At 45.2% G+C, this 72,089-nt stretch overlaps 1 long non-coding RNA gene across 6 annotated transcripts; it reads left to right on the forward strand.

Moving 5' to 3' along the window:
* The first annotated feature begins 9,369 nt into the window (after window positions 1-9,369).
* Window positions 9,370-37,284, forward strand: LOC144312191 (uncharacterized). Of its 6 annotated transcripts, none has more exons than XR_013377632.1 (7): window positions 13,405-13,637; window positions 13,735-13,964; window positions 25,131-25,323; window positions 26,845-33,974; window positions 34,595-34,745; window positions 35,555-35,596; window positions 36,574-37,284. It is a non-coding gene; the product is annotated as an uncharacterized LOC144312191 (long non-coding RNA). The 6 variants fall into 6 exon arrangements; XR_013377636.1 differs by having other exon boundaries at window positions 36,976-37,284; XR_013377633.1 differs by lacking the exons at window positions 13,405-13,637; window positions 13,735-13,964 and adding exons at window positions 19,767-21,303; window positions 21,938-22,006.
* Window positions 37,285-72,089: the final 34,805 nt, after the last annotated feature.

The raw sequence follows: 72,089 nt of genomic DNA on the forward strand, positions 1-72,089 counted from the left end.
TGCATTCTTCATTGCCTATCTTCTTTATAATATATAAATCACCTAAGAGCAGACATCTTTCCTATTCATTGGACTCATCGTAGCTCTTGGCTTGGGGTAGACCCAGTCAATCCTTGTTGAATGAGTGAATAGATAAATGAATAACCAAAGGGCAAAGCATACTGGCTAATACTTCTAGGCTCTAAAAATGGGATGGGATATAGAGTTCATCCAAGATTTATTTAGTGAGCATGCATTAAGGACATGCTCTGTGCCAGGTCCTGAAGCACAGATAGTGTCATGGAGATGGACATAGAGAACAATTGTTGTAACAGATGTGGTGAGTGCCTTTAGAGCATGGAATTCCCATCACCACCACCACCACACTGGGGAGACCCTGCTCCACTGGGCTCCCAGAGACAGACAAGGAAGACGTGGGTGCTTTCCACCTCTCTTGCTATTTCACTCACAGATTTTGTCCCTTCATGTACTCATCGAATTTTTCTCTCACTATCTATGATGGAAAATTAGTCAGAAAATCATGGGATGTAGAGAAACTTGAAAGTCATCTAATCACTCTCTGTCTGGACTTACTACCTCTCTCCCATTGGCTCTACCTTTATGTTGTCATCCCTGCATACTAGCTCCCTCAGAGTGTGGTCTAAGAACTTCTCAGATCTAACTTGCCTTGAGGGTGATAAAAGGAATTAATTAGATCTCCATTTGTCAATATTGATTGAACTCCAAAACACAGTGCTGAATAAAGTTTGACAATGAAGCATACAGTACCTTATTTATGTAAATGAAATACTATATAAAGCAATAATATACATTTTATGGATGTGAACACAAACACAAACAAGTCAAGTGTGAGAGAAGGGATGGGAGGATGCAGTAATAATATGAGATTGTGTTATGGGACAGTGGGACCAGAAGCAAAGGTAAAGGGACCCAAAGAAGAAATAAATGTCAGCATGTATCAGACAGCCTGTGGTATGGTGCCACCAAGGAAATGGTGACTCGAATTTGTTCAAATTTAGCCCCCACAAGGAAAAACACACAACTCAAGGTATGTTACATGTAGAGGAGGCTCTGAGGTGGACAGAATGCAGAATCAGGGGAAGGGAGAGGATGGGTAAGAGGAAGACGCCAAGGGAGATGTGAGCAATGTGCGCATGCACTCTCTGGAACTTCTGTTACAAGGTACATCTGTCCACAGAGGGAAAGAAAAAAGAAACAAGAAATAAGAAAGTCCGAGCAGTGATGCAGGGGAAAATAGTCCAACATTTTTTTTTCTGGCGCTAGAAAAGATATACAGACATGTCCCCTGTGATAGAACAAACAATCCTACAAGAGATCTTTAGCTTTAAACATCAGATATGTTTATATAAACTGAGTAGCAGTTAACGTCATGACTTTGTGAGACTTAGATTTGGTATTTTTAAGGCAATGTCACAAAGGATTCATGGGCTTTTGAGGTTGCTGATATAAATATCCAGCCATTGACCCCTTAGGCTAAATCTCCAACTCCTGATGGAGGAGCCATTCCCAGTGCACGGTGGCACCCAGCACTCACTGTCCCAGGGGCTGGGATACCACCCACCTTATTCCCACATCCACATTTCTCTTTCTTGCCTTCAGGCTTGTTTGTGTTTCTTTGAACTTTATCTAAATTGTGTTATATTTTTAAAAATATTTTTATGTTATTATGTTTTGCTGTCTCATTGATCTGTCTCTGAACAGGGTGAGCACATTTCATAGAAAAACACAATTCAGTTAACTGCCTATTGGAAGTAAGTTATTTAGACTACAAAGCCCTAAGCCCACAATGCCAACTTGCCTGGATCTAGAGCCCTGCCTCTGGCCTGCCACTTGCTAATTCCAATTTTAGCTAATGGTGAATGTTCTTCCTACTTTCCCCTCCATAACCACCCAGCTTCCACCGCAATTACTGTTATACTTTGTAATGCAACAGTAAGACTCAGTTTCACCTGAGGCACCAGTCAGCAAATGGCCAGCACCCCCATGTTTCAAAGATGCGAGGCAGCCACCCTCCTAGTAGGGCTTTCAAAGGAGATCTTTGCACATGGTGTCTTGCTACCTATAAAAAAGGATGGACAGAGGTGAGGGGTCCAAGGGACAGAACTTACATTGTGGGCACACAGTGAGTCCTTCCCCTTCTGTGGGGAAAGAATAGGGGTGTTCCTCCTCACCTCCAGTTTAAGGAGAAAAGCTTTAAGCAGACACAGCTGGGCACTGACAAGGGGATCTAAGTCTGACACTGGCCTGAGAATGTGAGGGGGACACTTGACCGAAATGGCTGGAGGGAGTGAGAGTAGGGGTGCAGGTGGAAAGTTGTTAGTCCTCACAAGGGATGCAGCAAGGAGACGCTCTGGTCTCATGTGAGAGAGCAGGCCCTGGGCCTCTTTCCCCTTGATACCCCAGGATAGAATGCCCCCCACCTCCTCTGTGCAGATGAACCTCCAAAAACCAGGGACTGAAAGGGAGTTGTTGTGGCCAGCTGGCAGTGCATCATGTGACCTCCTTGAGAAAACTGGAGGTGAGAGGTCCCTAGAAATGTCAGGAGTAGGTTCCCAAAGGACTCAAAATAAGCCTACAAGAGGATCTTTAGATAATAAGAATATCTTATTCTCCAGAGAAAGGCTGTTTTTTTAATATCTGCTGTGGCCACAGGGCTCCAAAGCCAGAGAGAGAGAATCCTTCTCTCTGTGCTAAGGCTCTACCCCCTTTCCCTCCCCAGCTACAGTTCTGGAGAGGTCAGAGCTAGGGAGAGGGGGTGGGGTGGGAATGCTGGCAAAGAGAGGAGGCCTACCAGGTGTTACTGGTTAAATTGCATTTCCCCCACTCCCTGAAGTCATATGCTGGGGTCCTAACCCCCAGTCCCTCAGAATATGACTATATTTGGAGATATGTCTTTTAAAAGCTTTTTAAATTAAGTTTTAAATTTTAAATCCAGTATACTTAGCATACGGTATTATATTAGTTTCAGGTATACAATATAGTGATTCAACAATTCTATACATTACTCAGTGCTCATCAAGATAAGGGTACCTTAATCCTCCTCCCTTAATTCTCTCTCTCTTTCTTTTTCCTTTGCTCATTTGTTTTGTTTCTTAAATTCCACATGAGTGAAATCATATGGTGTTTGTCTTTCTCTGACTTATTTTGCTTAGTATTATACTCAAGCTCCAACCATGTCATTGCAAATGGCAAGATTTCATCCTTTCTTATGGCTGAATAATAGTCCATTGTATGTATGCATCACATCTTCTTTATCCATTCATCAGTTGATGGACACTTGGGTTGCTTCCATATCTTATCTATTGTAAATAGTGCTGCAATAAACATAGGGATGCATGTATCCTTTTGAATTACTGTTTTTGTATTTGGGGATACATGCCCAGTAGTGCGATTACTGGACCATATTTAGTTCTATTTCTAACTTTTGAAGAACCTTCATGCTGCTCTCTAGAGTGGCTGCACCAGTTTGCATTCCCACCAACAGTGTACAAGGGTTCCTTTTTCTCCACATTCGTCCTAATTCTCGCTATTTCTTGTGTTTTTTATTTTACCCATTCTGACAGGTGTGAGGTGATATTTCATTGAAGTTTTGATTTGCATTTCCCTGATGGTGAGTGATGTTGAGCATCTTTCATGTGTCTATTGGCCATCTAGATGTCTTCTTTGTTTTTTGTTTTGTTTTGTTTTTTTAATTTTTTTTTTAATTTATTTATGATAGGCACACAGTGAGAGAGAGAGAGGCAGAGACACAGGCAGAGGGAGAAGCAGGCTCCATGCACCGGGAGCCCGATGTGGGATTCGATCCCGGGTCTCCAGGATCGCGCCCTGGGCCAAAGGCAGGCGCCAAACCGCTGCGCCACCCAGGGATCCCTAGATGTCTTCTTTGGAGAAATGTCTGTTCATGTCTTCTGCCCTTTTTTAATTAGAATAATTGTTTTTCGAGTGTTGAGTTACATAAGTTCTTTCTATATTTTGGATACTAATGCTTTATCAGATTTGTCATTTGAAAATATCTTTTCCCATTCAGTAGGTTGCCTTATAGTTTTGTTGATTTTTTTCTTCATTGTGCAGAAGCTTTTTATTTTAATGAAGTCCCAATAGTTTATTTTTGCTTTTATTTCCCTTGCCTCAGGAAACATATCTAGAAAAATTCTGCTATGGCTGATGTCACATAACAAAAAGAAATAAAAGGCATATAAATTGTTAAGGAAGAAGTAAAACTTTCATTATTTGAAATGACATGATACTATATATAAAAAGCCCTAATGACTTCACCAAAAGACTACTAGAGCTGATTAATAAATTCAGTAAAGTCACAGGATATAAAATCAATGAACAGAAGTATGTTGCATTCCTATATACTAATAATGAGGTGGCAGAAAGAGAAATTAAGAAAACAATCCCATTTGCAATTGCACCAAAAACAATAAAATATCTAAGAATAAATATAACCAAAGAGATGAAAGACCTATACTCTGAAAACTAAGAAATACTGATGGAAGAAATTGCAAATGACATAAAGAAGTGGAAAGACATGTCACGCTCATGGATTGGAAGAACAAATATTGTTAAAATGTCACCACTCAAAGCAATCTACACATTTGGTGCAATCCCTATCAAAATACCACCAGCATTTTTCACAACGCTAGAACAAACATTTCTAAAATTTGTATGGAACCATAAAAGACCCAGAATAGCCAAGGCAATCCTGAAAGAGAAAAACAAAACTGGAGGTGTCATGATTGCAGACTTCAAGTTGTATTACAAAGCTGAAGTAATCAAAACTGTATGGTACTGGCACAAAAATAGACACATAGATCAATGGAGATAGGGTGTTTCAAGGGCAATTAAGTTAAAATGAGATCATCGGGGTGGGCTGTAATCCAACCTGGTGTCCTATAAGAAGAGATTAGATTAAGGGAAGACCATGTGATGGCACAGGGAGACAGCAGCTGACCACAAACCCAAGAGAGAGGCCTCAGAAGGAACCCCTGCTAATATGTTGATTGTGAACTTCCAGCCTTCAGAAAAATGAGAAAACAGATTTCTGTTATTTAAGCCACTCAGTCTATGGTTCTTTGTTATGACCACCTAAGCGGCTAGTATACCATGTCTCTTTCTCTCTGCTGGCTTCCTATAATGGGCCTGAGTTTTCACTTTGAATGAGATTCACAAAGGGAGTGTTAATAACTGAACTACAGTCTTTCATGGAGCTCAGATTATTAGCAAACTCCGTGTTCATGGGTGGGAACATGAGCTATAGCCTCTCTTTTTTTGCCTGGGTCCTAGAAGAGCCAGCCCCATAGGTGGGTTTGCAGGAGAGGTCAAGGCAAAACTTGAAGTTGCCTCATGACTACACTACAAAGGCCCTGCTCTTTTAGCATCCTCTTGATGTAATTCATGAAAGCAACAGCCCCATCACGGTCATCTTACAGGGCTCTCCCACATTTTATAGAGGAGCATACACCTCCTAGGTTAGATTTTTGGCTACACCAATTATTCTCTGGAGAAGATGGAAGTCGGAATTCAGGGTAATGAAGTTACTAAAGCATGCCCTGCCCTCAGCAAAGTCCTGGCTTTAGCTCTGCTGCTCACATCTGGGGTGATCTACAAGTCTTATTGAAGCTGTTTTATAGTCTATTCTCCAAAAAGATTCCTCTCTCCAGGCTTCAGTGACATTTCAGTTGCTCTCCTTCAAATCACTTTCCCAAATTTAGGGGCTTGTCTTGGATTAAATCTGCTGAACCAGGATTTGTTGCAAAAATGACCCTACAATTCCATAGAGGTGTGCTGAGTCCCCAGGAATAAGAAAATTGACCCCAAAGGAGAGAGATTGTTTTGAGCTTGTTCTCCAGAATACTCAGGGGGTGATCTGCCCCAGTGGCAGGAAGAGGCTGCAGAAATGGATTCTGAAATGAATGTTGAAATGAAGCTACCTCACCCTGGATGCACTAGCCCAATTTCCTAAGTCCACCCAACGAACAAGAGCAAACCCCCTCACTTCCCCTAAGACCAGCTCTCTCCCTCCCAGGAGGAGCACGGCCCCTTCCTCTCCATATCACAGAAATGGCCCTTGCCGTGGACAGCAGTTGAAGTGAATATTGAGAGGTCCTGGGGCTGTCGAGTTAAAATTACTTTAATTTGGAAGTGGGTCAGCCTCCACTCAGTCCTCGGTGAGGAAGCTGAGCACTCAGCACATTTGGCAAGGTTAATAAGACAAATCATGTTGTAGTGAAGCCTGTGAGGATAAGCAGAAGGCCCTGGGGGTGGATGCTGGGGGTAGCCTGGCCACCAGGCATCCCTGGGTTAACTCAAGGCTGATGCCGCATCAGTGCTGGAAACTGTTGACATAGGTCTTGTGCGTCATCGAGCCCTGGGGGTGGTCCAGGGATCCTGGTCCTGGCAAGCTCATAGAGTGCCTGAGGATGCTACTGCTGTGCATGATCGCTACTCCGTGTACCAGCAATAACTACTAGGGACTCAAGCCAAAATCAGCCTGCTGGGGGAGAAGAGTGCTTGAAAGACACATTTGGAGGCCTTCATTTGGCTCCTTCAAAAAGAAAACCAATCGAAAGTGGCAACCCCCCCCCCCCCCACCATCTGAGGATTCTTCGCTAAATGTCCAGCAGGTTCTAGGAGCTTCTCAACTCCCAGAGTGATGCATTACTCTGCAGTTATTAGTCCTGTGCAGCACCACTGAGTATAGACCCATCAGTTCTTTGTGGGTACTTGGAGCCTCAACTCTTCTGAACAGGTACAGGGTTGCTTTTCTGAATTCCACCTCACCTGCTCCTGCAACATAGCCACTCCCAATTTCTCAGACAGCAGACACATTTCGGGAGAGTTGCTGTCAGTCTTAGGAAGCTTGAGTACACCTGGGGGAACCTGTTAAAGTCCAGATTATACATACCTATGAGAACGGTGAGGATTCAGAGCTCTGACCACCCTGGATGCTGTGGGTGCAACTGTAACAGTGGTCCCCTGCTGGTGGGGCAGGTTGATGGTGGGGAGACTGGGCATGTGGGGGGCTGTGGGGTGGAGAAGAGGGTTTATGGGAACTGTGACTTTCCACTCAGTTTTGCTGTGAACCCAAAACAGGTCTAGGAAAAATGAAGTCTATTTTTAAAAAAAGAGTTCAGATTACTGGGGACCCACTTACCCATCCAGGAGGGATTCTGATTCAGCAGTGCTGGAGCTGGGCCTGGGAATCCGCATTTTGAAAAGTGTTCTATATGCCCTGGTGCCCATGGTATGTGGGTCTCCCTCAGAGGAGCAAAACCACTCAGTCCTTGAGACTGCTGGCAGAGGCAGACAGAGTGCCACAGCCTGAGCTTCCCTCTCTGGGGGCCAGTTGCCCCCTCCCCCCAGCAGCTGGGGTGAGCTAGGTACCCTGGCCTGGGGGCGATGCAAGAGGGTCTGGCTTCCCCCACCCTATGGTCCTGCCCTTTGGGTTGGCACATTGGGGCAAAGGTTTTCAAATGTCTACTTACCTGGCCCAAGGTTTGGTGTAGGCGGAGGTTGGATTAGTACAATGAATTCCTTCCTGGCTGTTCTCCCAGCCCGGGCTGTTCTCCTCTGCAGCACCCATGCATATACTGACCGCCCAGTGCTCCTCTTACACATTCCCATTATGCCATCTCCTTCCTCAGGAGCCTTCCCTGCCTCCCTGTTACCTTTAAGGTCAACCGCCAACGCTGGTGCCCCTGATCTCCAGGTCTTCGGAAGCCCTGGGTCCCTCTGCTCCTCCCGGGCCCACGGAATGGCCAGCTTCAGCCAGGCCACTGTGCTTTCTGTTTCCTGGAGATCGGCTCTCCTTACCACCCATCTCCCTTCTCGAGTATGCACGGTCCCCTCTCCCTTCCCGATGCACCTCATAGCTTAGTTTTGCCAGCACTTGGCTTACAACTTACCTCTGTGGGCAGCTTCTCTGCTTGATTCCCCAGGCCCCAGGGCATATAGAAGTGTCATTGCTGAGGGCCCATCTACCTGAATTTGCCTGGGTGTGTCCTTCCACCTGTTCTCACCCTGCCTCCCAGCGAAGAGGCTGGTACTAAGGCAAAGGAGACACAGGACAAGGACCAACAGTACGGAGCCAGGGGATCTGGCCTCAAGGACAAACTGCCATCTGGGAGCTCTAAGACCAGCACAAGTTACTTGGTTTCTCAGAGCTTTTGTTTCTTTACCCTAAAGTGAGAATAATAATGAATAGTAATGCCCTTTTCCTAGGACTGTCGAGAGAGGGAAAGGACAGTGGTCATGGATGTGAATGTGCTTGAAATTAGAAAGCACTTCCCAAGATTCAGCAGCTGTTAGGCTTTATCAAGCCTGGTTCCTCAAAGACCAGGCCAGGCTTGGCCCAGACACAGGACCAGAGAGGGGCCGCTGTCCTGAAGCCAAGACTTCTGTAGGACCTACAGAAACTGCACTCAAAGGCTTGGAGGCAAGAGCAACGGGAAAGAGTGTGGGCTGGAATATGCAGAAGACAGAGATGCAGAGCTGACCGAGTGGGCACCCGGGCAGCAAAATGTCCCCAAACTGAGGCCTGGACAAGATGGCAGGCAAGCTGCAGAAGGAGGCTGAGGACAGACCCCAGTTTCTCTGGTTGAGGTAAGAGCATCTGGAACATTCTTCATCCATGGTCCACCTGTGGCCTAAAACATCACTGGGGCAGTCCAAGAACATGTACCTGAGGTCAGGAGTCCCAGAAACTCAGGAAGCTAACAGGTTCTCCATTAGAGGGTGGTTGTTAGTGCAGGATTTAAGGAGTCTGGGTTGTGTAATGATCTGGGGATCTGATCTGGCTTTGAAATACTTTTCTGTGGCCTCTCCAGTGTTTTATAAGTTCTTGAAGCTTCAATTCGTCCCCTGTAGAATGGGGATACTCATAACTACCTCATAGCATTGAGGATGAGTATTTAATCAGATAAGGCACATAAAATGCTTAGGACAGGGCAGGGCATATAGCAAGTGGTCAGCAAATCCTAGTTCTAATTATCATTCTTATTGTCGCAGAGACTACTTAGGTGATCAGTAGAAGCTGGAAAGATGTGAGTCTTCCCTGTACAAAATATAGATAAGGAAAATATGAATCCACCTGCTGCCATCAAGATCAAGAGAAGCTTCACCAGGCTGATGCTGGGAAGAGCACCTCCCATGCTTGCTTCAGCCCAAGAATAAGTCTGTGTCTCCAAGAGGCAGACAGGGGCTGGGGAGCATTTTTCTAGATCAGTCTCTGTTGTCCAGACTTCCAAGTTGCCCATCCTTTCAAAAGACTGCTTTCCAGGATGGTGACCTTGAAAATGCTTGCTGCTGTCAAGCAGTTCATGTCCAATAACTCAACAGAAAGTTACCAAGTTGGGCACACAGTGACCTGCCTGTGAGGGAAGCCCCAGTGGGAAGGGAAGCTGTGGGGCTGGAGATCTGGCCGCAGGGAGGAGCACAGCCTGCTCTGTGGTCCTGCGGCGGGTCTGAAGAGGTGCAGACTGGCCAGACCACAGGTAAGCGCAATGTCCGGGGTGACTTCTTTTGATCTGAGAGATAGCTACACCGTAACTGAAGGATTAAACTCATTTTGTGGGTAAAAATTCGGAAGCAGTGTGTTGAAGTTGGCAGTTCAAGACCACTAAGATAATGCTAGGAGAAGGAAGAAGAGAGAAGGGAGGAGAGGAGCAGGGAGAGCTGGAGGCTGGACCAGCTCCTCAACTATGAGACTTTTGACATGCTTAATATAAATAGTACTTCAATTCATGTTTACTTTTTCTAAAGACTAATTTGCTAAATGTTTCTCGCACTGCTGTTCAGCTGCTATGTACTCTTAGGGGGATTTCTCTGAAGAGGTAGCCAGGGAGCAGCCTTATTAGGGTCCCACTTCTCAGAAGGCACTGCTGGTGGTGTTTTTTCCCAGTAGAATGACATTTAACCTCATGAAACATTTGGGAACAAGTGTAAGGGGCGTAAAGATACTGCAGCCCCAGTCTGCGTCAGAGCTAAGGGCGGGGGCCACGCCACGGCGGCTCTGCATCCCACCCGGTGCAGGGTTTGGAACAACATAACACAGAGCATGTGGGCTTTTCTTTGGAAAGCTGTCACATGGGTAGCAATCTGTGTGTTCTCCCATTATATAGTTTGATGTCTTGTGAGAATAGAAAGATTTCAAAATTAGCATCAACATTTGAGAAGAAATAAAATTTCTTCCATATGCTGCTTAGCTTGGGTGGCAGCAAAAAAGGCAGAGCTGAACCCCAGAATGTTCTGTTTATCACCTCTCCCCACGGTCCATCCGAAACTGTTTTCAGACGTGCTCCTGCCTCCACGGTGGCCTGAGTTCTGCTTTCACTGCTCCTCGCTCTTTCCTGCCCCCGTCTCACGCTGGGCCTCTCTGGGCTGGCTTGGTGCCTGCCCTTCCTGCCTCAGCCTCGCCAAATATTGACATCAGGAAGGTGAAGGCCGGCCAACCTCCTCTTCCTCACTCCTTGGCTCTTCTGGCCAGGCCCTCCCGGGGTGACACAAGCCTGGGTGTCTTCCAATTGAGCCACACCATATTCTCCAGAGGCCCTGCCACACGGTCCCTTGACCTAAACATACAAACAGATGACACTGACCCTACGTCAAGGCTCTGATGGGGCCCTCGGATTCAAAGAGCAGAGACCCTCAGATCAAGTTAAGCACAAATTTATGGACTTCTCTGGCCTAGAAGTATTCTGTTTTCTGACTTGTTCATATTCTGGGGACATAGGTCTCTGGGCATTTTATGGTGCCCTATTGTCCAGAAAATAAACAGCTAAGACCTTGACTTTTTTTTTTTTTTTTTTTTTGGTAAACTGAACAGTCTCCTGTGTCTCACCCAAGTAAATGACATTTTTCTTGTTCATAAAAGCCCCTGCGGTAAACAATAAATTCTCATATAAAGGAGATAGCACAGAATCTTATTAGATGGGATTTTACTCACCCTGAGGAAACCGCCCATTTGATCCAGGTGATCTATCTTGGAAAATTGTCAACTAGTTCAAACTATATAAAAATTCATTCTTGGGGCAGCCCGGGTGGCTCAGCGGTTTAGCGCTACCTTCAGTCCAGGGCCTGATCCTGGAGACGGGAGATCCAGTCCCACGTCGGGCTCCCTGCATGGAGCCTGCTTCTCCCTCTGCCTGTGTCTCTGCCTCTCTCTCTCTCTGTGTCTCTCATGAATAAATAAATAAATAAAATCTTTTTAAAAAAATTCATTCTTAATATGCCTACATCTTTCTATTTGGCCTTTTGTGCTGTCAAAACATAGAGACTCCACTGCCCAGGGTTCAAGAACTGGGCTTTGGCCTTGAGTCTTCCCCATCTCTCATCCCCTTCCTTCTTAAGACCAAGGAAAACAAAATAACTTTGATATTAATAAAAATTAATTTTCATAATTTATTATATTAACAGATGGAAGTAGGAAGATACGTTGTTTTCTTAACATACATGGAAATAATGGGCAGCATCCAACAGCAATGCATTCTAAATAATTATTCATGGACTTGAAATAGAAAGGAGCTTCCTTACCTGGGCCCTTTGTCATTGGCACAGATCAGTTTACTGAACCAGATAGTTGACATCTTGAAGCCTTTGGGAGTCTAAGGTCAGGAAAATGTCAGAGGAGAGGGAAGGGGCACAGGAATAGGACAGGCACGTGGGGATGGGAGCCAGGGGCTCCCCAAGGGCTCATGGGCATCTCACAGTGGCCCCTGGCATGCTGCCAAGTGGGGTGGTCCTCCCCTGTTCATTCTCTGTCCTCTGCCATCCCCTCCTGAGTGTCACACTCCAGCTCCTGTCCCAGACTAGGAAGACAGGAAGAAAGCATGGAAACAGCCTTAAGCCCATTCTTCTTTCCTGTCCTCAAAATTAGCTGGGGGGTGTTGCTGTACCAAGGAGGCCAGACAGAACAGACTCTGATTTCTCTCTCATGTAGCAGTCCGGAGACGGGAGGGTCCAGGCAGATGGGTGGGCTCAATGAGGGCCTCCTAGACCTAGGTTCCTCCTCTTGCTGCTCTGCTGTCTTCAGCTGTGGTCCTCAGCCACATGGCCACATCTGCATTGTAGCCTGTGGGACAGAAGTGGAGTTGGGGGACAGGATTTTTAAGGCGTGCCACCAAGAAGTTGCACTTAGCACTCTTGCTCACCTCCCATTGACCAGAGGCTAGGCAATGCCAACGCAACCTCTAGGGAGATGAAAAATTTTAGTGTCTAGCTGGGCAGCTCTGCGCCCTGCTAAAGCCCTAGCAGAGGGCAAGAGTAAGAGAATCGCTACTGGGAGCTTGTCGGCAGTCTTTGCCGCATCCTCCCTCCTGGGGTGGCCCGGACACTGAGGCCAGAACATGGAGTCCTGGGCTCCTGCCCTGCTCCGGGTGCTCCTGCATTTCAGTGACTGAGGCTGCATCAGTCCCCTGCCCCCACATGGCCTGATTTGAGGGGCTGGCTGACTACCTTGGCTTCTATTCCAGATTGTGTAGTAGAACTAAGGACACTATTTCCGGCTGCTGACCGCCTGCCTGAGCTTTGAGAATCAGCAGCTGAGACCCTGGCTCTGGCCCCTCCAAGTGCCGGCAGGGGTGTCTCTGCTCAAGCAGCCTGAGTCCTCAGAGGCCACAGAACCCCCTTGCCCCCATGCCATTGTCTACCCTCGTAGGTCAGGCCAGTCCTTCTCCCTTGGGCCCTCCTCAAGTGACATGGCACCTGATGGGGTGTGGGAGAGGGTGATGGAAGAAGAAGTGTCTGAGGGAGTGTGCTGGAGGCAAGCCTTGAGCCCTGAAGCACTCAGTGCCACAGGGGCTGTTATGAATTGTGCCCCCCTAACGCCCCATTCCCATGTTGAAGTCTTAACCCCACCACATCGGAATGTGACTGTATTTGGAGACAGGGCCTTTAAAGAGGTGATTAAATTAAAATGAGACTTAGAGTGAGCCCTAGTCCAATCTCACTGGTGACCTTTAAAGAAAAGGAGATTGGGACACAGACACACACAGATGGACGACCCATAAAACCACAGGGAGAAGATGGCTGTCTACCACACCGCGGAGAGAGGCCTCCGAGGGAGTCAACCCTGCCAACACCTTGGTCTCAGACTTCTAGCCTCCAGAACTGTGAGGACGTAAATGTCTGCTGTTAAAGCTGTCAAGTCTGTGGTACTTTGTTATGGCAGCCCTACAGACTGATACAGGGGTGAGTAGGGACAACTGAGGATATGAACTCTGATCACTTGGTTGTCAGGTGCACATTTCCTCACCCCCACTGTGGCCAGGGCAGGGCAAGGGGCTCAGACTCAGCAGCAGAATGCAGGGGCTGAAGGAGATGTCAGCCTCCCCTGTGTTGGCAGGGCTCCCAGGGTGCTGTCTACAGCCCTGCATTCGGGAGCCACCCACAGGTATGAGAGAGGAAGGGGCAGCCCTATGGGGCTCAGTCACCATTCTCCAACCTCTCTCCTTTATTATGAGTCTCCAGTTTTTTTCTTAATGCATTTTGGGGTTCTGTGTAATATTTCACTTACCAAAAAGAATCCAATTGGTTTTGCAGAAAAAGAACTTAAAAGCCACTGACCTAGGACAAAACGTTCATTTTATACCTAAGAAAATCATTGGCCAGAAAAGGTAAGTGATGGAACTGTCGTCACATAGGGAGCTGGAAATCTCAGAAACAGAGTCCAGATCTCCTGACTCACAGCCCAAGCGTCTTCCCACCCCACAGTGACGTCTGTCCCAGTGGGAAGGATGGAAGGCCGCAGATGTCTCAGTACCTCTGGACCAGAAAAAGGTTGTGTTCCAGGATCCCAAGGCATCAGCCTGGAGCTCAGGAGGCTTGGGAAGAACGGATCAGTGAGATCTACAGCAGAGTGCAGGAATTCCAGCTCAGCCCTCCATGGGACATCCAGACTTTACTTTCCCTCGCTGTGATGTAGGAAGGGCACTGGAGGAACAGTGAGTACAAGTTACTAAGTGAATTGTTGTAGGTGTTAATGGGAAGCAAGGAGGAAGTCTTAGAAGGAGCAGAGTAAGTGGTCTTCATCAGTGCTCCTCAAATTTTCCATGCAGATTCTTACTGAGTAGGTCTGATGAAGCCTGATTTGAGGTTTCTCACAAGGTCTCAGGTAATGTAGATGCTGTGACAGCATTTATGATTTTATGTGTCAACTTGGCTGGGCCACGTACCCGATTATTTGGTCCAACACTATACCAGATGTTTCTGTGAAGGTATTTTTAGAATGAGATTAATATTTAAATCAGTGGGTTTTGAGTAAAGCAGATTGCCCTCCATAATGTAGGTGGGCCTTATCCGATCAGCTGAAGGCCTCAAGAGAACAAAAACTGACCTACTCCTAAAGAGGGAATTCTGGCAGCAGACAGCCTTTGCGCTCAAACTGCGACTCTTTCTTGGGTCTCCAACCACTGGCCTGCCCTTCAGATTTTGAATTTACCAAGCTTCCACAACGATGTGAGCCAGTTCCTTAAGATGATCTCTCTCTCTCTCTCTCTCTCTCTCTCTCTCTCTAAGATTTTGGACAGGTTATTCCAGTATTATTTTTTTAAGATTTTATTAATTTATTCATGAGAGACACAGAAAGAGAGAGAGAGGCAGAGACACAGGCAGAGGGAGAAGCAGGCTCCATGCAGGGAACCCGATATGGGACTCCATCCCAGGACTCCAGGATCAGGCCTTGGGCCGAAGGTGGTGCTAAACCACTGAGCCACCCGGGCTGCCCTGGACAGGCTCTTCCAATTCTTTGCTGCCTTCTCTGTAAAATGGAGATTTTACATTTAGCACAGTGCCTGGCACTACTTAGGAAACTCTTAATAAATTCGAAAAATAACCTTCATCTACACAGTGGAGATTATCACCATAGTACTGGGAAAAACTGTTAAGAAGTCTCGGCTTCTCTGCCTTTAGGAAATCTTGCCTCCACTCCTTCTAAGCAGTTAAAAACCTCATCTTCGCAATCTCAAGGAAATGAGATTGTACTGACCTTTTCCTGAAACCCAGCATCTCTAGACTCAATCCCTCCAATAGTGTTTTTAGTCTTGCATCCTGTCCTGGAGAAAGCCCTTCCTGGCACGTGAAGGGACCAGCCCTCTTTTCCGGCCTGTCTGCTCAGTCCTGGTGGCCTCACTTCCCACCTCTTTCCTCGCTGCCTAGCAGGAAGAAGAAAGCAGCAGAGGGTTTTCCAGTCAGGACATGCTTGCCATCAGCTTTTTTGCTGTTAACAGAGCCAGCTTTCTCTTCCTGTTTTAATTGGCATCAATCTGTTTATTACCAGTGTGGTTCTTTGGAGAAAAACCAGAAGAACAATCTCATATCTGAACAGCAAAGAGCACTGGTCTCCTTTCTGCTTGCTGCTTGCTGTCTATCTTTAGGACTTCTGGCTCCTTCTGTCTCATGGGCGGGCAGGCACATTGAGTTAGTGTCATGTGTAGAGGAGTTGACTGGTATCAGGAGAAAGTTTCTGCAGCACTATGGGTAGCTCCAGGAGTTTTGCACAGAAGGGACTTGGAGGTAGGAATTTGTTGGCAGGTGGGGGAAGGTACTAGAATTGTCCTACACCTGTGTCTCTAGAGCAATCACTCTGGTTTTGTTCAGAAGCCATATTATAAAGCATGGAGGTGGCAAACTTTGACACTGGGCCAAATCTGGCACATCTCCTGCCTTTGTAAATAAAGTTTTATTGGGATACAACCCATGCCCACTCATTTGCCTATTGTTTATAGCTTCTCTTGTGCTACAGGGGCAGATTTGAGTAGTGGTGACAGAGACTGTATGACCTGTATGCACAAGCCTAAAAATACTTACACCTTGGCCCTTTGCAGGAAAAGTGTCCCAACCCCTGACAATGGCAAAGCAATGACAATGACAATAACAATGTTTATACAAACATGAGAATGCATCCTTTGCACATTTCAAATAATATTTGTATCTGGGGATGTCTTGGTGGGTGTGATAATAATGATGCCTTGTGAGGAGAGGAGCATCTGGTTTTCCTAAGCTGCCCATTTGTACCGTGATGGTTCAGATGCTCGCTCCTTGGCCCAGGATTTGACTCTGCAGAATGTCAGCCCTAAGGTCCTGGCTTCTGCCTTGTGTTCAGGTCCAGCTTCTGCCCAGAGCTCCTGCTCTCCTCTTATTCTGAGTTGTTTCTCAGTTTTTTCAGGCCATGGGATCCACGGAAAATGACATTATATATAAAAGGATGAGGCCGCCCCCAGTGAAAATGCCATGTGTAAGAACTATGCCACCCCAGGCCCTCTCCAGGCCCCCAAGACTGAAGCCCAGGCCTGTGGATGAGGGCAAGGCCACTGACTGCCTGGAAGTTATCACCACCCCTGAGGAGTCTGAGTGAGCGCTCACGTGGGTGGTAAGAGCTCTTTGGATCTGCTAATCCAGGAGGTCAAGGAGCATGAGCTACACTTTCCTGCTCCTGCTCCAGGATGGGACCTCCTGTCCCCAGAGCTCCCAAATGGACTGACTGTACCACCTTAATAAGCACCTGGTACAGCATTCTAGATCCGCGGATGAGTTCTCCAGTGTTTTCTCCTCCCTTTCATTTAAGCCTAACTGAAGTTCTGACATTAGGCCAGACAGCTCCTACTCGCTCTGTCTGTAGCTGAGGAGATGGGACCTTGGAGAATGGAAGCAGGCTGCTCACGGTCTCATAGGACCCAGGCTGGCGAGGGCCCGCAGCACCTTCAGGGGTGTGCTGGTGCAGTAAGCAACGGGCTCTCTCCTGGAAGTGGGAGTGGAGAGTGTGCAAGCACAGCGCCCGCCTGGTCCTGGTGTAAGTCCTCCCCCAACCCCCTAGGCTGGGCTGGCACACGGGTGCGGCTGGGCCAGCGTGGCAGGAGGAAGAACGGGGACTGTGCGCCCAAGGCAGGCTCTCAGAAAGGAGGGTCAGGGTATTGGGCCCCTGCAGCTTGCCTGTCATGGCTTGACACCCGGCTCTGCTACTCACTAGATGTGGGGTCTGAGAGTCAGTTCCTAAACCTCTTGGGGCCTCCCTTCCCTTCTGAGGGCTGAACAGGCATTGTGGGTACAGCATGGGAGCAGACCTGACACAGGAAGAGATCTGGACGCCTCACCGGGACTCTTGGACTCTGGGAGCTGGTGTGCAGAGAGCCCTGAGCGCACCCACCCCCATCACCCACACACAACTAAAAACGAATACAGCACTGAATCATATATTTACAAAACCCCAAAACATTCAGAGGTTTTTCTCATGATGCCTATATCAAAAAAGTTTTTTTAATGAAAATCATCAAAATCTTAAAAAACGAAAAGCGTTGGGGTCCCCATGTTGATATTATACTAAATTCTTACCTTTTCTATTGGATGGCCCAGGATGGAGGTAATATGTTTGGGAAAAATGGGCACCTGGTATCTTTCAGGACCCAGCTGGAAAAGTAGGAAGAAGTAAAGGTGTCCAGCTTGGGGTAACTAGTCTGGGCTCTATTTAGACGGATCCCCACAGGATTGTGCCCAACTAGCTGCCTTACTACTTGTCTCAACCTCTCCTGAAGTGTTTGCTGACTGCCTCCGAGTGCCTCACAAAAGGGTGAAATCCGTCTGCTCAGAGCTGGCTTCGAGCCCAGGGGGTGCTGCTGCCACAGTGGATGTTGGCCAAGGGCAGAGAAGGGTCAGGCTCGGGGGGCCTGGGGTCGAGTGGGGAGTCAGGAGATCACTGCTGAGGGTGGCAGCCAGGGTTGGCTCCCCAGATGGAAGGAGAAGCAGATGAAGACAGGAGGTGGGGTCAGCACTCCCCTGCCTCTGCTGTGTGATGGAAGGGTTTCCTTCCTCTAGCACCTCAATGGCTTTGATTCTCCCTTTGATCTTCTCTCCTGGTTTGGTCCCCAGCTTGTCCTCAGGTGAGAGAGCGGAGCCTCAGGTGAAGACCCGTCTGCTGGCTGGCCTCCACCGTGTGGGGGGGCCACTGCTTTTCAAGCCCCCACCCTTGGCTGGGCGGGGGTCAGGAGAAGGGTGCCCCTCCTTTCCTGGGGCAGAAGAATATACCCAGGACTCAGCTCTCCCTAAAGTCATCTTCACACCCCTCTCATGAACTCATTTTCCCAGTAAGTAGGCCAGAGGCGGGTGATGGGCTGAAATTCAAAGAACTAGTATTTGGCCACTTTTGGCGCCTCTTGAAGGTGCTCTATTTTGAGGACGTCTCTTTAGAAAGCAATGCACAGGGGATCCCTGGGTAGCTCAGTGGTTTAGCGCCTGCCTTCGGCCCAGGACGTGATCCTGGAGTCCTGGGATTGAGTCCCGTGTTGGGCTCCCTGCATGGAGCCTGCTTCTCCTTCTGCCTGTGTCTCTGCTTCTCTCTCTCTCTCTATGTCTCTCTTGAATAAATAAATAAAATCTTTAAAACAAAGCAATGCACAGGTGCTCACAAACTGTCCTTTTCAGCAAAGATCTTAATGCAACAGGGCAAGTCCTCACGTGACATCCTGTTACACTCTCTATACTGATTCTACATCCTGACCGTGGGACCAAAGAAAGTCCAAAGCAATTTGAAAAATAGGCAAAAACGCAGCAAGGGTCTAGGTGCTGTTTTCTTAGTTGCTTGGCCATCCCTTTCAGTCAGACTCCTAAGGGGGGCTGTGCCCCAAAGAAGGGGAGGACTGCTGGTCTGTAGGGAAGTGTGGTGCATTGCCAGCTTCCTCCGCACCCTGGGGCTGCCTTGCCCACGGTCTCCTGACCCCTGCAACTCTTTCACCAGGTCCTTAGGTCCCCTTCCTCCACAAATGAGGCCTCATTTTCTAACTGGATTCTGATTTAAGCAAATGTTTTATGATTTCATCATTTACCAGTTGAATCTGGGATCTACTGCATAGCTGAATCCTATTTCGTGGGGGCTCTGTGGCTCCGTGCAGGTGGATGCACTGAGACTTCCCCTGTGTGGTCCTGCCCACGGCCTCTGTGGGCACTCAGACCCTGGCGTGACAGGCTCCCCCATGTGCTCTGTGTCTGCTCAGCCTTCTGCAGCAAAATCCATCACCTACTCACCCTGTCCTAGCATTGGCCAAAGGACCCCTGACCTGTGGAACCAAACAGCTAGGAAGCCGGGTCCCCTGAATTTCCTTGGCAGACCAAAAAAAGCTAGGGACAAAGGCAGAAGGGAAATGCTGTCCTTATACTGCTTTCTCTGTTCTTTCTCAACTTCCTGATTGTCCTATAAACCTCTGTACTGTGAGTCTCAGTAAGGTGCTAGGTGAGGAAACAGAGAAGTGTTCCTGTTTTAGCTTAACTACAAACTCTGAACTTTGTTACTTCTGCTAAGTGACAAAGGCTATGCACTACTGGCCCTCAGGATGGTTGTGAGGACAAAGCTGGCGACCTGCAAGAGAGAGTTCCCAGGACAAATGTCTGCACAGATAGGGTACTTGGAAGAGGCGGAGGTCCTTGGGTCCTACCAGCCAGAGCGGAGTCCGATTAAGGCAGAACCGACCTGTGCTTTGCCAATGAAGAAATCTCTAAACAGAAGTGTTGGGAAAACACAGCAAATCCAATAGCAAGTCCTTTCCAGAGGCCTCCTGGGCCAGCGTCTGCACCAAGTCAGTCTCTTAGTGTCCCACACAATGCCTACCGGATTCGCGTTTGTTACTGCAGCTGCTGATGGGAAAGGCTCATGATCAAAGCTATGCTTATTTATATACCTCCTTTATAGACAAAATTCTCAAGTCTTTCTGTGATATTAAGGAGGTCGATGAGGTATGCCTGTTTTGTGCACGTGTCTGGTATGTGCATTTATGGACGTGAGTCAGAACCCAGGGCCACCTGTTCCAGACGCCCATGACAAATACTCAATGCTGTCAGACCAGCGCTCTGGGTCTTTGTGCCGTGAAGAATGTGGTCACAGTAGGGTTAAGCCCGGAGAAAACGGAGGCATGCAGCAGATCTTGTTCTTCCAAGGGAGACTTAGTAGATAAGACAGAAGGCAAAACCACAAACTGGATGCAGCAGGGACAAAACAGGCTCTTACCGTGACACAGATTGGAGAAATGTGCTGCCCTTGCCATTACCCTCCACCCAGTGTGAAGGGCAGAGAACGCTGTGAGCACCCAATGGCTTTATTATGGAGTAAAGTTTGGATGACCTGGGCATGAAGTCACAGATCTGGGTGGCCAGACCCACAGGACACCTCAGCTGTGTGAAATGATGCCAAGAGCAAGTCTGCACACCCCAAAGAGCACCACCTCCTTTCACTTCAGCTTCACTTTTCATTTCACAAGAGGGCCTGTGAGCCAAGGACAGAGCATGGCTGGCCTTGGGTGGCGGCATCTCTCCAGTCGTTGGATGCTCAGAAGGCTTCTTACAGATATTTGCCTAATTCCCACTTTAGACTGCACCCCCTGGGTACTTGGTCCTGGGCTTTGCAAGCCCTCCGTGGGCTCTCAGGCTCTGTCTCACTCTTGGAGTACATCTGTTTTATGGCTGGCAGAAGAAATTCAAGACCCATAGGCCATAACCAGATCTTAAACAGCAGTGGCTTTGCTGAAATCAATTTCCCAGTGACAGATGAAGCATGGACTCCATCGATCACCTCTTCTCATAGGCTCCTTTCTCTCTCGTGGCACCTGCCAGCCAGCTGGTGCTCACCAAGCTGAGCTCTCTAGAAAACCATGAAGATAGATGTCAACTCCAAGATTTCAAGTCCTTGCGCCTTACAGAGCCAGGATTCTTGGAAACACCTGTCTGGGTACTTCTGTCGCTCTCTCAATTGGCTTGTCTGTCTGTCCATCTCCCACACACACATGCACACAGGGGCATGCACATACATGACCTTTAAAACTCCCTTTCTCTTTATTTTCCTTTTTCTTTTCTTTTTTAAGGTTTTTGTTGTTGTTGTTGTTCGTTTGTTTGTTTTAGAGAGAGAGAGAGAGAGAGAGCGCACCGGCACGCATGAGAAGGGGCAGAGGGAGGGGCAGAGAGAATCCTGAGGCTGATCACAGAGCCTGACCCAGGGCTTGATCCCAAGACCCTGAGATCATGACCTGAGCTGAAACTATGAGTCGGATGCTCAACCAACTGAGCCACCCAGGAGCTCCTGTTTTCCTTTTTCTCAGCATCTTTACTTATCACACTTAAAATACTGGATATGCTGTCTCTTCCCCTTGTAGGTCCATATCAACTTTACTCTCAGGTTTTGTGTAATTTCAGAAGGGACAGGAAAGAAAAGGTATCTTGGCAAGACCTTCTTTTATCGATCCATTCATTGATTCACCGAATCATTCAAGAAAACTCCTCTGCTGCATGCTTTGCTAGTGGCAACAGGTGAGATGATAAATATGATGAGGAAGCCTCGCTCTCACAGTGTTGGGTGTCCGGCAGGAAGCCATCGGTGTTTGGAGAAAGTTCTCCTGCTACCACAGACGGATGCCAGCCTTGCCCAGGCCACAGTGTGAAGCCGGAGTTTGGTCTCAATGCTTCTTCCCTCATTCTTCCTCTCAATATCCACCTTTTTCTGCTTTCTCACTGGGCCCAAGATCCCTGCAGAATGATGGGCAGTCCCTGTGTTTCTTCTCCTATGACCTCATGGCTGGGCCATGGCTCCCCTCTCTGCATCCCTACTCTTCATGGTCATGGTCTGCCTGCTGACTGCCCTTCCCACACAATTGACCTCAAGAGTCACCACTGACCACTGAACTGAAATAATCACACCCACCCTGACCACCCCTTGAGACAGGGGCCCTCTCAACTGATATCCTAGCATATTTATAGAGATTGATAGCTTAAAGCCTTTTATCCCTAAAATAGTACTTGAATGAGGCAGTGTTTTTGTACCATTTTAAAACTCAACACTGAAGCTAGGAGAGGTTGAATGATCTGCCCAAGTTCATGGAACTCCTAAAAGGCAGGATCAGGCATCAAACCCAGATGTCTGACTCACACCTGCTTCTCCCGCCAGGTGGAATCATGAGGTGGCCAGGGTTCGGGGACAAGCTCTGAAAGCTGTAGAGTGCCAACCAAACACGAGGTACTAGTCTGCTTCTGTTTATAGTTGTGATTTTTAGGATTTTTAGAGCCTCAACCCAAAGTCCATGGGAGATTTTTTGAAACCTCAAACCCCCTACATGATAGTTCCACACTTTGCTGGGTGTTACAATGATTTATTGGGTATGCCTTCTTTAGTAGATGGGGAGGGCTCTTGAGGTGGTGAATATAGAATGTGTAGGGGATGGGGGGCCTGGATCAGGAGTAGGGGAAGTACATGAAGGGACCCAAACTCTTGGCTATGGAATTACTAATAATAAGATAAATATGCTGAGTTAGTCCAGGAAGCCCTTGGCATCTGAGTTTTCAGAAGGTCCAAGGTGTCCCTGGACACCCTTGGGAGCTGATGGCCCTGACCTGGCCTGCACCTCAGAGCTGATCATTGGTTTGCTGAGTTTATCCCCTGCTCTAAAGACGGCTTCCACTCTAGGCTCAGCTGAACTTCTCTGTTTTGAATCACTTTGCCAGCCTTTGGCTTCCTGAATGTTTGAGAGAATAGAAATCTGGATAATTATTAATTGGCCACTTAGCTGGCAAAGAAGGGTATGGGTCCTAGAGCTAGCAGATGGAGCGGCAGCAATGAGGGCACAGACCAGTCTCCCCAACTCCTGGCCTCTTACTCCTGTTCTCCTCTGGGCCTCCTCCAGGCTGCCCCTGCCTGCAACTTGCCAGCTCCCTCTACTCTGCACTTCTCTCTCTGTTCAGTTTGATCCTTTCTCTCCCTGAATCTTTCTTTCTTCTCCCCTCAGTCCCCTTTCTTCATTTTTTTTTAAATTTTTTTTTTATTTATTTATGATAGTCACAGAGAGAGAGAGAGACAGAGAGAGGCAGAGACATAGGCAGAGGGAGAAGCAGGCTCCATGCACTGGGAGCCCGACGTGGGATTCGATCCCGGGTCTCCAGGATCGCGCCCTGGGCCAAAGGCAGGCGCTAAACCGCTGCGCCACCCAGGGATCCCCCCCTTTCTTCATTAATTGAAGTTAATTCATAATATGACTTTGAGGCTCATTAAAAGTTATTTGTAGGATTTAGTAAGCCAAAACGTGTTTATTTAAATATTCATTGAGTTTAACATCTTCCATCCTTCTCACATTGAACTTCTCATGTTCAAGTGAATCCCAGTGGCTCTGTCCAAATTCTGTCTGTCTGAATTCTGTTTTAGGTAGGTCAGGGACCTTGAATGCTCACCCTTAAGGGCAATGAGGATGTGGATCTGGGCAGGTGTTCTGTCCACAGTTTGCTGCTTGGCTCTCACTCAGCAGATGTTATGCTTGATCCCTTAGTGTACTTCCCTGTAAAATACAGGCTTCCTTCAAGGAATGGCAGTTAATGCATGCCTCATTCTGAGCTGGGTGCCTGGAAGGACAAAAGAAGTAACAAAATACCTGTTATTCTGGGAGTAAGAATACTAGCCTGGGTATACTGGGAGGCTGGTTCAGAGAACTCAGCTGCATTTCCACAGAAGAAAAACAAGACACAAAGGATAGCTTTATGCCCTCACCCATTCTGCTGAGCTCCAAGACAGGCTCTCTTGGCTGATAGCCAGCCTTGGGAAGGGAGATATGCTTGTACACTCAGGCTGGCATGATTGCAAGGTGCCTCCTCATTAATTTCTTCCGTTGTCACTGTGCGTGAGCATGTGTAGCTTTAGGAGGAAGCAAGCAAGCATTAGGAGCACCTGACAGAAGCTTCTCTTTCCTCCCAGGTCTAGTGCGGGGGAGGGGGAGGTGCGGGGGAGTGTGTAGGAAACAGGGATATGCTCACAGGAGGTGATTATGCAAATAAGTAAATGATTTTATGAAGAGTTCTTAATAAACATAGGAAATGTTTATGATTTGAGGTTATGTAAAAAAAGGCACACTCCCAAATCACCTATTACATAGTGGGAACTCCATGGCCACAATGGTCCTGAGGGGGAACCTGTAGGGTGTCCTGCGTCAGGACCACATTCATCTCTGGGAGTCTGGTGGTCCTGTGGGCAGACTGAGCGCCGACAAGCATCCTGGGAGGGAACAAGGCCTGAAGGAAGAGATCTGTGCATGGCCAGTGACAGGGCTTGGAGGGGGGGATATTGACCTTCACTTTGGCCCCGTCCTCATGGGTTTCCATCTCTGTCCTGAGAGTGCAATCTGGGAACACACAGAAGAGAGCCTTTGCACTCAGGGTTCTGTGGGGTGCTGGGTGGCAAGGGCCCAAGTGCCTTACCATCTGAGAGTGGCAAGAAAGGTGCGGGATGGCCCCTCTACTCTGCCTAGGGCTGCCTTTCACCTCTCCTGCAGAGGGTTCCGGGAGGAAGGGGCAGGGTACCTAATGCAGCCAGCACTGTCTAGGGAGTCAAGTCCCCCTCTCCAGGTGGCTTTTGTCCTGAATTAAATGTGTCTTTTATTTTTGGTTTTCTGATGTTTTGTCATCTGGGGCCTTGTTGACCCTGGAAGGACTGTTCCTCCCGGGGCTAGTCAATTCCTAAAGATAGTAAACAACTCACCCAAAGGTCCTGCTTTCCCAGTGCAAAGCAGCCAATCCAGAGCACACCCCATTCCCACCTCCTCATCCAGCTCTCGTTCTGGGCTACTATCTGCCTGCCCTAAGTGCCCAGGGCCAGGGATCAGAAAACAAGGGACAGGCCTCTGTCCCCAAGCCCTGAAGTTATTCATGCTAGCCAAACCTCAGCCTGCTTGCCCTGCCTCTCCCATGCCTTTGCCCAAACCATAGTAAAAGGCTCTTGCCCACGTTTGCTCTTACAACCCTCCCGACCCACCCCGATGCTTCCCTGAGTGTCCTACATGATCCCTCGGTGACGTAGTGTGCCCCTTTCTTCTGGAATCTGTGGGCCACAAACTATCTTCTCCTTGATGGTAGTTTCCTGATCTGTTAGCTTTGTTGTATATCAAAGAAGGCCTGGGCCTGGCCTGAGGAGGCCAGGGGAATAAGAGTAGGCCATGGATAAAACCCATGAAAGTCAGCAGGGAATGTGCCCAGACGATGCCAGAGTGGGTTAGGTGATCTTTTCTGCTTCTATGTACCCATCTTTTCCAAAGGTCAGCAGTGAGTATGCTGTACTTGGGTGATGGAGGAAAGGCTAAGTTTTGTTTTTGTTTGTTTTTAAGTGGTCTCGGTCTCTGCAGAGGAAAGATGAAACAGTGGGAGTGTGTGCTCTGCCAGCACCATCTCTGCTTCTTTGGGTCTTGATGAGAAGCAGCAAACCGGAACCTCTACACCCGGAGGCAGGAACCGGCCCCAGTGTGTCACCTGCTGATCAGCCTCATATCCCGGCCCCCCAGCTGGAGAGACTTTCACTCTGTGAGTTCAGTGAGAAACCACATGTGTTCCTGGAACAGATTCTCGGCCGACTCCAGGGATGCTGGTGGGGCAGCTGTGTCGAATTAGCAGGAGTGGGCAGGCCCACCCCACACAGCTGCAAGACAGCAGCCCATGGGGCCAGAAAGGAAAGGGAGGGGATGCTGCGCTTTCCCAGCCTTGGAGTATAGGGACAAGGCTCAGGGTGGGTCCCAGGCAGGCTGTCCTCAGTCTCAGGCTGGCGAGTGCAATGGAAGGCACCCAGCCTTGGCATCAGGAGACAGACAACCTTGCACAGTGCCCCCTGCCAGCTGATGAGCTTGCAGACATCATTTATCCTCTAGGTATGATTTTACCACCTGTGAAATGGAACCATCATGGATGGGTAACATTTTCAGATCCTGACTTGTGTAACATTTCAGATCCCTCCCCTAAATCTAGTAAAGATTAGGCTCTGAGTCCTGTGCCCTCAGGGTGGCAATGCAGGTGAGGAAGAGATGGGATTAAAGTCTTCTGACTCTTCTTTCCAAAAGCCTAAGCCTCAGAAAGAGAGAGGATTCATGGGGGTGGCGTGTGGATCCATGATCATCAGCCATGCACCAGAGCTCCCCTTTGATCACATCCTCCTCAACACTTGTTTCTTTTCTTTTTTAAAAAAATAACGGCCATCCTAATAAATGTGAAGGGGTATTTCATTATGGTTTTGATTTACATTTTCCTACTGGCTAGTGATGTTCAGCACCTTTTCACAGACTTACTGGATATCTGTAGATCTTCTGTGGAGGAATGTTTGTTCAAGTTCTTTACCCATTTTTAAATTGGGTTGGTTGTTTCTGAGTTTTAAAACCTCTTTATATATGTTGGATATTGATCCCTTGTCAGATACATGATTTCCAAATATTTTCTCCCATTCTTTGGGTTTTGGTTTCACTCCCATGGTAGTGTTGTTTGATGCAACAAATTTTGCAGCAGTCTTATTTATATATTTTTTCTTTTGATGCTAGTGCTTTTTGTGCCATTTCCAAGAAACCATTGCTAAAACCAATCTCAGGAAGATTTTTCCCTATGTTTTCTTCTAGGAGTTTTATAGTTTTAGTTTTCATGTTTAGGCCTTTGACCAAGTCAGATTATTTTTTGCATACAGTGTAAGGTAAGGGTTCAATTCAACTTCATCCTTCTGCATGTGGCTATCCAAGTTTCCCAGCATGGTTTGTGTAGTCTGTCCTTTTCCTACTGAATGACCTTGGAAGCCTTGTTAAGAATCAACTGACCATATAGGCAAGGGTTTATTTCTGGACTCTATTCTACTTCACGGTCTATATGTCTATCCTTATGTCAGTTTCATACTATTTGGCTTTTGTTGTGGCCTCATAGTAAATTTAGCAATCAGGAAATAGGAGAGCTCCAAAATTGTTCTTTTTCTAGATTGTTTGGTTATGTGGGGCCTCTTGAGCTTTAATATGAATTTTATCATATTAACTAAATCTTTAATTATGTGTTAACATTTCTCCATCTTTATTTCAGTTGAAACCTCTTCAAATTATTGTGGGATATGGAGAATAAACACATGAGCCCTTGGGCCGGTTGCCATGCATCCTGAGACTATCTGCAAGGGCCCTCCAGTACAAGTGCCTGATCGCACTTCATGCTGATGTCTTAATGAGAAGTTTAAGGACGGTGGTTGTAAAGGGGCCCACAGTGCTTCTGGAAAACAGCAACAACAAACTATAGTAAAGGATGACTCTCCTTTTCCTGGGAAACTTTACCCAAAACGATTTTAAATCCTCTACAGTGAGTTTATCAGTCTGATAGAAACTTCTAGTTTATTGTTACTATTATCATTATTAATTTTGTTTTATGTTGTTTTACCCATCTGTGTGTGTGTGTGTATGTGTGCACATGCTACAGAGGAGGCAGAGGAAGATTGATTGTTTTTCCATCCCTAAAGTGGCACAGAAGTGCCCACCTCACCTCACTCCTCAAAGGGACTGCCCCTTTACCTCCTGCCCTAATACACTCAAGGATTTGGCTTCATTATCACTTTCAAGGAGCTCAAAATTTGGCAAACTCCTCTGAAACCCTTCACAACCCCCTGTGGAGAAGGTCATCTGATACCCATCCATCCCTTTGCTGCCTTTGGAGTTAACTCACTCCCTGCTCATGACTGGACAGCCAATTAATAGCAAAGCTGGAGAGAGAACAGGACTCAGGAGCTTCCCGTTGGTTCCAGAGCCTCCTGAATCCAACTCATTTAAACTCCTGCTGTGGCCCAGGATGGTGCCCAGGGCTCTCCTCTTGAACATGCATGTACAGAATTCTGAGAATTAGGCAATGAGTCCCACTCTTGTTGTCATCCCTTTCTTCAGTGCTCTGTCTGCTGCTGAGAAATCGACTTGTGAGCTTCCAAAAATGAATTTTAGATGGAAGAATTGATGAGAGATAAATGAGACAGGAAGAAGAGGCAGAGGAAGAAGATCTTTTTTAACAGCTGACTCCTCTTCCCCTCAACTTGTGTTTATAAGACAAGGAGTTCAACGGATGTTTGGTGTCACTCTTGGCTCTGTCGCCTGAAAACTTGAAACAGATACAGTGTGTAAACCTTTAAAATGAGTAAGAGGATATCTGGGCCGAGTGGGGAACAGCTCCCAGTGCGGCCAGATACCACATCCCTAGCTGATGCTGAGGCCTGGCCCAAGGACTTCTGGCAGGACTGCCCCCACCAAAGGTCCCAAGACCTGCCTCCACAGGAACCAGAAGGAGGGAACAAAACCTCCTGGGACAACTGGTCTATCCTACTAAAGAGTTGTTTTGAGCTCCCTTCTCTTGGTAGCTAATGTTCCCTTTTAAAAGAGAGACCCCAGAAATGCCACAGAGTAGCCTGTGCTAATATTCCAGTGCACAAACCACCAACCAATTTGTACAGTGGGCTGGTTTGGCCATAAATGTAAGATTTTTTTCCTCAGAGTCTATACACAGATAAGTGTGTTTGAAAATTCTAACTCCTTTGTGTGTGATGAAAGCATTCAGAAATTCAAACTGTGGTGTTCTGCTAAGGACTTATCGAGGCAAGACACTATCTAAACATTTAACTTTGACAACAGGCCAGCAAACAGAAATACCATATGTGAATTTCCTGCTTGTTCTTTATCTGAGACATTATTGGTGGTTCCGTCTTTCCTCTGTAGCACCCCCATCTTCCATACTCATTTAATTATGGAATTAGTAGAAACTGATTTCAAAAATACGATCCAGAGAACAGGCCAGTTGCATGGGCATGAGACAGAAGGACCTGTATTTGATTTAGTTCTCTGCTGTCAGTGTCTCAAGATTCTTAATAACTTTTGGACAAGGAGCCTCATAATTTCATTTACCACATTTGCGAATTATGTAGCTGGTCCTGTTCGGATATACGACTTCCCATCTTGGCTCAAGCTTGTGGTGTGCCTTTAGACAAATATTCTACTCTTTGGGCCTCCGTTTCCTTGTCTAATTTTCTCCCCAAGGGCAGTGGTTGCATATTTATTTACTGTAAATTCCCAACCCCTAGCATGGTGCCTGACACATGTAGGTGCTCAGTAAATACCAGAGGAGTGAATGAATTAAGGTCAAATAAAATTTGTTGCTGGAGATTTGAGAAAGAGTGCTGAATTACAGAAACACATTTCCTAAGAGTTATAAAGACAAGCATACTGAATGGTCAATATGAAATGAGGATGACAACAACAACACTTCCCATCTGATAGCTTGGCTGGTAATTTACTAAATAGTGGATGAGAACAAAAGAATAGAGCTTTCAGTGAATAAACCTGGGACCGGTGCCAGACATTTCATTGGATCTTATGAATTCCTCATCTTTACATGAGCATTCATGGAAAAAAGCCTCACAAGCTATAAAGAAAGCTCTGGATATTACATTTCAGGCCAAGGTCTAGTTCAGATGCAATCTGGGAAAAGCATCATTTGGAAAGCTGTCTGCCTGCAGAATTTTATTCCTCATTAATATTTTGGTCTTACTCAAGACAGAGGCAGAACTAAAGCCTGGGCCTGGGAAGCAAGATTTCTTGTGAGGATGTGTTCAGGCAAAAGTGTGGGCCTAGCCCAGATCGAAACGAAACACCAACTCCAGCAAACTGGGAGGCATTTAATCAATGGCTGTGTTGGCCTCTGCCTCAGACTTCTTGATCATCTTCCTTGCCTCTTTCCCCATCCCTGGGCACTGGCATCCTCGGCAGAAGCTTCATTTAGAATGTGCCTTACCACTGAGCTTCTGGGGGATACAGGCACAGCTGTGCCTCAGATGTGAGCAGGTAACTCTGATCAACATAGCTGAGCTTTTACTCTTCAGTACTAAGGTTAGAAGGGAGGTCACAGACCATAGTAGCTACTGAGTATTGGATACCTACTATGTGTCAGGTAACGTGTCAGGTGCTTTGTGTATATTATGTTCAATCCTCAAAGTTCCTGAAAGAACCTAATATTATACCCATTTTAAAGATTTATTTATTTAGTTTGGAGAGAGACAGAAAGAGAGAAAGAACATGAGTGGGAGGGGCAGAGGGAGAGGGAATCTGAAGCATGCTCCACACTGAGCATGAGCCGGGTACGGTGCTCAATCTCATAAGCCTGAGATCATGACCTGAGCCCAAACCAATAGTTTTGGCTGAGCTTAACCAACTGCACCACCCAGTTGCCTCTATTCCACCCATATTAAAGGTAAGGAAAATGAGGCTTAGATAGGTTATTTGGCTGAGTTCAAGCATTTACTAATGGTACAATTGGGATTGGAACTCATAATCCAGATCTCTCTGTCTCTAAAGCTTATACATATGCTCGTTCTCATCTACTACCTGCCTCCTGACTTCAGGCTTGGCCATGACTCCTGATAGAATTTGGGTGGGTGTGTTGTGGACAATGGCTCTAAAAGCACTTGCCATGAGAAAGCGTGCCTCAACAAACCATTGTCCCTCAGACTCAGCCTCAAAATGGGCCGTGTGGAATAGACTGGAACTGGGTTTGAAGCTGGAGGGTAACTGAGTTTTGGGGCCATTTGTTCTACACAGCACCATTACAGCAATAGCTGATTAATACAAGCCTAGTGTCCCTCCATAGGAAAAGAGAGCTGAGATGATACATATTATGAATTCAATAAATTCTTATTTATTGATTACTCACTCTGTGCATTGAGTTTAGTTCTGGGGAATACAGTAACTAATGAGTCAGACACCATAGGCTTCCTTGGTTTTGCTTGCTGATTTATCCTTTTCTACCCAACTTTTTTTTTTTTTTAAACAGATTTTATTTATTTATTTGAGAGAGAGAGAGAGAGAGAGAGCGCGCACAAGCTGAGGGAGGGGCAGAAGGAGAGGGAGAAGCAGGCTCCCCACTGAGCAGGGAGTCTGAACAGGGCTCCATCCCAGGACCCCGGGATCATGACCTGAGTCCAAGGCAGATGCTTTACTGACTGAGCCACCCAGGCACCCCTTTACCCAACTTTTAAGTGTTAGCATGAAGACTCCATTATAGATCATCTCATTTCTCTATAGCCCTTCCTAAGCAATTGTGTCTCTGTCCAGAGCTTTAATTCCACCCACATCTATAAATCTCTGCTGTGCTGAGCTCCAGATTGGCAGAGCTAACCAAATTTCCACTGCCTACTTCACTTTGCCACCTGCAATTTATAGGCCCTCCAAGCTTAACATTTCCAAATCTAAACTTAATGTTCCATTTCCCCAAATCTGAGCTTTCTCCTTTTGGCAACCAGAGAGGAAGTCTTGTCCTCATTCTGTGCTGACAGAGCAACTCGTACTTCTCCTTGGTAGAGCTTACAAAAGTCATAATTAAATCTGTTAGGTACTTGTTTGTCTCTCTCATGGGAATATAGACTGCTGGAGAGCATCGACAGATGTGCAGGTGATTATATACATTCACCTGCAAACTAAGGCCCTAACTTTCCCATAGCTCTCAAGGCTTTCTGTGGTCTGGCCTCAACTTACCAGGTAGGCCTAACACTCTCCACTCATAATTGCTCTTTTGCCAGAAAGGGAAAGACCCTTAAATGTAGGAAGAGTATGATCTATTGTCCTGCAAATGCAGGAGGATGCTCATGGCCCTAGACCTTGCCTGCTGGCTCTGAGGAACAGCCCTCTCTGAGTCTGCTGTCCCCAGGAGCAGACGCTTTGCTGCCCCTTTTACCACTCTGTCTTCCCGCTTTCTGAACTATCCCTGTGCAGCACTGAGAGAGAGAGCACAGAGCAACTGAAGCAAAACTGAATCCTGGCAAGCGGAGGCTGTGGAAGGGAAGGTGGCCTATGTGCTCTGACCCCCTTGCGTCAGAGCTCACATCAAGCCCTGGGGTTGGTGTGTCACCTTTTTCTTTTAACAATTTTCGTGTACTACAAACTCTAATCTTCTTGTCCATTTCTGGAAATCCCCTCATTTTACTACTTTCCCAAAGGCCCATTTAAAATTTTGGCTTTGCCATGAGCAATGTTTGGATCTGAATAGCTCTAAGATAAAGTGAAATGTTTCAAGTTAACATTTTCTTTTGTTTCAAGATTTCATGTGTATTTTTTTTTCTGGTTAAGACCGCAGTCCAAAGTCCACATTTCAGATAGCACATCCAAGCTGCAATCTCAGACCAGTGAGCTCATGCGGTGTTTGTCTTGGCTCAGGCCGCCTGGCCCAACAGGCTCTCAGGGTGGGTCTCCTGATTAGAGTGACAGTGACAGTCCGACAGTCCAACAGTTGACAGTCGGGTCCTGAGATTTTGTTAAAGATGAGGCCAGTCAGCCTCCTGGGGAGCTCCAGCACCTTCCTCAGGACCTCAGGAAATCGTCACTGATCCCCGGTTGGACTTCCTTTGCACCTCTGTGGTCTTTGACATTGGCCAATGCTCTTCCGCTCAACTAGGATAGTGGTGGCAGCTGGTCAGGGACATTCTAAGCAGGTTGTGAGGCAGACTGGGGAGTATACACATCCCTGACAGTCTCTCTGAGCAGATGTCATGCCTGCATCCAGGGCCTGGTTTTCAGGCCTTTGCCCATGGACCAGCTGATCAGCCCATTCCTCACCTGCCAAGTACAGTTAAACACACAGAGACCACACTGTCCAGTGAGAGCTGCACCCATTCCTGTCCTACCCTAGCCTGAGTCTTTGCCAACATCCACACCCCTATCTAGAATCCTCCTGTGCTGTTTCTAAGTTGCCCCCAGAGCCCCACGAGGCCTCTCCTTGCCTGTTGGCATCAAAACTTCCTCCAACCTCACAGGAGCTGGCATCCAATTTCTTTTCTAATAGACCTCCAAGGGCCAGGCTCCACAGACTCTGGGGCTCAGGCCACTTGGCAGCTTCTGGGGATGCAGAACTTAGGGCTTCCAGTATCTCCTGAGGTCCAGGGGGGATGACCATGTTTGGACTAAGGTGGTAGCACCATATTGATTACATTTTGAATTCTGTGAGGTGGCATAGAAACTAACTACCACTAATGATACCTTTTCTGTGAGAAAATATAATGTGTTTTCTATTCACCTGTTCCACACCCAGAGCTCTGGGATGTGTGGGAGCAGCATCTGAGCTGTTAAGTTTGGGTCTGGAACAGGCCAAGTTCAAACCCAACCATTATGGCCAATGGTTTTCATGGCCTTGAAGGGCTATGTGTGGGTAGCATAGCCAAACCTCAGTAAATGAAGTAAAATGAAGACAATAATCAAATTTTTAAGTCTTTGTAAGGGACAAAGAAAATGTATGTGAAATCCACTGCATGAGGCCTCCCATATAGCTCTTGATGCTATATAAATCCTAACCATCCTCTCGATAACTTGTTTCTAAGTAAGAGATCACTTGTCTGTTGGTAAAGATCTTCCATGGAACTTTCTGGAAGAATATAGCAGTACAATAGAGGTCTTAGAATGTGAGGGTGGGTTCTGATCTGTCACAGCACTGTGTGACCATGTCACCCACAATGACTCTGGGCCTTGCTTATCTGATGTGTACTATGAATGGTTTGCCTAGAATTGTTGATTTTCAAGCCAGCTCTGGCCACACAGAGATGCTTGGGGAAGAAGAAGAGAGGGGGAGCTCTGTGCCCATCTCCTGGCTTCTGCAGAAGAATCTTTCTTTATCAGGGCCCCCATAAGCTTTCATTTGAAAGAAAGTTTTGTACTTACAAGGGAAAATTGAAAACCCCAGAACTAGGAGAGAAGTAAGGAATCCCAGATCTAACATTCTGGAACTGAGGCTCTAGCAGTCTAGCATATGACAAGCTGGCATTGCACTCTGCTCTGTAAAGGTTTCCCTTCTGTAAAGGTTGACTCACTCACAGGATGGTAATGAATTCTTGTCAGGGAGAATGGCGCCAGGATCCAGCTCATAACCAAGTAGGCTGAACAACACTGATTATACAAAGGGCATGTCAACTTGTCGCAAAGTACCATATGGTTGATTATTTCTAATAAAATGAGCTCACATTGGATTGCCAATCTGTGTGTGTCTCCACTGTCCCAGAAAAGACAACCTAAATTGATTGAAGGCTGCAAGTCTTCAGAAACTGCATTGTGGATATGGTCATTGAACTCAGCTGTCACTACCCTTAAGCCAATGTGGCCAGCAGAGATGTGCATGTTGATGGGGTGTGCTTCTAGGCTGGCTCTCTACAGGTAATGGGGTTAGGCTGGGCATGGGGTCAGCATGGGCTCCTCACCAGGGGCAGCCAGATGGTCTGTGACAGATGCTCATATGTTGCCAAGTCCTCACTTAGTTCCTTTTATTTCTTCTCCTGCCATTGTCCCCACCCAAGAGACAGAGCTGGGTGGGGAAGGGAAGTCAGGAGGATTCTAGGGGTTTGGGGGTGCTGCAGTGGCAAAGTTCCTGGAAGCAGCCTGCTGTGTAACTTGTGACAAGATGGCTCCACTCACTGCCTTCCTTCTAAACCAAGCCTGGTCTCTGCCCCAGTCACTCTGAGGTCTGGGGAGAGTCTAGAGCTGCTGCCCAGGACAGCAGCCACAAGCCACATGTGGCTATTGAGCACTTTAGGTGTGGCAGTTCCTAATTGAGATGTTCCGCCATGGAAAACACATACTGGATCTCAAAGACTTAGTACTCAAATAAAGAAAGAACATAAAAATTTTATGAATAATCTTATATAATAATTTACATATATCTTACTAATAATTACACGTTGAAGTGATAACATTTTTGATATAGTGAGTTAAATAAAACATGCAATATTACTAAAATTGATTTCACCTCTTTCTTTTTTCTTTCATGTGGTTACTAGGAAATGTAAGATGACACATGTGGCTCATATTAAAATTCTGTTGGATGGCCCTGGACTAGAAAGAATCAGATTTGCAAGAGGCCCAAATGGACCCTTTCAACAGATTCAGCAATGTTCACCAAGCAACTCTGTGTGCCTAGAGCTGTGTTAGGTAAGGCAACAGGGGTGGGGGGTGCTCCGCTCTCTGCCCCACAGATGACTGGCTGAACTGCTAGGGGAGGGTGGGAGGGGGAGCTAGGTGCCCTGATAGTCAGAGGGGCTTGGAGAGCAGTGTCCATGGCTACTCTGGGTTATACCGCCACATCTCCCTAAGAATGTCTACTCCTGGAGCGTGCCCTAGAAATGCACAACAGAGGACATTCACACATGCCCACAACAGTTCCCAGAAGCACACAGGCCAAGACAGTGGAGGATCAGTTCTGACCATATGCCCGAGAGCACCTGGCCCTCCTCTCTCCTCCACTGAACACCCTCACCATTCCCATGTGGTGACTGTCAGGCCCAGACAGCTCCGAGATTTTGGGGAGCTGCCTGTCCTTCTCTGGGTCCTCTTCCTGTGGGGAGAGCCAACACGTAGTGCAAATCCCGCGATCATTTGTGGACAGGATAGACAGTCTGATAGAGAAGGGCAGGAGGGAAGGAGAAAGGAAAGATGTTGTCACAGTCCCCCCAGGGGAAAGCCATGGCTCACCTTGGACAGATGGACTAGGGCAAGGAGTGCATGAGCAGCTCTGGCACTGCTTGCCCTCAGCAGGTGAGGGAGCACGTGTGTGGGGGTGGGGGGTAGGGGGGTTCCTCCTCCCTCCTTCCTGCCTCCCTCCCTTGCTCTCTTCTCCCTTCTTCCTCTCTCCTCCCTTCCTCCCTCTTGACTTCTCTCCCCCCTCTCTGTCCCCACTCCTGGCCTCCCTCCCCCCTCCCTCCCTCCTGCTCTGTCCTTCCCTTTGATGCCTGGGACTACAGCATGGGAAGAAAGCAAGGCTCCTGCAAACATAAAAGCTGAAGGTAAACCCCAAAGCTTCCTTTGTTTTCCCTTAATCTGCTTCAGGCTCCCACTAGCTCAGTCCTAATTGAGTTAGTCCTTGAGTGAAAGGGGGTTTAGAGACGTTAAACTGTTATTTAATCACAAGTGGCAGGTGGGGTGTGGGGCAAAGGGCAGGAGAAGAAGGGTCCGTGGGAACCCTGAGCTGAGGGGCGCCCTCCATGCCCTTTCATTAGTATTTCAGCCAGGGTTTTCCAAACTGCTGACCATAAGCTATTAGGGGATTGGGAAATCAGTTTAGTGGATTTCTACCAGAATGTTATAAATGTGGGGGTGGCCTAGGGTGGAGAAAAGGAACAGAAGGCACTGCATACAGTAAACAGAAGTGTTGTTTTGTGAAATTTTTGATTCAGGGGTATGTGTGCTTGCCCACGTGCGCGCGCGCGCGTGTGTGTGTGTGTGTGTGTGTGTGTGTGTGTGTACACCAGGCTGTAGGTCACCAGCACCAAAGTATGAAAGCTACTCTGATGTATCACACGCTTCTAGAAGTAGAATCCCCAATGTGTTTGGATCTGGAGACATGGTAACTCACAGGGAGTGGAGTACCCATCAGGCGAACAGAGCTCTGCAAGAGGGCCGGGGAAAGGATTTGGGGTTGGGGTAAGGGGCAGGCCAGAGGACTTGGAAATAGGAGTTGTGGGCTGTGGCAGAAAAGGCAGCGGGGGAGGTGGGGGTGGGAGGTGGGTGAAACCGAAAGCCCTGAGGGTCTAAGCCAAGTCTGAACACAGTAGCTGGACCCCAGCGGGTGCGTGGCTCCTCATGCTGAACGTGCTGAACAAGAGAGGGACATTGTCTTTCTGCATGTTCGTGAGTGATGGGGGAAAGGAGGACGGCAAGGGGCAGATGGTCCTGGAGAAATTTCAGAGCACGCTAGCACGGACCCACAGTAGGCAGCTTTCCCCCAGCCCAGAGGACCTTTCATTTTTTTTTTCTCTTTTAGATTTTATTTCAGAGAGAGAGAGAGAGAGAGCGCGCATGTGTGCAAGCATGAGCAGGGAAGTGGCAAAGGGAGAAGCAGACTCCCCAGTGATCAGGGAGCCTGATGGAGGCTCCAGCCCAGGACCCTGGGATCACGACCTGAGGACCTGAGCGGAAGGCAGACACTTCACCAACTGAGCCACCCAGGTGCCCTGAGCAGAGGGCCTTTCTATTTCAATTTTTAAATAGCCCACCTTATTCATTTGCCTTTCATCTTTTATGTGTCACAACAAAGAACCTATTAGTCAAATAATGAGCACTTGGGATTCCCACTGACCTATTTGTTCTATTTCTAAAATAATTTTTCTCGCTGAATTTTTTCTTTTGGTTCCCTCTATGTCTTATTCCCATTAAACTTAACTAGATCGGTAAGTGGGGTATATTTGAAAAAGCAATCAGAATGGTGAAGTAAATCCTGGTTGATACGTAGCCCTGTGGAAGGAAGCAGCTCATCTCTAGAAGAACAAAGACAAGGCCCTGCGATGCTCCAGTGTGCGTGCCTGGAGGCCAATCCGACAGCTCCCAGGCCGTGAAGGTTACCAGTAATTGTCTGAGAGCTACGTGATTCCTTCACACCCATGCAGAACCCTGAGAATCTCATGGGGAAATAGAACTTTATCTCCAAGACAAACTTTGAAGTTTAAAAATAAAAGCAGGCCCGCCGTTTCCTAGAGCTGGTGTTGAGATTGCCCAGAACGGGTTATTTCTGTACAAATAAACAAGCGTCCAACAGGCTAACGAGCTAATCACCCTTTCAGATGGCTGTAACCTCCTCCTCTAAGGCCGGCCCTGGGGAAGGGTCGTTTGTTTTGGGCTAACATGTTCACATCAAAGGAGAGATTTTAGAAATCACCTTTCTTATGGAGAAGCGGGGAAATCCATTATTTGATGAAGGGGACATGGGACATCCTGAGGATTCTCTGTGTTGGTTGGGCTTTAGGAAACAACAAAGAAACAGTCAATTGGTGAGAAACGATGTGCCTATCATTGCTCTTGGTGGCAGGCAATTACTCACAGAGAAAAGCCCAACACTATTTCTTTCTCCAGAGTCCCAGGGGACAAGCCGCAGTGTGTAGGGATGAGGGAGGAGCAGCAAGCACTCAGCCAGAACAACTTAGCTCCCTTTTACTTGCTCTGCTTCAGGGGTGGTGGCAGACTTAGGGTTTCTTCCCTTCTCATGTGTCCCTTAGTCGATCCCAGCAGGACTAAGTGAGTCTGTAGTGCATACCTCTCAGCCCTGTGGAGTTTCTCCCTGCCCGGCCCTGACTTTCTTATGTGCCCACAGACCCTGGCAGTGGCTCCCAGTCCCAGGATCACCTGCAGCATCACCTGGATGTGGGGGAAGCCACAGGCCCAGCGTGCATACTCTGCCCTTTTGAGAGGCACACACCGGGAATTCTCTGTGGTCCTTCTGGAGGACCGGGCTGCCTGAGTGCGGTCTCAGCAAGCCCATGTGGCCCTGGCCGCCCGCCATCTCTCTCTGTGGCCACCTTGGCGCCCCCAGGTTGTCAGCCCCCCTCCTCTGCTGAAGACCCGGGGCCGGCCCTGGCAGTCTGTCTGAGGGAAGCTGTGGCTGCTGGACAGCTGTGCTCACGGGCATGTCCTACAGGGCACCAGGCTACTGGGATACAGACTTAGGACAGCCTGCAAGCTTGTCAAAGGCAAAGGCTGCAGAAGACCCTTCCCTCTGCTCCGATGCCTACCACCGTCCTGCGATTCTCCCCATCTCACACATGAGAAAAACACAGTTTCCTGAGGGTCAAGGAATTGATGGAGTTCCAATAGTTTCGAAGTGGCCAATTCCAAACTAAAAGTGAAGCTTCATAATTCTAAAGTTGATTCTGTGCTACTGTATCAGGCTCCTCTTGTAACTCATGGATAATTTCATGTTGGTGGAACAGACCAGCGATGTATAAATCCTGCCTCAGTGATAGTGAAGTGCAAGATGATGGGGCCCTTCTTTCGTGATCAGAGTGATGTGCCCCTCTCCAGGGAACCCTGGCCTTCCCTGGACTAACCCACCATATTTGCAATGAATTCTCCTACCCCAGTATTTCCTTCTCCCAAAAAAAGGGGCTTTGTAGAGGAGTCAGGATATGTCTGAGTCAGGGTGAGATTAGACACCTCTCTGGATTTGTGGAGAATAGCATATTGTAGGCTCTGGCTGCACCCCGGCACTTCCGCACAGCCAGACAGAGTTTCTGTGTTGCTTGTTTGCAAGAAAAGGGCTCCTATCTCTGTGTAGACTGAGCGGGCGATGGCAAGTGTTCTTGTTCCCATCATTGGTATCTCTGGCCCAGAGAGCCAGGGAGAAAATAATGATTAACTTTGCTCCAGCTTTCCTTTCTGTGGACGCTCTGGCAAAAATGTTCTAATTTTTCCTTTTGTTCTACTTGAGGAAATCATATCAGGAGGGAAGATTTCATTAGGACGAATGGATTAAGTCCTGGTTCCTGGCCATCTAAGCCTCCCCGGGGTCCCTCCTGCCTCCTCCCAGCACACCAGTTGGCCAGTCTGGGCACTCCTCCCAGCATGGGGTCCCAGGCAGCAGCTACAATGCACGCTTTGTTCTGGAGCCTTAGGAAGGCAATTGACTACTCAAAAGTTCCTCCACTGACCAGGCCTGTCCTTGACATCTGGCATCTCTCCCAGGATCCAACTCCAGCAGGATTTTGAAGTAACAAAATTAGAGTCTTTTGAAGTGATTTGACAATTCTCCTCTCTCAAGTTTAAATTACATTTACCACTTAGTGTGTCTAGATGGTTCTAACACTTTTAGAAATTACCACCTCCCAAATCCCTGGTAAATATTCCACGGAGTTGTCTTTCTAGAAGAATGTGACTCCATCCAGTAGGACCTCCTGCCCCAGCAGATGGTGGTAACATATCTTTGTTTACTGAGAGTCTTTGCCATGCACGGAGCATTTTATATCAATTGTCTCTGATATTCACAACAACACAAAAGGTAAATAATAAGATCTTTACTTTTTTTAAGAGATCAAGATTTTATGCGATTACTCAACTAGAATGTGGCAGAAGGCAGATTTGAACCCATATCCTTCTGATGCTAAATAAAACCTGTGAGGCTCCATGGTGTCCCTCTAAGGGACAGCTGTCCATGACCATATTTACAACCATGTGTGGACAACAGTTCCTGATGGAGCAGCTGCAAATGTCACAGTAACATGTAGAATAGGCTTCAAATACATCCAATCGCTATGTCATGCAATCGACTCCAGCCTGACTCAAATATTGTGATTGTCATAGTAGCCAGCATAGAAATAGACAGAATTTAAATCTTTTAATACCCCCTCCCAGCCCCCTCCTTCTTCCTGGAACTTTACCTTTAGAAAGTTGGAAGTAAAATTCCTACCCAGTACCCCATTGTAAGTGGAGCCTGTAGTTACCTGGGTTATTTTCCATTCAAGGGTGGTAAGACTCAGGATCAGGATTGATGCAAATATACACCCACAAAAGGGAAATCAACCCTAAATGTGATCCAGATCCTCTGGATCTATGTACTGCATTGAACGAACAAGGGTCAGAGGAACATGTTAAATGACACCATGAGAATCTCTAGGAGATCCAGACCATGAGAACCTTCACAAGACAAATGACCTGGTTGGTTCTCCAACAGCCATGTGCCCAGAAAATGGAAGGAAAGAGAGGGTAGAATGTACTGATTAAAAAGGCTTCAGAGATACAGCAACCAATCGCAAGGTACGGATTTTTTCTGAATCCCAAGTCAAGTAAATGAAATACAAAAAAATGGTAGGCCAATTGGGGAAATGTCAACAGTGCCTGGATATATGACAAAATTAAGGATTCACTTCAGTTTTTTAAAGATGTAATGATCATGTGACTAAGACTATATGTTTTTCAAAACAGTCTTTATCTTTTAGATTTACAGTCGACCCTTGAACAACACGGGTTTCAACTACATGAGTTCACTTACACACAGATTTTTTTTGGTAAATCCAGTACAGTACTATAAATGTATTTTCTCTTCCTTACGATGTTCTTAATAACATTTCCTTTTCTCTAGCTTCTCTATGGTAAGAATACAGTATAGAGGGTCCCTGGGTGACTCAGTCAATTAGGCGTCCAACTCTTGATTTTGGCTCAGGTCTTGATCTCACAGGCGGTGAGTTCGAGTCCTGTGTTGGGCTCCATCACAGGCATGGAACCTACTTAAGAAAAAAAAATTACAATATAGAATACATATAACACACAAAATATGTGTTAATTGATTTATGTTATCCGTAAGCCTTCAGGTCATGAACAGGCTATTAGTGGTTATAACAATGTTCACAAAACTTCTTCCACAGGAATTTAGGCAACATAATTAGTAGTTGGTGTAGAAATACAAGGATAAAAAAGGTGTGAAAGTGTAAGACAGAGAGAATGGATCATGAGTAGGAAATAGATTGACATGCCTGGACTGGGATCCTTGCTCCCATCCTGTAAGCTGATATAGGATTCAGGGTGCAGTGCAGGGCTGCCCACCTTCCTGCCTGGCTAGCTTGGCTGGCAAAGCCAGTTCTTCATGAAACAGCCTGAAGGTCTGGGATTGCCCAAGGGTCTCAGCAAAGTGCTGCCACCTGGCAAAGCGGATTGCCAAGAAAACTGAAAAAGCCAGCAGAAGCTAAGAGCATCACACACCAGAAGCAGAGGTGGGGGAAGAGTGGGAGGGAGCAGGGAGGTGGCTGGGAGACAGTCGGAAAAGGGTGCACTTTAGCCAGGAGGTCAGTTCTGGGACCATGAGTGTGGGCTGGATGAGAAGTGTCCAGGCAGGCCCTGCTTGCCCTTTTCTTGGTGCCTTTGGCCCTTATTGCTGGACCTCCCTCTCTGGTCCTTAGACTTCTCAGACCTCAGGGCAGGAGTAGGTAAGACCCCAGTAGTAGAGCTGGGAGTGGACCATTTCTCATCAGTTCACCCAGGCCCACTAGTGACAGCTCCAGAAGAGGGCTAATGTCTAGACTGTCCTGGCTCTCTGGGGGCTGGTGTCAGGCACTTAAGGCCCAGATTTGCATCCCAGCTTCTTCTTATTGGCTTCAGCCCTTGGACACATCATTTATTTGCTTCATCTGTAAAATGGGAGAAGTAATACCTCTGGCAAAGTTTTATTTCTGTATGTCTGAAAATTAAATGAGGTGCTACATGTAAAACATGCAGCAAGTAGTGGTTATTATCATTACTAGAGAAGTTTGCTTAAAGGAAGTTTAGAGACTCTGAGTGTTTCCACTTTTCCCGGAACAACTCCCCTCCACCCCAGAATTGCTATGATAATTGAGATGATTGCTGTTTCTAGACAGGGATGTGGGAGGCATAATGAGCAGAGGACAGTGGGATGTTGGGGAGAGAACGGGGACTCCAGGGCCAGGCATAGAAGGATAAACGCCTGTTCCTACTCTCACCAATCTCCAGCACGGAATAAAATTTCTGGAACTTTCAGATTTTCCTCTTGCTCAAAATGGTTCCTATTGTCCTTTGCACTTTATTAACAAACAACAACCAAAAAATTTCTTCCGTAATCAAGCTCTTCATCCCCATCAATGTTATCATGAAAGACTCTAGTACCCTCTTGGGAGCATGGATGTAAAGTATAAGATAATATAGGTAAAAGTTCTTGGAAAACACTCAGGCTATTGCAAATCTCTTTCAAAGAAAGCAAGTTTAGGGAAACAAAAGAAGCATTGCTCCCTGCCCCAAAGTACCAGTATCATCCATAGCAAAAAAGGTTTTTGAAGATGGTAAATGTTACATTAAACCACAGAGAACAATCTTCATAGAGAACAGTTGTCTCTCCATCTCTTTCCACCCACAGGAGAGGATGTTAGCTCATCTTCCATTAAAGGGGTTGATACCCACCTTCAGCCTCTTCCTGGTGATCACTTATAAGTTAGAAATTTGCCCTCCATCTGTGGCTTTATTCACACTGGTCCCACCAATGGGAGCCAGAGCCCAGGGAGAAGAGTGGCATGCACCAACTGGAGGGTGGAGCTGGAAGCCAGAGGCCCCTCTCCGGGCCCCTGGCACAGCTTTACCTGAAAGCTAATTGGCTCCAGGAAGATCTAGATGTGAAATCACTTTCAGGTCCTCAAAAGAAAGTTGCTCTGATACAACCAAATGTTTCTCCTTTCAGAGGAAGGATGCTTACCATTGGAGACAGGAGCCCCTGGTGTCACTTGGGAACTGAAGACTCACCAGGAGCCTTCTCCAGGGATATGGGGCAAGTGGCACACCCTCAGGCACACAGATGTGGTCCAATTCACCCTCTGTCCATTGGGTGGTGACAGTAATGTCCCCCACCAAGTTGTTGTGGGTGGCCATGGCTACGAGCAGACTGTGTCAGAACCTTAGAGTGGCTAATTGACAAATTCAAGCTGGAAGCAGACCAGCTGGGGCAGGCAGCTGGACCCAAGCTCAGGCAAGCTGGCACATAGCAGGGCCCAGGGGGAGCCAAGCTCTCTGAAATGGGCCACCCTCTCCCTGTTCCCCTACATCAGCACCCCACGTTTTCTCTCCTGCCATCTATTAGAGCTAGCTCCACCAGCTGTGTACTGGGAAACTCTTGCTGAGTAATAATCTCTGCCAAGTTGTTAATGACAAAGAGCACTGAGTTTGTCCTTCTCAGAGGTATATGAATTAAAAATCCGTTTCATTTTTTTGTGCAACTATATGGCATACCATGACATTTTTTCAAAGCAGATAGCTCATCCAGCTACTTTTATTTTGTCTTGGGTTTTTCTCATTCTTGTTCATTTGCATAAACAAGGTTCATGTAATCAAACAGAGCACCTGCTATGCACCAGGCATTGTCTTAACTGGTGGGTGTGGAGCGGAGCACACCAGAGATGGCCCTGCCCCAGTGCAGGGCGTGTCCAGGGGTGAAAGGGACAAAGCACAAGTCAATGCAAGTGCAAGGGGCAGCTAGAGCCTGTGAGAAGTGCTGCAAAAGCCAAATGGGCATCGTGGTATAGATAACGAAGGGGACCTACCTGGACATGGTGCCTGGAGCCCCTCCTCTGAGGAAAGGGTATTCAATCTGTGGCCTGTGGCCTCGTCTTCTCTGTATCCATATATTGTTGTACAACTTACACATTTGTCATACAACTTCCTATTTATTAACTTGGTAATTCCTTATTTTATGTGAATTGGCCAATTGTGTCTTTTTCCCAATTAAGGGATTATATCCTTTAATTCGGAGATAGGCGGTAAAGGAAGAGCGACAAGCAGAGATGAGAGTAGCATTTGTTAAGCTCATGTTAAGCCTGGCAACGCTCAGGCTCCTTGCACTCTAGAAGTATATTTTGAGGAAGACCACCCCTGCAACGTGCTTCATGAAGAAGTGTTCTGCGACCAAGTAAATTTGGGGAATGCTGAATTCTGTGTACATCTCCCCGTTGTCCTAGAGATTCATAATGCGCTTCATGCCATTAAGAGCTCTGAGAAGTCCTGCAAGTAAAAATAAACAATCTCTTTGACTTTAGCCTGTCAACTTTTTCTCTTTGATACAAATTCTGAAGGATCTACATAATACTTTACAAGCTGTGTGGTCCAGTGCAGAGCCATGAGACCCTGTGGTTTTTGAGCACTTGATCTAGGGTTGGCCTGAACTGAGATGTGCTGTGAGGATGACATGCACACCGAGTTATGAAGAGTCTGTGCAAAAGAAGAATGTAAACTATCTCATTAACAATTTTTATACTGATTAACTGTTGAATTGATAATATCTTGGTGATAGTGGGTTAACTAAAATGTCAGGAAACGTACCATTACTCATTTCTTCTTTTTTATGTGGATACTAGAAAATTTAAAATTACATCATGGCATTAAAACAAACTCTGACTACATTAACAAGGATAAATTGCAAAACATAATTTTATATAGAAAACCAAGTTACAGAATGAAAAATAAAATACGAGAGTATATATCTAATGTTTAAAAACCATTCAGAATGATAGTATCAATGATCACATACCATGCATGGGATTAACACCAGAACTTCAGGTAACTCATCTTTCTTGTAGACTGACCACTGGGCCCTTTTTACTTCTTATCCCTTTAAACACATCACAGAGCTTGTATTCCTCAGAACACAGCTTGGGAAATCCACACTTAAAACTTTAATCTCTGTCAGTGGAATTTAAGAGCTGGCTCAATGGGTTGGAGAAGGAGATATTTTTTAAATAGATGATCTCTCTGGCTAAAAACTTCTGCTTTATGTGTAAAACCAGGAGGAGGCAACAGTAAGGAGAATTTTCCCGCATACGTGTGAGGAAAGACCCAATGAGCCTGGCTAGTCTCTCAGCCTCATCCTTCAGAGGGAGAACTGACGCCAAGGTAGAGTCGTGGCACTCTTCATGGTGGGGGCTGGGGGGTGCCTACCACAGGCACAGAGAGGTGGGCTATTCACCGAACTACTTGTGCGAAACACTGCTCAGCCACTGGGGCTCATTAACTTACCCATTTGGCCTTAATTTTCTCAACTGTAAAATGGGGATGATAGTGGTCACAGTTGACTAGATCATCGTGAGGATTAAGTGAAGTGCTATCAGTGCAGTGCTTAGACTAGTCCTTGGAATGTGTTTGTTCAAGAAAATAAACTAAAATAGAATCCTGCCCTATCAAAGCTGAAGCTTTGGTCTTAAAGAGCCGCCCAGACTAGCACCCCAGGCCTCCAATGCCAGGATCTGGTCCTGTCCTCAAATGCCCACAGAGTTCTCACAGGTATCGGTGGCCACTGCAGAGAACGTCCAGGACAGACTTGGCATCGTGCAGACAGAAACAGGGTTTCCAGTCCCTGACACAGGATTCTCTTACATTCTGCGTGAACTGGCCGCTGCAACTGGGTCAGTTCTATGAATGCCCTTCAGTCTCCGGCGCTGGATGTGTGAAAGTTCAGGCCCGGCTGATGGGAACGAGGCATCTTGCACTTTCCCTTTGCTCTTCCCAAGCACTCCAGACAGCTTTCTTTTATTTGCTTGGCTGGTTATCACCTAAATAAGGCGGCCCGCTTACGTATGTGGTCATCACACAAGTGAAACAGCCTGAGATAATTTGAGACTAGTTTCAGACCTTTGCTTTCTCTCTCAGGTTATCTAAAGTTACTGAACAAGGCACGTAACTCAGAGCAACTGAGACAATTTTAGCCTTTTTCTTCTTTTCCCTCCACAAAACAGGAGGACTGTGGGTGGGAGTTGCCGCTTGTTCTTCTCAAGTGGGTTTGCCGTTTCGCTCATGAGTTAACTGTAGTCAGATCTCATTAATTTTTATTCAAATAATTTGAAACGTTGTAAATCATACAGGACTCAGATTGATGTTTCTGATCCTTGACAAACAGTATTTTGGTGAAAACCATGGGATGGTGAAGAGTCCCAAATTTAGATCCAAAATAGGTGGGTTCAACCCTTAGTTATATACCAAGAAGTTTTCCCATAAGGCCACTGGTTTCTTAACTTATATATTCTCATCCATAAACTGGAAATCATAGTAGAAGTGCATACTTCGCAAAGGTGTAAGGATTCAGCAAGACAATGAAAGCGAACAACCTTTGTAAACTGCATATGCAAATAAAAATAGTATTGTTTATACGCAGTGTATCATAGGAGTACAAGCAGGAAAAGTAAATTATCCAACATAATAATGCAAAGCTCTACAAGCATTCTTGTTATTGCTAACCCTCCCTTTTTTTCAATTTTTTATTGTATTTAAATTCAATTAATTAACATATATTGTATTATTGGTTTCAGAGGTAGAATTTAGTGATTCATCAGTTGCATATAACACCAGGACTCATTCCACCGTAATGCCCCACCCACCTCCTTTCCAGCAACCCTCAGTTTGTTTCCTATAGTTAAGAGTCTCTTATGGTTTATCTCTCTCTCTCTGATTTCTTTTGTTGTTGTTGTTTATTTATTCATGAGAGACAGAGAGCGAGAGAGACAGAGACACAGGCAGAGGGACAAGCAGGCTCCATGCAGGGACCCTGACGTGGGACTTGATCCCTGGTCTCCAAGATCACACCCCAGGCCGAAGGTGGCGCTAAACTGCTGGGCCTCTGGGGGTGCCCTCCTTTTTTTTTTGTATGTTTTTTTTATGGGAGTTCGATTTGCCAACATATAGTATAACACCCAATGCTCATCTTGTCAAGTGGCCTGCTCAGTGCCCGTCCCCCAGATACCCCATCCCCCCTCCCACCTCCCCTTCCACTACCCCTTGTTCATTTCCCAGAGTTAGGAGTGTCTCATGCTCTGTCACCCTCACTGATATTTCCCACTCATTTTCTTTCCTTTCCCCTATAATCCCTTTCACTATTTTTTTATATTCTCCAAATGAATGAAACCATATAATGTTTGTCCTTCTGACTGACTTACTTCACTCACCATAATACCCTCCAGTTCTAACCATGTTGAAGCAAATGGTGGGTATTTGTCATTTCTAATGGCTGAGTAATATTCCATTGTATTCATAAACCACATCTTCTTTATCCATTCATCTTTCGATGGACACCGAGGCTCCTTCCACAGTTTGGCTATTGTGGACATTGCTGCTATAAACATTGGGGTGCAGGTGTCCTGCCATTTCACTGCATCTGTATCTTTGGGGTAAATCCCCAGCAGTGCAATTGCTGGGTCGTAGGGTAGCTCTATTTTTAACTCTTTTGAGGAACCTCCACACTGTTTTCCAGAGTGGCTGTACCAGTTCACATTCCCTCCAACAGTGCAAGAGGGTTCCCCCTTTCTCCACATCCTCTCCAACATTTGTTTCCTGTCTTGTTAATTTTCCCCATTCTCACTGGTGTGAGGTGGTATCTCATTGTGGTTTTGATTTGTATTTCCCTGATGGCCAGTGATGCGGAGCATTTTCTCATGTCCTAGTTGGCCATGTGTATGTCTTCTTTGGTAAAATTTCTGTTCATTCTTTTGCTCATTTCAGGATTGGATTGTTTGTTTCTTTGCTATTGAGTTTAATAAGTTCTTTATAGATCTTGGATACTAGGCCTTTATCTGATACGTCATTTGCAAATATCTTCTCTCATTCTGTAGGTTATCTTTTAGTTTTGTTGACTGTTTCTTTTATCTTAATTAAGTCTCAATAATTCATTTTTGCTTTTGTTTCCCTTGCCTTCATAGATGTATCTTGCAAGAAGTTCCTGTGGCCAAGTTCAAAAAGGGTGTTGCCTGTGTTCTCCTCTAGGATTTTGATGGAGTCTTGATTCACATTTAGATCTTTCATCCATTTTGAGTTTATCTTTGTGTATGGTGTAAGAGAGTGGTCTAGTTTCATTCCTCTGCATGTGGATGTCCAATTTTCCCAGCACCATTTATTGAAGAGACTGTTCTTTTTCCAGTGGATAGTCTTTCCTGCCTTGTCAAATATTAGTTGATCTCTCTCTGATTTCATCTTATTTTTCCCTCCCTTCCTCTATGATCCTCTGTTTTGTTTCTTAAGTTCCACATATTAGTGGAATCATATGATAATTCTCTTTATATGATTGAGTTATTTCACTCAGCATAAACCCTCTAGTTCTATCTGTGTCATTTCAATCTCCAACCCCTCTTTTTAATGGACTGTGATCAGCTTCCTAACAACCTCTTTGGAATCACTTCCTTAGTAGTACAAAATTGTCTTTTTAACACAGCCACATATTTTATAAAAAGTCTCCTATGTTGAAACGTGTTCTTTCCTACCGTTAGTACAATTAGGGAAGTCAGTACATGCTTCCATTTATAAATGGAGAGATCAGGACAGGCTACATAGTTTGTGGACAGAAATGCAAAATGAAGATGTGGGTCCCTTGTCCACAAAACATTAACAGTTTCAAGTGGTGACAGCAGAGCATCAAACCAAGACAGGGCCCTTCCTGGGTGACAGCAGTGATGCAGGAAGGTCAGAGGCTGATAGCAGGGAGGTAGGAGGGTCACCCTTGTGCCAAGTGTGTCTCAGTAGCTAGTAGGAATTTGCCCATTTCTGATGCCTGGTTCAGATTCCTATGATATTAAAGAAGTTAGAAATAGATATATTGACACAGCAAACATGTACTAGGTGTCTGCTCTGTACATAAGACTAAACTAGATCCTGAAGGAGTGGAGAAGAAAGGCAAGCAGTCAGAAAGAGGAAATAATAAAATAAAAAAGATTAAAATAAAAAAGATTAAAAATAGGTCTCTGGCCATCCTTCCAAGGGAGCAATGAATTCTAATGTGAAGAACAGGGAAAGAAGACTCTTGAAAAGAAGGGGACTTTGAGTTCACCCCAGAACCTGGGTAAGAATTGAATGACGTCCTATCCATCTCCACTCACGAGTCAAGCAGACCCTTGGGCACTACTGCTTATTTGAATTTTCTAATCCTGGGTAGGCTCCCAGAAACCCTGCTAGGAATCCCACATGATGGGGCCAGCCAGGATCAAGAGTGACAACTTTTGGAGAGAATAGTTTGTTCCTATGGCTTATTAAGTGTTTATATGGAAAATAAGTTAGTTGGTGAAATCCCAATCAATCACTCATCATGACTTCAAAAAATTATTTTTAAAAACTACATATTCTTGGCAAAGTGTACGAAGATAAAAGATAGCAACCTGCTTCAAAGAGGGGTCCTGTAAAATGCAAGGGCTGAGGTCTCCCTCTTCAGATTTCTGTGAAAGGAAAGCTTGACTTGGCTGAATCTTTCAGAGATACACAGGAGCACCCTCCACCCTGGAAAGAGAGCTCTGTGGGCACAGGCACATCTTCACTTTCATGCTATTGGTGCTCTTCACCTCCAGTAGATTTGTCCCCTTACCTTCCTTGCTCCTTTCTCCTCCCCTCCCCCTTCCCTTCTCTTTGAGTACTTGGGTCTACTTAGCCACACATTATCTAAATCCTACTTAAGATAAGCAGGAAAAGGGATTTAGGAGTTCAAGTGCAAAAGTCCTTGAGACATTCAACTCCGGGTATGAAAACAAAAGGGAAGTGAATAGGAAACCAAAGTGGGGGAAGAGATGCAGAGAAATTTCTAAGAACTGACTGTGGAGTAATATTTGCAAACAAATCATATAAATATATTAATCACTGGTAGCACATCTGTGGGTAGCTAGGAAGATATTCCCCCCATAAGGCATAAAGGGGGACACTTCCAAAAGTCTTAAAATTGAACATTTTTTCGCATAAGATTAAATTTTGGGAAGGTAAATTTTGGAGGGTATAGGCAGTGAGGAGTAGAGATAGCAAATTGCAATAGAGAATTGGTTGCTAAAAAAAAAGAAAAAGAGAATTGGTTGCTCAACAGGAACCTCAAATGTGTTTACAAGTCCCTGATGCTCCCATAGGACTAGAGATCTGTGAGGTGCCGTTGCCAATAGTCTCAGCTAGCTGGGTGGGTCCCCTCCCACCCCTCTGAGCAAGCCCTGCAGACTCTGCTAAAACCTTTGCCTGCCCTGAGGTCTCTGGTCTGGGAGGGAAGAAACAGATGGCGAAGGAGAGGCCTTGCCTCTGGTGAAGGCAACAAAGATAATGAGAAGACACCTGAATTATTTTTTTTTATAAAACAGAAAGCCATGCAACAACATCACAAAGGTCATGAGGCAAGAAAGAAGTTGAGCCCAATTCTGTTGCCCCATTTTTCACCTGAAGGGCATTTGCTTAACTGGGGTCCCATAGACAATTCTTAACATGCCTGCGGTGTGCAAGGACAACAGAAGTTTCAAGGCGTGGCTGTCCAATTTTCCCAGCACAATTTGATCCTAACTGTTCTGACCCACCCCTGGGGCCTTTGTACCCCATCACTTCAGAGTGTGCAGGAAAAGGCCTACTTCTGAATGCCTCTGTAGAATTGGCATCATTTCTCCCATTAGCCTCTTATGCTATCTTAAGATCTAGCCTGGAAGCAAAAGACAGTCACCACTGACCCCCAACTGAACTGGCCCAGTTGCTGTTCCTTAAACATTCTTTCTAAGTTCCCCCTGATGCAAATGTCAAGGATCTCCTGGGCTGGAGGGAACCACAGGGGGCAGGTCCTCCAGATTCCACTAACATTGTCCAGATACTGCTGGAAGGAATCAGGCAGGAGTCAAATCCCTTCCAAGAACATTTGTGTGGAGGCTGTATGTTCTTGGTTCTGGGATCCTTACCTCTAAACTAAATGATATGGATACCCAGCACCTCTCTTGACCAGGGACAACCCTAAAGAGGCAGAATGCGTATGGCGAATATGCATGAGGCCAAGAAAAGCAAGGGAGGTACTTGTTTTCATCAGTGCTCTGACCTTTTGTGCTTAGCCACGAGCTCTGGCTGTCCATCAAAGGTGAGCACTAGTGGGGCCAGTGCTCCCTAAGGTGGGGGTTGGGGGAAGGCACAGACCGATGGAGAGGGCTGAGGAAACTGTGAGGGGCACAAACACTATGTCTCAGCTCACACCTACCTTTGGCCTGCCATTCTCCCCGGGGGTGGGGGATATGTTGGCTTTCATCAGAGTACATAAACCATAACTCACCACACTTACCATAATTATAGCCTCGGCCTGAGCCGGGACCTGGCTGGCATTCCCAGCTGTCTGACAGCCAGAGCTAATGCTGAGTCTCTGATTTGAGAATATGCTTGGTTACCGAGTCAGTTTGTCACTCTGTTGAATCAAGCTTGTGCCCAACCCAACTCCAAAATTGAATTTGCTCTTCAGAGGAGAAAGGGATGGTATGAAGGAATCTATCCCATAAAGTGTTGAGACCAAGAAGAGAAGCAATGTTTCTCTAATTATCTTGGAGTTTAAGTATTTATCTTCCATCCAGATTTATCTGCATCCTATCTATGTGAATTTGATCAGGCATATTGGCTTCTCTATACCTCAGTACAGTCATCTGTAAAATGGGGGCAGTGACTCTCCCCACAGGGTCATTGCCAGGATTAAATGAGTAATCATGGAAATGCTTTGTGCTTTTCAAATATTAGGTATTATAGTCTGAACAATCTAGAAAAGACCACTCCTAGCCTGGCATAAAAAGCTACTCTCTCCCTGACCCCCCCTCCCCACAAGGCACCCGGTTCCTACCCGCCCCCCCCACCCCCCCCCCGCCCAGTGCCTTGAGAATCATTTGGCCACATTCATTTTCATAACCCTGTTCTTGATAACTTATGTCCTCTTGGCATCCATGCATTCACCGCTGTGACACTGTCCCTCAAATGACAAGCTTCCTTGTTATATTTTCTAAGCACTTCACTGGCCTTATCACTGCCCTGCTGAGGCACTGCCCTTTGTTGGTTGGGTCCTGATGTCTTGCTTTCCTCCTGTCAGCCCACCCCCTCCCTGAGTACTGGCTCACACACATGCCTGGTGCTGAGTCAGGCTGGAAGTTGGTCCTCTGTTAGACAGTGCAGCAGGCCACCACCTCATCTTGTGCTCTGGAAGCCTCCAGCAAGCACTCCTCAGCATAGGCCTCTTATCATGAGCAGAGAAGAAACCAAACTTGGCTGAGCTATTTTCAATGGTCAGGAACAAGGTAAGGGAAATCAGAGACCCTTGTCAGAACCTAAAGGAGCTCCCCCAAGATGGGACCAGCTGTGCTTACCTTTCTTGGTTTATTCACTGAGAATGTATGTAACAGGTGCAGGCCGGGAGGGAAGGAGGAAATGGGCAGCGGGCAGAGCCTTTCAGAAGATGGGGCCTGAGATTAAGAAGCTCACCAGGAAGTGACGTGGGGAGGTACCCAGGGAAAAGGGGCCTCCAGGCAGTCCAGTTTGTTTTTCCAGTCTGGATCTCTGGCTCCTGGGAAGGGTGACTTCATCTCTTGAAGAGTTTCAGAGGTCCTACAAACATTTGATTTGCATTTCTTTTCTTTTTTATAAAATATTTTTTAAATCTACTTCAACCAGACAGGAAAGTACAGCAGAGAGTAAAAGTATAATACAGCAAAATACAAAGAATAATACAGCAAGCAGATTTTATAAATGTTGATTTTAGAAAACTTTAGATCTAAATGTATGGCTCCAGATAAATACACATACAGGTATACATGTATATATGCATCTATGTATTTAATATGTGGGGTTTTTTTTAAAGATTTTATTTATTTATTCATGAGAGACACACACAGAGGGGCAGAGACATAGGCAGAGGGAGAAGCAGTCTCCCTGCAGGAAGTGTGATGCAGGACTCGATCCCAGGACCCCGGGATCATGCCCTGAGCCAAAGGCAGATGCTCAACCACTGAGCCACCCAGGCACCCCTTAATATGCATTTTAATTATGAAAAGTAGCACGCACCCAGACAGACTATATACAAAATGTGTACATACTTATCAGACTAGCTCTGTGCCAACTTCAAAGTAAAGCTCCCTCCTCCTCTGCACCTTGTTTGAGGCTCACTGTACAGGAGCCGGTGGTGGGGCGGCCTGTAACTCTGTATGGGGGCATGAGTCAGTGTGCCTGCAGCACTAGACAAGACAGGCAGCGAGCAGCAGAAGCCCTGGGCTCCACGGTCACTGGATGGGTCCTTGTGCTTTCATCCCTTCCTGTGCAGCCTTGCTTCACCTCTCTTGTCTCCATGTCTCCACCTGTAAAATGGACAGGAATCATGCCGACCAGATAGCATAGTTGGGAGGGCTGAAAGAGCTATAGCTCATGCAAAGACTTAGAACCATGCTGGCCTGTGGTAGGGCCTCAGTAAGCATTGACTGTGATTGCTGTGAACTATTATTATTGTTGTAGTATGTGTCTGCTTGGCATATGGTCCTGTCAAGGCATGACTGTGGTTTTTGTGGTTATTGTGAATTTTGCATACTTTTTGTTTTACTTCTACATTTATAAATGCTTTTTTTTTTTTTTTTTTGGCATAGTGGAAAAACTAGAACTTGATTACTGATTAAAAGTGAAAAGTTAGGGGCGACTTGGTGGCTTGATCAGTTGAGTGTCTGACTCTTGGTTTCGGCTTGGGTCATGATCTCATGAGATTGAGCCCTCTGTTGGGTTCCACACCCAGTGGGAAGTCTGCTTGAAAGATTCTCTCTCTCTCTCTGCTACTTCCCCTGCTCACTCACACTCTCTCTTTCTCATTCTCAAATAGAAAAAAATAAAAGAAAAAATTAAAAAATAACTTTATGGTATAGGCAAAAAGACTGGCTAGGTAAGATGGCATCACAGTAATCTCTCAATCAATGTTTCACCCAGTGCCACCCACACTGACAACCCTGTAGGACAGGAAGGCAGAGGGGTGGAATCGGGGTCCAGAGGGCAATGTCCTAACGACCTGTTGTCAGGGCTCATTGCTTACTGTGACAAAGATCTTCTCATGCTCTTGGTATGCTTATGCTCTTCCTGCCAAATTAAGATATCTTTTGAAAATAAAAAAAAAAAAAAAGGAGAAACATGAATATATGGTATTCATCTTATTTCAATGCAAATGGAATGTTACTGAAAAAAATATAAAAACAAATGAAATGAGAAGATAAAATACACGTATAGAGATGTGCAAGACAAGTTACTTCTATTACACATAAGAGATTGAGGCTATACAATGTGAGAGGAAAACTTTCCTTATTTGGGGACACTTGGACATATATATAATGAGCAGGCTTTGGGAAATGTGACTCGTGCCACCATCTGGTAACAGATCCCACACATAGATCCAGGAAGCCTTGCCCTGACCTGATGGCCTGGTACAAAGTGTGAGATCAGAGGCATTGTGCAGTCAACTGGGTAAGCCCATGTTCTGGGTTTCTTCATTTTACTTATTTTTGCAAAATATGTTGACACAGGTGAGCAAGGTTTGTCTTATGTAAAACCCAACACATTCACAACTGCCACAAAGAAAACATTCCATTCAGGTGGGTTTTTAATATACCATCAAGTGAATTAGAAAACATGCAGTGTGGGCAAAAGACATGAATAGAAATCTCACAGAGGAAGACATAGACATGGCCAACATGCATATGAGAAAATGCTCTGCATCACTTGCCATCAGGGAAATACAAATCAAAACCACAATGAGATACCACCTCACACCAGTGAGAATGGGGAAAATTAACAAGGCAGGAAACCACAAATGTTGGAGAGGATGCGGAGAAAAGGGAACCCTCATACACTGTTGGTGGGAATGTGAACTGGTGCAGCCACTCTGGAAAACTGTGTGGAGGTTCCTCAAACAGTTAAAAATATACCTGCCCTACGACCCAGCAATTGCACTGTTGGGGATTTACCCCAAAGATACAGATGCAATGAAACGCCGGGACACCTGCACCCCGATGTTTATAGCAGCAATGTCCACAATAGCCAAACTGTGGAAGGAGCCTCGGTGTCCACCGACAGATGAATGGATAAAGAAGATGTGGTTTATGTATACAATGGAATATTACTCAGCTATTAGAAATGACAAATACCCACCATTTGCTTCAACGTGGATGGAACTGGAGGGTATTATGCTGAGTGAAGTAAGTCAGTCGGAGAAGGACAAACATTATATGTTCTCATTCATTTGGGGAATATAAATAATAGTGAAAGGGAATATAAGGGAAGGGAGAAGAAATGTGTGGGAAATATCACAAAGGGAGACAGAACGTAAAGACTCCTAACTCTGGGAAACGAACTAGGGGTGGTAGAAGGGGAGGAGGGCGGGGGGTGGGAGTGAATGGGTGACGGGCACTGGGGGTTATTCTGTATGTTAGTAAATTGAACACCAATAAAAAATAAATAAAAAAAAAAAAAAAAAGAAAACATGCAGTGACATTTGTAGCCACGATAGGGCAGTCCCAGGAGGAGAAACCAAATGGCCACCTTGTGTTTTACTGGCTCTGTGTGTGTGTCGTTCTACATTTGAAGATATGTAAAGCGGGCTTGCACTTCCCCATTTGCAGAGTCCAGGTTGCTGCTGGGTGGTGGTGGTCATTGCTCACCCGTGCACGGGTTGCTCAGTCTTGAGGACAAGAGGGAAGCATCCTTTTCAGACCTGAGTCATCCACATCCAGGCAGCTTGGAAGATGTACTGCAGGAAAACACAGGGATCAGTCTAACTTTGTGAAGTTTCATAAACAACTTCACCAGTTTTATCCCACTTATATTTTTTGTTTTATGAAAAAATGTGATTTTTAAAAAATATGAATAGGTTAAAAATAACACTTCTAACAATTATAAAATTAAATGATAAGACATAAGAAATAAGATAAATGTCTTTGTCTAGTAATGTTTTTCCTTTCATAGTTGTGCTCAAGATAACAGTGTTAGCTTACATTTCATGCACCTTTGATTTGGGAAAATATGCTACATAGATAAATAAGTTGCATAGATAAACACTCTGCTAGGATCTTTCTTTCAAACTGGTATTGAAAGATGATACAGAAATGGTCAGTTTTACTAATAGTAATTTGTAACTTGTCTTTTCTTAATGAAGTCTAATGTCTGTACCTAGAGAAGATGTAATACTGAATATTTAAATGAGACACAAAATCACACATATATTATGTGTGTATATGTGTGTATGCATATACATATACACATAAAATATGTATTTTGTGTCTATATATATATATATACATAAATGTGTTAAATGTGCCTTTTTTTTTTTTTACTGATGTAGAAACTCTACCCAACTAACTGCCAGATACAACATGGTTGTTCTAGTTTCCATGTTTTGCTGATATTTTTAATAAACGGAACAAATTCAATTCAGGCCATGAGAATCCCAACATTGTGATGATTGCAACTGCAAATAAATTGTTGGCAACAAGAAAACAAAAGTCTGAACTCGATCTGCAAAATTAAATAAATTGGACTGTTTTAAAACTTTACTTAAATATTTTCCAGAGATGGAGTATTGGGGTATCTAAGATTTTGTTTTTTAAATGACATGGTTTAACACTCAAAATGTTTCAAGGATATATTAGAAAAATATTTTTGTAAAACATGGAAAAACATTCTTTGATTTTCTTTAAATTGCATATTTACTAATTAATGATTTGAAATAATCAGTTAGAACTTTTTTTGATTGGTGATTCAGCTTTGGAAAATGTTCTATTGTTCTCTTGAGTGTCTATATCAGAGGTCAGTAAATAGCAGGCCAAATCCAACTCACCACCTATTTTGTACAGCCCATCAGCTGAGAGGGGCTTTTCCTTTTTTAAATGATTGGAAAAAAGAAGAAGAAGAAGAAGAAGAAGAAGAAGAAGAAGAAGAAGAAGAAGAAGAAGAAGAAGAAGAAGAAGAAGAAGAAGAAGGAGAAGAAGAAGAAGAATATTTTGTGACATGTGAAAATTATGTGAAAAGAAAATTTCAATGTCTATAAATAAAGTTTTATTGGAATCCAGTGAGGCTTATTTATTTACACATGGCCTGCAGCTGCTTTTAAGATACAGAGCAGAATAAAGTAATTGTAACAGAGATCATATGGCCTACAAGTCCTAAAATGTTTTCTACTCAGCTTTTACAAAAAATTCTGTTAACCTCCAATCTAGATGAATTTGATGAAAGAACATCCTGAAGCCGCAAAGTAAATTATTTAAAAATTATTAGCATGCTCAACTATTTATCTGAGCAAGCCAGACCTTTCTCAACATTCTGAAACTAAAAACGATAGAAATAAATCACTTGGTAGTGCTGTTATTAGTATTTCTGAACTTTTTCCTTTTTTTAGTATTTCTGAACTTTTTGTTAAAGTGTTTCTAATGATGCTTGTTGATTGAATCTGTAATTAATAAATGTTATAAATTTGAAGTAGCATAAATTTATGCCCATAAAACATCAGTTTGTGGCTTTCTATTTTGGGCTTTGGCATAAGATTTTATTTAAAAATGGAATCCATCCCTGTAAAAAATATGTGAGATTTATTGGAACATAAGAAGTAAGAGTTTAAAGAAGTAAAGACTTCTGGGTGTTGATGTGCCATCCTTCGAGGTCTCTATCAAACGCTGCCTCCTTCAGGTAGATGCTGACCACTTTGATTCTAAGTGTCTTCTTCTCAGGGTGTGTAGTAGCCCATTGTCTCCACCTAGGCAGTTCTCAGTCATTCTTAGAAATCTTTCCTCTGTTTGAATCTAATTTCCTTATTGAAGTTTTAAGTTCCTGAGGGCAAGTGAGATGTCTACCCCCTATTTCTTCACTGAGTGATCCCTTTGGGGAGATTTATAATTTATTTGAGTTTTTCCACTTTCTCCAACTTCTGAGTTGGGCCCGGGAGATAGCTTTAAGAGCTAATGATGGCCATATGACATTACACTTTTACAGTTAAGTATTTCTGCATATATGATCTCAGTTGAGTTAGGAAGAGCTGGTCATAATTCTGCAGGTGAGATCTGTGGCTTGGCCAAAACTCAGGAAACTAGGAAGGGCTCATTGGAATCAGTACCTGAATGTGTGGTTCCTAGTTTAAAGTTTACGACCGGACTTTGAGCTAAAGCAAGGCAGAATGGTAGGGCCCATGTAGGAAAACGGGTCATGAGAAGTGTCCCTGAGTAGCTGCCTTATATAATGGTTGAGGGACTGATGTGGTGGTCTATGTCATTTGGGACACACTGGACATCAAAGGGATGGAAACTTACTGAAGGTTTCACATGTATGTTCTCATTTAGTCCCAAGACAACTTTACAGAATAGATTCTAAATCCCCATCTTGTAGATGTGGACATGGAAACTTTATGAGTTCAGTAATCTGCCCAAGGTCATGCCACTGGGCCTCTGTGGAGTCGCACTTTAAGCCTAATTGTCCAGCATGGGGTCTGTGTCCCACCCACGAGGCTCCCTCTTATCCTACTACATATGCCTCCCATCTGCAGGGCTGACTCCTGCTCATTGGAAACCAGGGAGAAGAGCCAGTGTCCTCCCAGGGAAGCTAATCGTGGTGATGCGCCTCAGGACAAGGAAGTCCTGCAGAAAGAGAAGCCAAAGCCAGTCAACAGGGCAACACGAGTGAAGAGAGTAGCTGTGCTGCCCAGGAGCCGGGGCCTGGAGACTGCACCTTCCAGACGCCTAGGACCAAAGAAACCAGAGGCATCTCAACAGCACGGGAAGAGGCTGCTTCAAGGAAGCTCGGCTCCTGCGTCTCCTGCCTCTGGGCTACTGGGATGAGGGCTTGAAACCTGCCACGATTTTTCCATCCCTGGTTCCAAGCTCTTGGAAGGCAAAAGCTGTTCTTCTTTCTTTTCAAACTCATCTTCAAATCCACAAATCCAGCTGCTCACTGAGTCGGGGAAGAGGAGAATACTGCATAAATGGGAATGGGTGGGTTTCCAAGTGTACATGCTTGCTGTTGGCAGATTGCATCCGTCTACCTGCCACTCTGCTGTGTGATCTTGAGGAAGTTAGAAGTCTCTGTAATTCTTGGTTTCCTCATCACTAAAATGAGAATAATAATATATACCTGACAAGCTTGTGTGAGGATAAGATGAGGTAATGTGTGTGAAAGCACCAAGCCTGTGGTGGACACACAGGCAGCATGAAATCCTTGTGAGTCTGTCTATCTCTCTCTGTCACACACACACACACACACACACAGAATTATTCAGTTTATGCCCTTGGCATATGCACCATGCTTGGGAAAGTGAAAGATTCTGGCCAGTGGCCAGTGCCAAGGATGGGTGGCAAGGCTCTTAGGATTCCCGTCCTCAGGTCAAAAGGGACTATAGGAAGCTGAAACAGGAAGAGAACATGAAAACACCTGGCATCTGCCTTTGCGTTTTAAGAACCTGCTCACACGGTGTCTTGACTCACTGGACAAGAGGAGCTGAATCAAGCAGAAACGCATGTCTGCCAAAGAGCCTCCTGCACGCTTCCCCTGCCTCATTCCCCCTCCTGCGCACCTCCCTCCTGTACACCTCCCTCCTGCACACACCCCTCCCGCACACCTCCTGCCTAGTATCACAATCCTGCTATGACCCAGGCTGCGGGACAAGGACCACAGGCTTTCTGCGGGTGGCCAGGGGAGAACACAGAACAGCCACGAATATCCGGCTATCTATTCACATAGTATTTTCTTTCGCCTTGAAAGTGCACCACTTACAGAACGAGAAGCCATTCTGCTGCCCAGCGGCGGAGGTGAAGGGGAGACTACTGCTCCCCACCAGGCCTGCCTTACTCTTTCAGCTACAGTGAGAGTGGCTGACGCACGCTCCTCTGCTCTCAGGGCTGACCGATCCTTCCTTCCCTCAATGCAGCACTGAAGTCCACAACTTAGGAAGAAAAGTGTATATAGAAGTGATGAGGAGAGTGCCCAGAGCTTTCTCTGAATGCCTATGTGATGTCGTTTGAGGGCCTGCAAAACGCTGACAGGGAAAAACATTCCCCTTGCTGATGCCTGAGATTTCATGAGAAACTGGCGGTGCTCTGAGGCCGCTCGTGGGCACCATGCCCGAGACAGGGAATATCATCTCAAATACCTGTTGGCTCAAAGGCTGGTTTGGAGGCAGAGAGCGTGTCCATCTTGTGTAGCTGTGGCAAAGCAGGGTCTGCGCCGGGCTCCGAGACGCATGTTCGAGACCCATCACTTCAGGCTTCCGGCCCAGCACAGCTGAAGCCCTACGGAGGCCCAAGAAAGGAGCGCGTCTGATGTGATGTGCTGTGCTGTTGCGGGGGGAGGAGGGGACTCGGAGGGCCTCCCCCATCTGAGTGTTTGTCAGGATTAACAATGGGTGCAGCCAGAGCGGCTCCTCGGAGTATGGCCCAGGGCCCTGTGGCCGCAGGAGGGCAATAAATATTTGTTGACTGACAGACTCCACTTCTTGTCTTATTTATTACATAAACCCTTGGAGGCCTGTGGCTGCTGGTGAGCCCCCAATATGGCCCCGGCAGAAAACAGGAGACAATAAATGGAGACGGATGGTCTGTCCGGGGAGTGACACGGCCTTCCATTTGGCTGGCCCCTTCCCAGCTGTGCCTTCATCGAAGGACAGAGTCAGTGGCCTCCAACTGGCTGCCCGGCAACAGGGCCAGGCTCTCTTCTTTCCCCACTCCCTCCCCTGACCCCAGGCAGGATGGACAAAGGGAACTACCACGTGGGGGTTGGATTATTGGCCTCCAGCAGTCACACGGCCTGGCAGGGGGCCCAGGCTGAAGTTTCACAGAGTCAACAGATGTGCTTCTAATTATTTATTAGAACTTCTCTCAGTGGGAATCAATTCTTCTGAGGAGACCCTAAGAGCATCCAAAGGTTGGCCTGGAGGCCAATGACACAAACAGGGTGAGGAAAAGCAGGAAGGGCAACTGGGACATACCCTTCTCCGTTTATGCTCAGTCTCTAGATTCAGGTATGTTTTTATGTAAAAAATATGGAAAGTTACAGATTTAGATTCAAAGCCAGGAGTGCACTGGCTGCTGAAATGACCCGAACGTTGACTGTTATGGGCTAAGCTGTGTCCCCTGCCCCTGAAATTCTTATGTCAAAGTTCTAACCCCCCATACTGCAGACTGTGGCAATATTTGGAGCTAGGGCCTTTAAAAAGGTGATTAAAATTAAACGGGATCATTAGGCTGGGCTCTGATCTGACTTGGTCCTTCTAAAAACAAAAAAACAAGGCAAAGACACCCATAGAGGGAAGACCATGTGATAACCCAGGGAGAAGGCATCATCTCCAAGGCAAAGAGGCCTAGGAACCGATCATCCTGCGGACACTGTGGTCTTGGACTTCCACAGCAGGGAAAGAAAATTCTGTTGTTTATTCCATCCAGTGTGTGGTACTTTGTGATGGCAGCCCCAGCAGACTGACACAGTGACCACGGTAGGCCTTGGGAAGGCTGCCCTTTGTACTGGTGATGTGTCACAGTTCACAAAACGCACTCCCGGCTAAAGGCTTATGTGATCCTCACAACAGGAGTAAAGGGCAGATCTGGAAGTGTCCAAGGCACCTGGTCCTTCATCCAAGCTGTTAGGGACAGATATGTTTGGACCTCAGAATTCCTCATTTTAGATAGAATATGCTGCATATGCCACACATCACTAACACACCTAGAGGTCTGAGATAGCACCCATAACCAAACACATTACCATCGCTGAAATGAAACAGAACAGCATATGTAGATAGATATCTCGATACAGATATATATTTGCATTAAGAGGATATATATATATATATATATATATTTCACATCAAATTTTGCCACCAAATGAGTTTGTGCTAAATGGAAAAATATTTTCTTGGTTTTGGGGATTTCAGAACTGTGCATAGGGAATTACAGACTTATTTAGGGCCCTTGCCCCTGTCTCCTGACTTTAATGCTCACAGAGGGATAAATCAAGACTTAGGGAGTTATTGCTAACTGGGGATCATCTGGCTCATAGAAGACCAGCTGGGCTCTTCTAATTCCAGGTCTGTCTTTCCAAATGATCCCAGAGGGCCAGCCTGTATAGTTTGTTCTCCCTCGGCTCCTTGCAGGGCACTACCTCCTCATCCACAGATCACCCACAGCCTTCATCTGTAGCCTGTTACTTTCCCTGCTTACCTGGAGAACTTCACAGCTGTCAACCGGATCTCATCTTCTAGGGTGACTTCCCTGACCCATCCAACTCTTTTAAAGTCAGAATTGGAAATGATGTTAAAGATACAAGTCAGGCTGTTCCAGATGAAGCCTGAGCTCCTTTTCACCCCCAACTAACCAGAGGGAACCAAGGGACCTCCACCGAACTCTGGGGATCCTCAAATACAGCCCAACAACCCCCAGTGCAGTATGACTCCCCCTCAATACTGTAAAGGGAACGAGCTCCACCATATCACAAAAGCAGCTGATGTTTATGAGAGGCAGACCAGTTATTACTAATCTTATTGCACAGCGTGAGAAGCTGAGGCCCCAAAATGACAGGGCAAGAAACCCGAGAGCAAGTAGGCTGCTGTTTACATACTAACCCGTGGGCCGGTGGCAGCATTGCGCATGGTGTGTCATACAGATATATGTTCCATTTTGTTCCATCTCCCATATGTTAAATGAAAGAGCAAGACATACTGTTTGAAATGATGCCCAGTTGTTTCTTAGAATGATGAGGCTTTTGTTCAGGAATTCTTAGTAGGGATGGTTTGCATAACATGAGCCACAAACTCTCACGCCCATCCTTGTGCCCTTGTTCATAACAATGCAGCGACTCCTGAGTTAACCAAAGAAATCCCAAAATATGTTACATAAGAGAGATTTTTATTTCTCTGCTCTAGAAACTGCCAAATGGAACTTGTTCAAACTTTCCATCTTAAAAAAAAACAACAACAACAAAAACTGCCTAAAGACTAAAGTCCAAAGTACAAGAGTTCAATCCAAAAAGGATAAAATTTTAAAAGGTTGTGATCCTGTGGATGTCCTGGATTGCAGTGAGAAATAAAATTGTCATGGTAGGAAAAATATGTTTTTAATGTGTTATGTATTTTGGGGAAGTTTCACCAAAAAACCTTGACTATCCCTGAATTTTCAAAAAGCCGCACCCCCATCTTTGTCTTTGCTTTCTTGATTCCATTTTGAAAGTCTCTTCTATATATTTGGAAAGAGCTCCGGGGACTTCAGAGTTTGGGGGTGTAGCACTGGTCAGCGACTATCTGAAGAGTGGTAGGGACTGTAATTGACCTTCCATAGGCATGCCCTTCTTTTCTGGATAACCGAGTCCTCTGGGAGGCGGGGCTCCTATCTCTTTACATAAAGATGACATTTCTCAGCTTTCCTTACAATGACATACAGCCCTTTGATAAAGTTGGGGCAAAAGGGATGAGAGCAGAGTGATGTAGCACAACTTCTGAGTTATGTCCTTAAAAGGACATGCTTGCACTTTGCCTCCCCACTGCTCTGTGAGATCGAGGACAATTTCCTAGGGTTTTGTAAAAGAGAACCAGTTCCCTGGTTCGGTTGCATCCCCCATGCTTTGGGTCATGTGATTTGGGACCCTTCGTTATAGCAGCTGAGCTTTGTGGGCTGACGAGTATAAGAGGTTACATGTGGGTGTGAGGATCAAAGGCTCCTGCTCCCTCCACATGCATTTGCTTCACTTTGTGACCCATTTTCTGCTTGTCCTTGCAAAGTCCTATCTGAGCAGAATGGCTGTCCTAATTGTAAAAGTGCCATGGAAAAATCTATGGAGGCTTTTACTCTGAGGAGTGCACTGTGCTAGAACAAGGGCAAGAAGTTCTGGCCTTGAGCAGAAGCCAGAACATTAAGTCAGCTTCATGTTCACTCATGAGCTGTTGGAAAATTAGCCATTGCAACCGAGGACCCGGGAAGGCTCCGGTGTTACTGAAAACCGTCTGCTTGATGTTGTGCTTACTGATAAGGGTGATTTCGGCCAATGAGAGCAGTCCTGCCACAGAGCGTGGGGGTGGGTTTTAGGCCTGAAGCTCTCACATCTGGTTCAGATAATGCTATCTCATGCAATCATCACCACACTCCCTTCTCCCACAGGGCTTTTCTCCACGGAGCAACAAGCAGATGTGAACTTTCTATACTGTGGTGGGGGCGGGTAGAGCGGACTCCGAAATTTTGATCACTTAGTCACTTGTTCACCAACAACTATTTATTGAGGGCCAACTGTGTCAGGTGCTATGCTTACCAAAACAGTCTAGGCCCCTGCTCTCATGGCACTTGCATTTTAGTGATGGAAGACAGAAAACAAGTAAGTAAACATTAAACAATATCATTTCAGAAAATAATCAGCAGTATCAATACATTAAAATTTAATAATGTGAATAATGAATTGAAGACTACTTTAGGAAGAGTGGTCAGAGAAGGCTTCTTCCAGGGGCTGGCATACAAACTGAGACCAGAAACATAAGTCATGTAAGGGAAGAGCAAGTGCAAATGTCCTGGGACTGTGAAGATCTTGGAGGAACCTAGAGAAGGCTATGTGACTAGAGTGCAGGGAGTTTGTGGTGGAAGGAGATGGGCCAAGGTCAGGGGAGTAGGCAGGGGTCAGATGGTGAAGGGCCTTGTTGACTCTGATACAGAGTTGAGAATTCATTTTAAGTGTAAAATAAAGCCATTGGAGGATTTGAAACAGGAGAGGCACATGGCCTAATTTGCATATTAAAAAGATTGCCCAGCTGCTGTGTGAAGAATGTCTTTTAAGAGTGCAAAAATAGAAATAGGAAGACCAGTTAGGAGGGTATTGCAGTAATCCTGGCAGGAGGTAATAACTATTATTATCCCCATTTCACAGAGTCCTAGAGAAGATGTAATTTATGCAAATGAATACCAAAGATAATAATAATGCTTTACTTTTATTTGCATAGTGATTTCATTTTGAAAAGCCTTTTTAGTTATATCACTTTATTTGAACTTCAGAACCACCCTGGCTTAAATTATTATCTGCATTCTTCAGACAAGGAAACAAGGCTCTGAAAAGTTGCTACCTGAGGAGATTAAGTGTTAAGTACAAGAAACTTGATTTAAGTCCAGATCTCCTGATTGCCAACCCTGTGCTTTTTCCACTCCCCTCTTCCTATACCAACCATGCCACTCCCCCAAATTAAAAGCAGTGGGCATAGTTATACTGTGACATATGGGAGCTACACTTGTGGTGAGCACAGCATAGCATATAGAGTTGCTGAATCACTGTGCTGTACACCTGAAACTAATGTGACATTGTGTCAGCTATACTCAAAGGGAAAAAATTTTAAAATACTTGATTAATACTGTAACATCAGCAAAAAGTTAGTATTTATTCATGACCTTCTCCTGAAAATCTTTGTTCTTCTAAAACAATGTTCTTTGAGGAAACATTCTTGTTTATATTACACTGGAAAGATTTTAAAAATGAAGAAGTAGTATAGTAGTAGGCATAGAAGCCCAATCTGGAAAGCAACCTCCCAAAGTCTGAAGACCAGTTGCTCCAGAAGGAGCCAAGTCATTCAGATGATACTCACCTAGACCCCCTGGGATGCCATATTCTGCTTATTTGCTGCAAGAAGGTCAGAGAACAAAGGAAACAAAAGACATCCCTCAGCTTCCACTGGCTTGAAATCTAGTTGGAAAAATTGGACAGCCGTCATAAATAATCTAAGAATGCTCAGCAAATTACACATCCAATTATAAAAAAAACTTTGGGAAGAACCCAAATTCTTTTCTTGTGGCACATGGACCTGGATTCCACTAACAAGCAGCTTCTTTAAACGGGCCTTAATGGTCATCAAAAATAGCCACCAACCCATCAGTTCTATTGGCATCATCTGGGTCATGCTCAACTGGAAGAGTCTGGCTCATGTGCCCCTCAGTGATTCACTGCCCCACAGCACAACACTTAGTGGCCTAATCCAATAACCACTTTGAGTGCTGTCGTACTGCAATTTGGACAGGCTGGAGCAGAACTAGCTTGTCTCTGCTCCATCTTGTCTGGGCCTCAGTTGAGAGAATTCAAATGGCCAAGGGCTGGAGTCCTCTGACAGCCTACAGGGCTGGTGGTTGGGCTCGGATGTCTCAAAGGCTGAGCTCAGCGAGGCTTCCTGATCAGAGTATTTCCATGTGGTCTCTTCATGAGGCTTTGGGTCTTCACAGCAGGGCAGCCTCAACGAAGTCATGTTTTTGTGTGCAGCTCAGAGCTCTATGAGCAGGGGTCCCAGAGGACAAGATAGAAGCCACTGGAAGTCCCACAGTGTCAGGTAGGCAAAACATCACAAGCCCATCCACGCTCAAAGAGGGGACCAGAGACCACTTACCTTTCAAGGAAGAACATCAACATTTTTACAGCCATAATCTAGAACCACTACAGTCTCTTTTTGTGCCTTAAGCAGTAAATTATCACGTATAAAGGATTGTGAAATAAGACTTGTGCCATTGTTTTGGATTTTTTCTTTACAGTAAAAAGCTATGGAAAACAAAGATATCTTCTTATATCAAATGATTTGGAGCACAGAATTTTGCTGCATTATAATCAGTAAAATGCCACCATTACAGACAGATCCTTAGCTGGAACTCTGTAACAATATGTAATTATTGATTTGTGTGTGTATATGTGTCTAGGATTTGAACCTTGTCACTAAATATAAATTAATACTGAGTAAGGTGTGCATGTGAACATTACTGGTATGAAGCATAAATAAATGACTACAATTAAGATCACCTACTTAGGAGGGTATTAATGTAGACATTTTTTTTTTTTTGGAAAGTTCATTTCAGTCAGGTTTTAAAGGATACAAGAAAATATTTATTTCAGGTGAATGCTGCTAATTGTAAATGAATCAACTCTTTTCATTACAGCAAGCCCAGCAGGACTTATACTTGGAAGCACTCAGTATGAATTAATAGAGTTATTATGTACTTGAGATAAAAAGAGAGAGAGCTCTGGATTGTGAGAGGAGAAAAAAGTAAAGTGCCAGTGAAAGAACCATGAGGGAAAAAATGAGATGTTTGTTGATTTTCCTGGTGGGCTCTAGGATCACTGTCTAATCAAGTTTCTGGTAATAAGAGCAGTATGATTTCAGAGTGTGGGACAAAAGAGAGAAGAGAGAAGAGGATATAACCATGTATGTATGGCAGATGTAAAATATCGGTTAGTTTGACCTCTTCCAATTGCTTTTTTAAAAAAGACTTATTGAAATATAACTCATGTACCATAAAATCTACCCATTTAAAATGTACATTCAATAGTTGTTGGTTCTTTCACTCAAATTGTGCAACCATCAGCACAATCTAACTTTAGAACATTTCCATCACCCTGAAAAGAACCCCATACCTGGGGCACCTGGTGGCTCAGTCAGTGAAGCCTCTGCCTTCAGCTCAGGTCATGATGGAAGGGTCCAGAGATTGAACCCTGTGTTGAGCTCCCTGCAAAAGATACCATACCTGTTAGTAGTCACTCCCTATCCCCAACCCAATCCCAATACAAAGTAACCAGTAATCTACTTCTGTCTCTCCAGATTTGCCTGTATTGGGCTTTTCACATAAATGGACCTAAAGTGATTCTTTGTGTTTGGCTTCTTTCACTTAGTATTGCTTTCAAAGTTCTTCCATATATCAGTTTTTCATTCTTCTTTATTCAAAAACAATATTCCATTATATAGATATACCACATTCTTTTTGTCTGTTTATCAGTTGATGGATATTTGAGGTTTCATTTTGGCTATTATGAATAATACTGTCACGTATTTATGTCCAAGTTTTGTGCGGACATACAGTTTCTTTTCTGTTGGATGTATAGCTAGGAGTAGAAGGCAAGGTCACATGCTGACTCTATGTAAAATTTTGAGGATCTGCCAAAGTGTTTTCCAAAGTGATTGCACCATATTACATCCCTACCAGCACTGTATGAGGTTTCCAATTTCTCCAGATCTGTTTTTTCTCCATGTCTGTTTTTTGACTATGGTCACCCTAGAGGTTGTGAGGTGCTATCTTACTGGGATTTTGATTTGCATTTCCCTGATAACTTCATTTCTTGTGCTTACTGCCTATTTGTATTTCTTCTTTGGAGAAACACCTACTCCCATCCTTTTGCCCACTTTTAATTGGGTTACTGGTCTTATTATTGAAGCTGTGTAGGTTCTTTATAAATTCTGGATACAGTTTCCTTATCAGACATACAATTTGCCAATATCCCTCCCCCGCCCCGCATTCTGTAGGTTATTTTCCCTTTCTTGATAGTACAATTTGTAGCATAAAATATATTAATTTTGATGAAGTTCAAGTTATCTAATTTTTCTCTTGTTACTTGTGCTTTTAGCATCATATCTAAGAAACCACTGCCTAACCTAGGTCATGAAGATTTACTCACAGGCTTTCTTCCAAAGGTTTTATGATTTTAGCTCTTTTCTTTATGTCCATGACCATTTTGAGTTAACTTTTGGGTATGATGTATGGTAGAGGGTCCAACTTTATATTTTTTATTTGTGGACATCCAGTTGCCTAGTACTATTTGTTGAAAAGTCTCTTGTTTCTCTCATTCCATTATTTTGTTTTTTTGTTTTTTTTTAATTTTTATTTATTTATGATAGTCACAGAGAGACAGAGAGAGAGGCAGAGACATAGGCAGAGGGAGAAGCAGGCTCCATGCACTGGGAGCCTGATGTGGGATTCAATCTCAGGTCTCCAGGATCATGCCCTGGGCCAAAGGCAGGCGCCAAACCGCTGCGCCACCCAGGGATCCCTCATTCAATTATTTTGGTAACCTTGTGGAAATTCAATTGACTGTAAATTTAAAAGTTTATTTCTGGACTCTCAGTTCTAGATCATTGATCTGTTTTCCTCATCCCAATACAATGCCATCTTGATTACTACAGCTTTATAGTAAGTTTTGAAGTCAGGAAATGAGAGACCCTCAACTTTGTTCTTTTTCAAAACTGTTTTGACTATTTGGAATCCCTAGCATTTCCATATATACTTTAAGGAGCAGGTTGTCAATTTCTGCAAAATAGCTGGTGGAGATTTTGGCAAGGATTAAAATGAATCTAGAGGTTAATTTGGAGAGGATTGTCACCTTAACAATAGTAAGTTTTCTTACCCATGACCTTGGGGAGTCTTTCTATTTATTTATTTAATTTCAATGTTTTATAATTTTCAGTGTATGAGTCTATTTTGTTGTTGTCAAATATATTCCTAAGAATTTAATTTCTGTGATACTAATGTATATTTAGTTTAATTTTTCATTTTTAGAATTAATTTTCATTTTTGGATTGTTCATTGCTAGCATGTAGAGATATAATTGATATCTGTATACTGATTTTTGTATCCTGAAATATTGCTGATAATTAGCTTTAATAGTTTATTAATTGTAATAGTTTTTTAGTGGATTCTTTAGGATTTTTTATGTATAAGATCATGCAATCTGCAAATAAATAAAATCTTTTTAAAAAAATACACTAAGTCAACCTTAAAGGTAAATTATGGGCCTAGAGTTTGGAATTACTTTTTTAAAAAATTTTATTTATTTTTTCATGAGAGACAGAAAGAGAGAGAGGCAGAGACATAGGCAGAGGGAGAAGCCAGCTCCATACAAAAAGCGTGATGTGGGGCTTGAAGCCAGGACTCCAAGATCATGCCCTGAGCTGAAGGCAAGCGCTTAACCTCTGAGTCACCCAGCCATCCCTGGAATTACTTTTTAGGACTAATACCTCAGCAGGTGGGTCTGATGAGAATGATCAAGGTACCCATATAATACAATGGGAGTACTTTGGGCCTAATTTCTATTTTCCTTCTACTTTGTCTGATTTTTAATAGTGCTGGTTACCTTTTCTTCCGGGTTTGGGAGGTGAGTCCAGCTCATCACAAACATCCTGAGTGACCCAAGAAAAGATTTGACCTGTTTATAGTTTTCTTTCCTTCCACGAAAGAAAAGCCATATGAACTAATCTCCTAGAATAAGAAAGTGTAAAGAGTTTTGTGGTGGGACACATGACCTTTGTCCTCTTCAGAGTCCTCAATCAATAGTGGATTCTTGGATGGCTAAAACTAACACACAAGAAACAATAAGTATCTGTGAGGATGTAGAGAAAGGGGAACCTTCTTGCACTGTTAGTGGGAATGCAAACTGGTGCTGCCATTCTGGAGAACAGTATGGAGTTTCCTCCAAAAGTTAAAAATAGAACTACCTTATGATCCAGCAATTGCACTCCTAGATATTTACCCAAAGGATACAAAAATACAGATTCAAAGGGACAAATGGACCCTGATGTTTATAGCAGCATTATCAACAATAGCCAAATATGGAGAGAGCCCAAATGTGCATCAAGTGATGAATGGATAAAGAAGTTGTGGTGTGTGTGTGTGTATATATATATATATATATATATATTTATATTTATATTTATATTTATGTATTTATATTTATATATGTGTGTGTATATATATAATGGAATATTACTCAGCCATTAAAAGAATGAAATCTTGACATTTGCAAGGATGTAGATGGAGCTAGAGTGTATTATGTTAAGTGAAATGAGTCAGAGAAAGATAAATATCATATGATTTCACTCATATGTGGAATTTAAGAAATAAAACACATGAACATATGGGAAAGAGGGGGGAAAAAAGAGAGGGAAACAAATCATAAGAGACTCTTAACAATAGAGAACAAACTGAGGGTTGATGGAAGGAGGTATGCGGGGATGGACTAAATGAGTGATGGGTTTTAAAGAGGGCACTTGGTGTGATGAGCACTGGGTGCTGTATGTAAGTGATGAATCTCTGAATTCTACTCCAGAAACAAATATTGCATTGTATGTTAACTAAGTAAAATTTAAATTGAAAAAAATTTTTTTAATTTAAAAGTAGTGGATTCTTAGAAACCAATCAGAGACTAAGGCAGAAGAGCTGCAGAACCAACTCTCTGTAATCACATATGCACACTTGGTCATGTACCGCCACATATGCACACACACACGCACATACATGTACACATTCATACACACGCACACATGCACAGCACTCCTTGGAGGGTATGCTGAAGCCTGACAGAAGTCCCAAGAGTCCCCAGGCAGGTTGCCTGCTCCTGAGAGCAGTCTTATCCTTTTATCACAGGTAGTTATGCAAAGATATCCTTTATTCTGAGTGCCACAGCTTGAGGAGGTCTGGGAAGTCCTGCAGGAGGCTTGGGAATCTTCATAGGAGGGAAGAGAGGTCTCTGTGTCCTCTTCCTGGGGCAGAGGAATCAGGAAATTGGTTCTAGTCCTGCCTTTGTCACTATTCTGGGAAAGTTTCCTCACTTTCCTGGATCTTCTTCACAATAAAATGAAGACATTGAACATGATTTTTATAATTCTTTCCAGCTCTGGAGTTCTTTGAATTTATGATATATAACTTCACAGAGCAGGGAGTCCCAGTGTCTGCATGGCCATGGTCCCATAAAGGGCCCTTCCCCCCACCTCTTGTCAGGCTTGCTCAGGCCATGCCTCTGGAAAAACAGCCTCTTTTCTGGTTTCCGTCAGCACAGCAATTGTGAACTTCCTGCCATGTGGCCCATAAACCCAGAGTCTGAGCCAAATGTGGAGAAAGGGCAAGCCTGCCTGTAAGAAAGGAGCTGATGGACAGGCAGGCCGAACTCCAACTTCCTTCTCATGTGCAGGCCAAAATGCAGGAAGCCCCTGGGCCACCTCCCCTGCCAGTATTCAGTGTGCAGGGCACCTGACTAAGGAGGTGCCTGACATTACCAGTACCACAACCTTTGCCTCTACCGTGTCTGGGAAGCTCAGGCCCTCAGCGTTGGTGTATGGTGCAGAGGACATCAGCCAGCCCCTTTTTCAGCACCTCCACCCCACCCCCAGCCCAGCTCTTACATCAAAGCAGTGAGCTCAAGAGTGGCCCTCTGAGGATGTCCCAGGAGCAGACTCAGGTCACAGCTGAGGAGAACTGTTCATGCAGAGGCCATACCACATTTTACAACTCTAATTGGATGCTTTTGCAACTGCGGCAAGTTGATTAAAAACACACACAGGAGAGCTCTAGAAACTTTGCTTATTTTGCAAATGCACTGGAGTAAGACTGCAATGTCACTGCTAATGTCTGATCTACTGAGAGTGTCTGTGGCATCTTTCCAAAAAGACGGCTGGGCCTGTGAGGGCCATGTGGGAAACCAAAGGCTCAGTGGAGAGCCCCTAAATCTCCCCTTCTCTTGTTGATTCGTGGATGTGTCAGATCC

The sequence above is a fragment of the Canis aureus genome, chromosome 4, assembly GCF_053574225.1.
Source record: "Canis aureus isolate CA01 chromosome 4, VMU_Caureus_v.1.0, whole genome shotgun sequence".
Lineage (NCBI taxonomy): Eukaryota > Metazoa > Chordata > Mammalia > Carnivora > Canidae > Canis > Canis aureus.